This window comes from Salvelinus fontinalis, chromosome 40, assembly GCF_029448725.1.
Source record: "Salvelinus fontinalis isolate EN_2023a chromosome 40, ASM2944872v1, whole genome shotgun sequence".
Classification (NCBI taxonomy): Eukaryota; Metazoa; Chordata; class Actinopteri; order Salmoniformes; family Salmonidae; genus Salvelinus; species Salvelinus fontinalis.
The window spans coordinates 22,603,134-22,675,222 of NC_074704.1; the positions used below are offsets into that span (position 1 = coordinate 22,603,134).

Genomic DNA, 72,089 nt, shown 5'->3' on the forward strand with positions numbered 1-72,089 from the left:
GACCAGAGTTATTAACCCTGTTGTCCTGGTTAAATGACCAACCTGTCCTCTCGTGACCGCCAGCTTCCAATTGGCTCATTTCACCAATCTCCTCTCCCCTGTAACTCTTCCCCAGGTCGCTGCTGTAAATGACAATGTACGCTCAACTTCCCAACCCATTTATTTTCTCTTTCTTTCTCCCCTTCTCCTTCTTTCTCTCTCTGGCACAGCGTTCCAATGTTTATGCATTTTCTCAGATTGCTGGCGGGATTGTCAGAGAAGGAGGTTTAATTTTTTTCCATGCAATCTCTTGCCTTCAGAAACCATTACTGCCTATTCAACATCAACATCAAGGCAGGCCTTTGATGTCTATTCTGGCAGCAGACCCTTCTCTTTCTCCTCTTGCTGCCTGCTGCTCCCACTCTCTCTCTCTCTTTCTCTCTCTCTCTCTCTTTATCCCTCCCTCTCTCCCTTCTTTCACTCTTTATGGTTACTGTACAATCAAAATATTAAACGGATTGCTGACAAATGATTTTACCTGGCAATTAAATATGTAAACGGAGTAGGTTGCGGTATGAGAAGGCGATTAAAAAGCCCAAAGGCTCACCAGTACAATAGTACCCCCTCGTCTGCCTCGCGAGCTAGCGTAGCCCGTGGAGCGAGTGGTACCGCTTTTAACAGTCTCACACAGGCATGTTTACAATAGCCTCAACCATGCTAAATGCCAATTACCACAACACAAGGAGAAATGAATGGCACAGTTAGCACACTGTTTAGATAGAGAGAGAGAGAGAGAGAGAGAGAGAGAGAGAGAGAGAGAGAGAGAGAGAGAGAGAGAGAGAGAGAGGAAAGTGAACGCTGCCAACGGAATCAATGTAAAAACCCGTCTCATTCATTTCTCTCGTATTATGAAGGTGAAAGAACACAAACTATGAGGAAACTTTTCAAAGAGTGTCAACATGAAAGTCAATGGAAGTTCTCCGTCATTCTTAATAAATGAGAACCTTTCTACTACAAAGCACCTGTATGGAGTTGTCCAAGGACTCTAAACTTCACCAGAGAGATGAGATGGGAGATGGGGGAAGGTCTGGGGCCTGTTGTGGGGAGAGGGGAATGCAACAGTCATTGTCTATCAACACCTTTGTGGGGAAAAATGCCAGCAATTTAGGTTTCCCTTCAAAGCGAGAGCCCAGAGAGGCTATAAATATAGAGCTAGGAGCAGAGGGGGTTAGGGGTGGAGGAAAGGGCACAGGGGTGAGGGGTGAAGGGTTCCATCTGCGCCGTTTAAACTTGCAGTTCAACAGAACCATAGACAGTTTTTCCTGTAGAGCCTGTCTGCTTGCATCCCAAATGGCACCCTATTTCCTTTATAGTGCACTACTTTTTTACCAGGACCCATAGAGTTCTGGTCAGAAGTAGTGCACTATATAGGGAATAGGGTGCCATTTAACGCAAACTGTGCCTGTGTGTCTATACAGTTAAAGATAGATTCAAGAAAAATAATAGATCTGTAGAAGATAATAGAATAGAAACCTCACTTTGTCAGTAATGTGTGTCACCAGGCACATTTGCTTGAGGCAATGACAAATCTATTTTCATGTCAGTAAGGCTATTTTAAGTGATTTCAAATTCAGCTCAATTGAGTCAGTGCGCCTTGGCTTGGACAACCTCTTTCTGATTCGCTAATGTAGCAGGACTGCGGTGACTGAATTAATTCTGCAGGGTATTTAATAATTTCCTGCAAATAAAAGCCAGATAATTGACGCAAATATGGCTGAGCCGTCTTGTTGGGATCTGGGGAACTTCATTAAATGTTTGTGTTGACTGCAGGAGGGAAAGCAGTTCTCCCAGTTCTGCTCTCTAGGCTACCAATTAGCCCAATGGCCCCATTTTGATCACTAATGTCTCCCATTAGGCCACAGTGGAGACTGCAGAGTGTACCTGGGTCCTGTTCAGTAAGCAGGACATTATATATATATATTTCAACGGGGAGGTACGAACGGATCTTGACCAATGAGAGCACAGCTTTGTGTTCATCGTTGCAAGAGGTTGCGCCCTATTGAACATGACCCAAGTCTGCGAAGAGGGATTAAAGACAACAGTACAAAAGGGATAGCTACCCATTGGGCAAAAAACTGGTTGAATTATATTTTTTTCCACTTAATTTTAACCCAATAAATCTATGTGATGAATCAACGTGGAAAACAAATTGGATTCGCAAAAAAGTCAAAGGGCATTTCATCTTTTTTTTCCACCCAACTTTTAATTAAAAAAAATATTGATTTCACATTGAATTCACATTTGTGACAACTCAACCAAACGTAAATCAAAACTATACGTTGAACTGAAGTCTGTGCCCAGTGTTTAGGGTTCTCCTGGGGTTTCTCCCTGTGAGGTGTCAGCTGCCATGGTGATCTGCCATTCCTCTCCTCTAATGGAGAGAATTAGAAAATAAAGAAGAGCCGATGGGGATCTCACAACAGGCAACTGTTGCCTTGTAACTAGAGGGGGACTTAGGAATTGAACACGGGATCTGTCCAAAATGGCACCCTTTTCTCCATATAGTGCACTACTTTTGACCAGAGCTCCGGTCAAAAGTAGTGCACTATTAGGGAATAGGATACCATTTAGGATTCAGACAGTTTATTTCTACCCAGACATCTGTCTTATTAGCCTGGCGTCCAAACTGAAGTTACTACATTTCACTGAAACGTAGAAAAATCGGTTTGAATGCCAGGCTACTGTGAGTCCCAAATGGCACCCTATTCCCTATGAAGAATCTATGGACTCTGGTCAAAAGTAGTGCACTATATAAGGAATTGGGCGCCATTTGGGACACAGAGCTACATCTGTCTACCCCATGGGCCATGAGTAACGCAATGCCCACTTCCGTCAGTTTTGAGCCCCTTCAGCTTACAGTCATCATTCTGCAGCTGTCTTGTACAAACTTTTTGGATCATACAGATTCCAATCCTGCATAGAACTACAGAATCCTAGCGTGAATGAAGCGTTCAATTGGAGTGATCTGAAGAAGAAGGTAGAAATGTCATCTTGTTTCTTGAATGTTTCTCCAAAGAGGAGAGTTGTGTCGTTAATGTCATAGGCATTATCACGTGATCAAAGCATTCTCGTTCTCGTTTGCAACTGAACAACAGAAATGAGCAGACAACAAAAGCTTTCATTTTCATTTGAAAAATATAAAACTTTAATAAAAGGCTACATCTCTTAATAATTACAATAATTATAGGTCCAGGTAAATCTTGAAATGAAACTCTGTATATAATGTATAATTTACAGTTTAGATAGAACGAAACAACAACATGGCGTAAATACAAATAACATGACTACGGGATATTATTAAATGCATAAAAAAATATTTGCAACATAAAACCCTTCTGAAAACCAAGGGAATAATTATTAACACCCTGAATCAGGGCAGTACATGGTATGGCATCCATGTAGGCACAGGTGCTGTACTCATAAAAACACTAGCAATAGTGTTTGTGTCCTTTTATCCATACTTCAAAAAATGCATAATTACAAATGTATACAGGAGCTCCGTAGTTTAAGATGTTCTTTTCACGACATTCAAAAGCTATTGGAGCAACATTTCTGAAACGTTTTGTCGTTGCTAAATAAATATGGAACGGAAGCCATTTTGAAACGTGGGCGATATTAAGCCAGCGCTTCCTGGAGAGGTGGTTCATTTCAATAGAAGCAGAGACAAGGTTATTTTGGTGTGCTCGCTGTAAACACTTTCTTTCTCCAGGTCCTCTCTCTGTTCACCTAATCCTAATTCATGTCTCTTCCTCGCCTTTCTTTCGCGTCTTTCCCCGTGTGGTGCCTGGTCCACGAAACAAAGGCACAACGACTAAAAAAGGAGAGAGCTCGGTGCTGGAGTGAGAGAAAAGCAACTACTCTTACTCTGGCTTAGAAACGGAAGAGAACACACATCAGCAGCATATATTAAGACTGGGTTGTTGGTTGGTTTACTACGACAGTGGAAGGTTCAGTCTCAGCAGACCCCTGGTACGGTGAGGTTGGACAGTGGTAAAGGGGTGGGGGGGGGGGGGTAGGGGAAGTGGGGGGGCACTAGGCTAGTGTCGTGACCTTTGTGACATTACAAGGTAAATTTAAAAAAAAAAACACCACAGTATTCTCCCAATACTCGAAGCAGCTTGTCCATCAACTGGACATGGGGGACAGGGTTGGGTTGGTTTGGTGGGTGGGTAGGTGGTGGGTAAGACAAGTTGAAGGTGAGGGAGGGAGAGGACATTTTTTCAATAAATACTCAAACTTTCAAATCATGACAAAAACGCATCGATAGAATATGATACGTGTGTATATATACACATACTTTCATGTATGTATATGCACACGTATAGACGTTTCAGGTTGTAGCAACGTTTGCACAACGTTATAAGAGCAGGTGGCGGCATTAGCGGGGCGTCTGGCGCCGTCGCCAGTCCATTGCAGGTGATCAGGGAGCGACTCAACGTTCTCACAACGTTACCGTCTCTCTCTCTCTGTCTGTAGTGTCGTTCCCTTGTGTTTCTAAGGCTGATTGGTTTAGAAAGTCAGGGGGGGGGGGGCGGGGCCTCTTCTGGGTTCGGCATACTTCATTGGCTCGTGTTCCTTCAATCACACTCCTCTTGTGCTGGATATATTAACTCTTATTTAGCCTAATAGTAGAAAAGAAAGTCTGGAGCGTTTCCCCCCAATCAAGTCAATCACTCCGGTTCCTCGCGACAATCTGTGCCCTGGAGGTTGGGTATTTGGTTGATGGGTAAGGTAGGGTGGGCATAAGGGCGGCATCAGTCCATCCTCTCCACCTTACCCAGGACCTTGCCCTCGTACATGGGCAGAAGGGCGCCGTCCTCCCATACCTCCTCGAACACGGCCCCGCACTCAAACTCGTCGCTGGCCTTCTTGAAGTAGTACCTGGAGAGAAACGAGAGAGAGAGAGAGAGGGGCATGGTCAGAAAAGGTGTTTCGAGAGTAAAAAACAACTAGCATGGCGTCTTCCTTTTTAACTTGACACTATGGACGAGCGAGTGCTAAAAATAGTATTTTGTACCATGAGAACAGTTTCTCAGCACCTACACATACAACTCCACGCACACGATGACTCAACCCCGTAACCAAACTGCCTTAGTCACACAGTTCCGCGCCATCCCTCTCACTTCAAAGAACAAAGATTGACTACATTGCGCACCACCAACACCACTGACAAACAGAACTCAACCAAACCTGGCAACCCCAACCACTCCAACTAGTTTGGGTTGCCAGGTTGGGTTGAGCTCTGTCAGTGATCATTTCAAGGAATTAGCAGCAGCAGCAGAGACCAAAGAGAGAGAGGGAGCTAAAGGAACTTGACTGCTGGCCATTGTACAGATGCCTATCTGTCCTGGAAGGTCTCATTAAAGTTGAAGGGCTAATTAGGACCTGTCTTAAGCCCCCCCCCCTTCCTCTCCGGTCTTAAGGCCCCCCCTTAGCACTGAGCTCCCCTTGTCTAGCCTGGCCTTTTAATTGTGCCCCACTGTCAAATGAAGGGCCTTCCTTTCACTAGGGCTGACATTTCAGGTGCCCGAGAGTCTGCCTGTCACTGCACGCCCCACACACACCTACTAACACACTGCTAGAGACAACTATGGAGACACACACAGAGACAGAGAGAGGCAATGAAACACACACACACGCACACACACACACACACACACACACACACACACACACACACACACACACACACACACACACACACACACACACACACACACACACACACACACACACACACACAGATAAACTCTGGGCAGCTTTCCGATCACCAGCAGAGAAAAGAGTGAGAGTGAAAGAGAGGAGAAGAGAGGAGCAGGTCTCCTGGACCCCCTCCGTGGGTGTGATAGATTGGACGCAGGCCGGGCCCGAAGGCCGACACCCCACGAGGAGGAGGAGGACACCAATCCAGACAGTCTCCTGGAGGTCAAGGAGTCACCTCCCCCTCACTCACTCCCTCCCTCCCCCCAAAATCCCAGGGTTGATTCAGCTCAGGTCTATGAAGTCCACTGACTAGAGTTCCTAATGATTTCTTCTCCCCTAGCTTAAAGGCAGTGATGACCAGCGGGGGAGATTTAATGATAAGCTTTGTAATGGAAAATGCCTCATTTTACCCATGTATGCCCCCCCCCCCCCCATGTATGTTTTTATGAGCGATGCCGACCTACAAGTCATACAAACAACACGTGTAGCGCGTTTTTAAAAAAACACATGTTTTTCCCCCCACTTCTTCGTGTTTTTAGTCGTACTTAAGAGAGGGTTGGGCAAACGGCGGTTTAATGGCGAGGAGGGGTTGAGGAAGCGTCGTACGGCTGCTAGGGTCTCTGGTCAAGGTTTGTGTGTCGTAAAAACTCCCGACTGGGATTTTTGAGGGTGTGGTTTGGATGGTTGGGTGTCGCTATGGCTTTTGGCATGATGCATTTTCAACATGGTTGAAGGCTGTCGTGAAACAAAGGGCCTCGAACCTTTCCGGAAGCCTGAACACTGAGACTACTGATACTGAAACTAATTAGGTTAAGTGCCTTAGTTAAGTGCCTCCTCGCGGCACGAAAAATCTAAATAGACAATTGTGTCTCCTGCCATTTAATCACAACCCTATTCTTTATAAAGGAACGGGCTCCATCTTCACCAACAAATAGTTCAAAGGCATTGCGCTCCTTTTCAAAGAGCGAGCGAGAGAAAAGGAGGAAACGAGAGAAAGGGGGAGAGAGAGAGAAGTGAAGATGGAGAATAGGGAGGGAGAGAAAAGGAGTGTTTCCATTGGATCGTGTTATACATGGCAAAACATTTCTCTCCGTGCAACATCTGGCACCGATATCGTCTGGCAGCGTGGCCGAGTACTGTTCTGCTGCCATGTTGAAATGAACCAACTCCACACATTCTGGGCCATTAGAGCCATCGGCTTCAAAAATCGCCCTTTCTTTCCCGCGGAAGAGTTACGGTATAGTGGGGGTGTGATGAGTTGCTTGGATGGGTTTAGCTCGGACTGACAGGCAGATGTGGATGGGGGGGGGGGGTTAGAATCGAGATACTGATGTCTCGGGAATACTTTGTCTCTTTGGTGTGCTACAACCTATACATAATGACGGTCATGAAATACTCTACTTTACTCTGGTGTACCCTTTAGGTGTAGGTTCCTTGAAGGTGACATTGTGTGAAACGATTGTCTCTCTCGAATTCTTAACTTTATGAAGTCATAGCCACTTTCAACGGCTACCAAACAAAACGCCAGTCATTTCGACAACTCGTGCAAAACCCTTTTTTAAATGTTAAATCAACATTATAACTGAATCTAAAGGAGAAAAAGGTGCCCGTGATTCTGCCTGACGCAATCCTTGGGAGGAGGAGGAATTTGGGGGCCTCGCAGTGGCGTGTTGAGTCTGTGCACAAAATAAAAGGCCTGGACTTTAAAGCCATCCTTATTAAGACTGCCTTACTATGGAAATCAATAGCAGATGTGAACCAAATATCACTCCAGTAAATCCCCCCCCCCCCCCCAGCCAGAGTTCTACTCTTCCTTCTCACTACTCCACATACAAAGCTGAGAACTCCAGCTTTTCACACACATTTAGTTCCTACACAAACACACACACACACACACACACACACACACACACACACACACACACACACACACACACACACACACACACACACACACACACACACACGCTCTTCAGAAAGAGAGTGTGTGTTGTGCATGAAATGTGTGTTTGAAAGGGGTGTGTTCACTTAGAGTTGTACATTAAAGGTGTGTTGTGCGCGAAAGATGTGTGTGTGTGTGTTTACTAGTAGATGTATATTACAGGTGTGTGTGTGTGTGTGTGTGTGTGTGTTAGTCTAGGCGTTTACCTGTAATTGCCTTTTTTGCTAAGCTGCTCCTTGAAGTGTCCCAGGGTGAGACTGTGTGTCTTCATCATGCTGCGGTAGGGGATCTCCTCACCACAGAAGAAGTAGGTGACCACCAGGTCACAGCCAGACACGCTCACGCCACTAATCGACTTCTTTGGCTCTTTCCACCTGGAAACAGAGAGACAAGCAACACATTAGACAGAGAAAGCATAACCGTAGCGAAGACTTAGCGCTTACGTTATATTTGAGTCATTCAGCGGAAACTCTCATGCAGAGCAACGAACACTATTAACACGGGCAGTGTGTAACTGTTGGTTGGGAAGTTAGGCAGAAGTGAATGAGCGGGATTTAGTGAGGATTAGCTCAGGTAAGGTGAACCTGACCCGACTACAGGTGTGTGTCTGTGCGTTTCATCCCCCACACACACACACTTCCTCGTTCACTTCCAGGGGCCTTTCCGGGGTCCTATACTTCAGACGCGGGGCGCCTGCTAGCCTTAGACAGCTGGCCCGCTGAAGGTCAGCCAATTAAATCTCAAAAAGACCCTGGCAGTCAGGTGGCTACGGCCCCATCATCAAACACAACCAAGCTGCCCTACACACACACACAGACGTACACACACCAACACACACAGGGCCGAGGTAGCGAAGAGAGGGCCAAAATAACAACCAGGGGTCGTTAACTTCCATGTGTACGTCTGTGTATCCGCTGGTGTGTGTGTGTGTGTGTGTGTGTGTGTGTGTGTGTGTGTGTGTGTGTGTGTGTGTGTGTGTATATGCGAGAGGACTGTGTCAGACTACGCCCATTGTGTTTAATCTTAAATGATTAAAAGCGAGGGAGAAAAGAGGACTTCAAAGGGAGAGACATGCTGACTCACACTATCCCTATCGAGGGGAAATCAGAGAGAGAAAGAGAGGCAGCGAGAGCAAAGGGAGAGAGGGAGGGAGATGAACGCACTCGTCTGTTTGAAGTGCGGGGCTGGACAGAGGTGGGTTTCCACTGGGGAAAGGCACAGGATGACTCCTGTCTCTTTGAAGGCTGGACGTCGAATGCCTGTCAGCCACATAGAAAGACAAAAGATGCAATAGAATGAGATACACGGCATCAGTATTCACGACACAGATGGAGGAAACACTGGGAAACAGGTGTAGGCTTCAACAGTCGCCTGAAGTCAAGCATTTTCTGAAAATCCCTCACTTCATTTGGATAGACTATACGTAATTTAGGACAAAGAGGGGCTATATGAGTGTATGTGTGCCTACCTCTGTTTGGGGGGCTTGGAGACCTCCTCTAGCCTCCTGCAGGCTTCTTCTAATTGGGCCAGAGTGTTGGGCGGGGGCAGGGGGGGCATGGCCGGGTCCTGGATGAAGGGGTGGGCTGGATGGTGACCTCCACGGAGGTGACCCCCCATGCCGCCCACGCCTCCCCAGGAAGAGTGCGTTCGGCCGGGAAGGTTCTTGGGCGTGGAGGGTTCCGGGAGGTGGCTCTTCTTCAGGCCCTGAGTGCCGCCGTGAGGTTTGTTCTTGCCCTGCCTCTCGCTCTCCAGGATCCACTGCCAGACGTTCTGCGAGCGGTCCGTGGAGTCCAGGGGCAGGTGGGGCGGGGACGTGACCCCGTCGCCGCCGTTAGCCTGGCTCGGGCGTGTGCCTTCGCACGGCTTCCCCGGACGCTTGGACAAACTGCCGCAGCGGCTGGAGGGAGACAGAGAGGAGGGGGTTACATGGGACTATTCCATGACGAAGCGCTACATCTATAACAAGCACTAGCGATAGGAACGATGCAGCTCGTCACATCAGTCTCAATGAAACTCAAGCAAAACCATCAGAACTAGCTATGCTGAGACATATCCATAAGATAAGTGAACAGTTTTAAATCACTGACCCAAGTACAGCCCTAAGGTAAATGTAGTTGTATGTGAAGTGTATGTGAACTGACCCCAGCACAACTCTAAAGTAAATGTGGTGTACTTGTGAATTGTGAACGGACCCCGGTACAGGTGATATTGTATGTGAACTGACCCGGGGGTGAAGTCGGAGTAGTCGGCGCCCCCTGGGGGACAGAGGCACCGAATGCGCTGCGCCGCCTCGGCCTCGATCTGCTCCTTGCTCTTGGGGCCGGTGGCGGTGTGGTGGTGGATGTAGTGGTGGTGGATGTGCTTGGTCGACTGCCTGCTCCCAGCCAACGGGCCCTTGGAGGCCCCCGGATATGAGGGCCCCAGGAAAGGGACCACGGCGGGGGAGGGCCGGTCGGGAGAGCCCGAGCGGGGCGAGTGGCGGATCACGCCGGGCGACTGGCACCCGGGCGTCTTGAGCACCCGGGATAGGTGCTCGTCTAGGATGGCCTGGGCGTCCTCGTCGGCGCCGGACGAGGTGTGAAGCAGGGGGTGGTGGAGGGGGACGGCGCTGGAGAGGTCGCTCTCATCCCTCTCCTCCTCCTACACACACACACAGATGTAATGCTTAAGAACATGGACGCAAAATAGAAGTACAGGGACAATACAACCTACTCAATTCCAAAATACTACAACTACTAGCATCGCTAGCTTGCTAAACTCAACCAACGCAACACAAAACGCTGCGACAAACACCATGTACTGTATTGCCTCGTGAAGAAGCCGAGACCAATTCTACGGCGTGACTTGATTTGACTTTCAGTTCCTTTCACCCTGGTTCCACTTGTGTCCCAGCTCCTTCATTCTTCATCTATAATGCACAGCGAGCCCAGACTCACAAAGAGACCGGCACTACACACACTCAGCATTACGCCACTGGAGAGTTGAGCGCTAAGCGCTAACCATTTGAAGATACTTCAAGTGTGTCAGGAAACATACGTTTGAAACGTCCTCGGAAAGAAGAGACTTTCGGAGAAGAAGTCGCTAAACTGCACGGCAGACCCTTAGTCGGTTCAATTCTTTCTGAAGCAAGACCGCAAGCAAAGACTCTTGGAATCAAGGAGGAAGAGTCAGCTAGCTAGCTACAACCCTAACTTCTCACATGGCTCCTCCTAGCTACAACCCTAACTTCTCACATGGCTCCTCCTAGCTACAACCCTAACTTCTCACATGGCTCCTCCTAGCTACAACCCTAACTTCTCACATGGCTCCTCCTAGCTACAACCCTAACTTCTCACATGGCTCCTCCTAGCGACAACCCTAACTTCTCACATGGCTCCTCCTAGCTACAACCCTAACTTCTCACATGGCTCCTCCTAGCTACAACCCTAACTTCTCACATGGCTCCTCCTAGCTACAACCCTAACTTCTCACATGGCTCCTCCTAGCGACAACGCTAACTTCTCACATGGCTCCTCCTAGCGACAACCCTAACTTCTCACATGGCTCCTCCTAGCTACAACCCTAACTTCTCACATGGCTCCTCCTAGCTACAACCCTAACTTCTCACATGGCTCCTCCTAGCTACAACCCTAACTTCTCACATGGCTCCTCCTAGCGACAACGCTAACTTCTCACATGGCTCCTCCTAGCTACAACCCTAACTTCTCACATGGCTCCTCCTAGCTACAACCCTAACTTCTCACATGGCTCCTCCTAGCTACAACCCTAACTTCTCACATGGCTCCTCCTAGCTACAACCCTAACTTCGCACATGGCTCCTCCTAGCTACAATCCTAACTTCTCACATGGCTCCTCCTAGCTACAACCCTAACTTCTCACATGGCTCCTCCTAGCTACAACCCTAACTTCTCACACGGCTCCTCCTAGCTACAACCCTAACTTCTCACACGGCTCCTCCTAGCTACAACCCTAACTTCTCACATGGCTCCTCCTAGCGACAACCCTAACTTCTCACACGGCTCCTCCTAGCTACAATCCTAACTTCTCACACGGCTCCTCCTAGCGACAACCCTAACTTCTCACATGGCTCCTCCTAGCTACAACCCTAACTTCTCACATGGCTCCTCCTAGCTACATTCTCTTTCTAGGTAGCAAAGATGGGGTTCAGGCCCGGGGAGTCACCTAAACTAGGTCGCAATGGAACGTTCCAAAGCTCATTGCTCAATGCAGGTGGGTTGGGGAGTGAGGTGGGATGTACCAATGTAGTGGGAAGGGGGGTGGTTTCTTACCTCCTGGATCTGCTGTAGCCTCTCCTCCAGGGAGCTCATGGTGTCCCGCTCCCTCTTCAGTTTCTCCAGTCTGGAGATGAGCTGGGCGGCGAAGGCCGAGGGCTCCACCGGCGTCATCTCCTTAGGCAGCCTGTGTGTCCTCTGTAGGGGCGAGATGGGAGGATGGACACTTTTGAATGTGTGTTTGAGTGTGAGTTAGTTCTCCCTAGTTTGCCCCCTGAATCCTCCAGTGCCCTCTACTCTAACTCTATAGGCCTCATTTGATGCCCTTGCCCCTGGGCTAACCCCTAGCCCGATACCCCCTCCCCATGCCCACTGTCCTTGGCACCGCATGCCCGTCGGCGGGGTAGCGGGATAGAGGAGGGGGGGTAGCAGTTGGCCTGACTCCGAGGAGGAGGGCCCCCGCCTGCTCCCGCTGTACTCTGACCAAGCCATCAGCAGAGGCAGCCTCTGAAGTCAGCACACTTCAAAGGGGCCCTTGTCAAACATCAAACACTCCAACCCTTGGGGTGGGACGGACACGCGGCTTTAAATCTCCCCGAATAAAAAGACAGATATCGACAGTCGGCGGAGGAGGCAGAGGAAAAAAAAAGAGAGGGGGACAATATTAAAACAAAAAGAGGAAGAAGAAAGGAGGGGGAGGACTGAGAGAAGTGTTGAGAGGTAGGGAGGGAGGGAGGGGGGGGGGGGGGGGGGGGGGGGATAGAGAAGTCAAATACCGGGGAGATCTAAGGGGAAGTGGTCATTTATTTCCTGACTGCACGCAGCGCACCTCTGAGGTACTGTAGACGCATTATCCTATTTTTCTCTAACTATATGTGCCGGCTTCTCTCATCTTCTGTTCTGTATTATTATTTGGCACACTGGCTTTCTTGATTTGACTCTCTTTTTTTGTTGTTGTTCCTCTCATCTCTTTGTAGAGACGATGAAGGGAAGACAGAAGAAAGGAGCGAGAGGGGCCGCTGGCAGAGGCGCTAGCGCCGCGCAGAGCCCCCCGCTGCCTGGGGCTGGTGCATCTTGGGAGCCCGAGCCATCTCCAAATCAGGAGGGAGACATTAAAAGGAGAGCAAGTGGGGAAGGGAGGGAGCGAGGAGAGAGAGAGAGAAACAGACAACAAGGGCCCCTTCTACTTGGCTACAACCCTCCCTACACAACACACCCACACACACACAAAGCCTTCCCTATGCACCGAGACAGTACACAAACACATTGTGAAGGGAAGAGGACAAAACTATTTGCATTGCTTGTTTTCGGACACGGGTGCCCAATCTAACCACTCCAAGCCCGGGAGCTGTGCCATGAAGTGCCAAGCATTTAGAGGCCCCTGCTTGCACATGACACTACAGGCAGTGGGGGTGGTGAGAGTCATATGGGGGTTGGGTTGGGGGTAGGGGGGGGCTACTGTCACAAAATGGGTGTGTGTGTGAGTCGGGAGGGCTCTGTTGGAGGTTGTCAATAAAGAGGCCAGGCAACCTGGGTCCCATCCATTCATCGCCATGATCAAAGCACAGGGCTGAGTAGTAAGCTGGCTGATTTAAGGAGCATCACAAGTCTCGGGTTCTGTGACCCCTGACCTCTAATGATAATCATCCTCAATATCACCATCATCATTATTATCAACGATTTTCTTATTTTATAGTTTTTATTTTATTTATTTTATTTTTTACATTGTGCATTCATACAGTTCCCAACTGGGAGAAAGGGAACCGGTTGTAAACGGGGACTGAGAAAAGTTTGTGGAGTTTTAAAGATATAAAAGACACTGTGTATAAAGACATCAGACATAAAAAAAACAGGAAGTAAACGAGAAGCGGGACTCACGGGAAAGTGGGGTAGCGAGACCAGGCCGTTGATCTTCACGCTGCGGTGCATCTCCCGCTGGAGCTGCTTCTTGGTGCCCAGCTTGTATGGAGGGATCCCATCTCTGTCAGAAGGGACACAGGTAGGAAACAGGGTCAATAACACAGTCACATGTCACTCAAACTGTCCCCTGAAGAGCCAGGGGTTAGTTAGCAAACTAGCACGCTAACCCCTACATAGCTATCCCCACAGAAACATTTCAATTTTTCTTTCCTTTCTCTTTGCTTAGAACCAAGTAATAACCACAATGTATTAGCGGCGTGAAAAGACATTAGCCAAGCGATGTGGCCAGAACCCTGAGGGGAGGCTGATCATCACTGAAGTGAACAACACAGCACCACCCTGACTGCCACCACCCCCCTTCCCCCCCGGGTGGGCACATCACAGCCCAAATCAAAGACCAGAGGAGCCCTTGAAGGGCCTTGAAGCCAAGGCAACAAAAACACACCGGGACAATGGGGGGAGATATGCTAAAAATCCCGGCGCTGGGGTTCAAAAGTGTCCCACTGATAACTTCCCATCAGTCCTCGTCAACACTGGAAGGGCCTGATTTTTCAAAATGGCAGCCAAGTGAGGTGCTTTCAATTCCAGCCTCAGTAACATGGACTACCTTGAGAAAGCTGGCTAAGAGAAGAAGCCTAGAATGCTGCCACTCGAGGGGCTAGCGATCTTGCTTTAAAAGCGGTGTAAGACGTGCAGGTTTGACATAAAGAAAAAATGGCCATGATGTAGCTGACAAAAACAAGGGTCTCTGGACAGTTCATCCTTTAGGCAGTGGCAAGGGGGAAGAAAAGACATGTTTTTCTCTCTCTCGCCCTCCAATGTGTGCTTTTCCAGTCCGCTGCCATTTAAGCCTGGCCAATTATCTTGGCCTTTTTGCGTTGCTCAGAAGTGTCTGACCTAGCCCAAACGCTAGTTTTTCCGCTGCCTCTCTGAAATCTCACACTCATGCACATATGCGCTCGCTGCCATCTTCATTTGGCAAGTGTTCCGCCAGCAAGCCTCTGATCTCGGCAACATCAAAAGGCTGGTTTGTAAGATAAGGTAATGTTTGAAGTTAGCGCAGCGGCATTCCCTAGCGTCCAAGTAAATCCATAAATAAGATATAAGCAAAAAGAGAGAGAAAAATTATTTGGCCCCCCCTCCTCTTGTTCTTTATCAGGAAATGAGATTCAAAATTGCAGTGTGCCTTACAACAAACTATAAAAGGACACACTAATCAAATTGTTCCCCCCAATGAGGAGGAGGAAGCTGTGTTTTTTATTACAAATCAGTGAGGGGTAGAGAGAGAGAGAGAGAGAGAGAGCGAGAGAGAGCGAGAGAGAGCGAGAGAGAGCGAGAGAGAGCGAGAGAGAGAGAGCGAGAGAGAGAGAGCGAGAGAGAGAGAGCGAGAGAGAGAGAGCGAGAGAGAGAGCGCGAGAGAGAGAGAGCGAGAGAGAGAGAGCGAGAGAGAGCGAGAGAGAGAGAGAGAGAGAGAGAGAGAGAGAGAGAGAGAGAGAGAGTGTGTGTGTGAGAGAGAGAGAGTGAGCAGGCGGACATGAGATTGTCAAAGGCTCAAAGAACTCTGTGCAGGGCAGGCCATTGCTAGGCGCTACACTTTGTAACGTAAGATGTTGTCATAATTCACCTGAAGACCGTGGCAGGAAAAAGACGTGACTGAATTCAAGTGGGATCTATGTTCTCCAATGAATACATCGTTTGGTCAAATGACTCGGGGTTTGTATGCCTCGGGGTTCTACGTACACGGGCATTACCAGCTGGAGCCTAGATAGCACTGCAAATAACGCACATTGACGAGCGGCATACTTCTCACAAGTATCAAAACTGATACTTCGCCAACTTGTGACAAAAAGAAAAGGTACAATTCACGACAAAACAACGTACCAAACAAACACCCAACTCCTTCCAAAAACACCACATCTCTCTCTCTCTCTCTCTCTCCTGTTGCGTTTTTAATCAACCCTAGCAAGCCAGCCCTACGCGATGGCCAGGGCCCTTTGTGATGGTTGTGGTGGCGATGCATATGGGCAAAGAAGAAGAAAACAGACCGTGCACTCTTTCACGGGCCCTTACTTTACGGGCATCTCCTATTCAGTTGTGCAAGTAATTTTCAAAGCAGACAGCCACCCCTCTTATCCCCCTAAGCTCCCCTCGGCTAACAATAGGCTGAAAGCGATTCAGTTAAGCCTTTTATCCTCCGTGCACTTTATTTTCTCACTCCCTTGCACGCCAAACCCTCACCGTTCCCCTGCTATTGGCTCGGAGTGCAGGAGGAGAGGGAAGGAGAGGGGGGGAGTAGAGGGAAATAGGGGGGCGGTTGGGGTTGGAGGGGTGAGGGAGGAAGGTTGGGGAGAGAGGGTGGGGGGGACGGGGGTTGATTTTGGGGGTGTCCTAATCTGGGCAGTGGGAGTCCCTCCTGACCCTATCCTGGGGTTCAGGAATGAGTAACTTCCATGAAAGCCTCGCTGACACATGATCGCAGCAGCAGCAGAGAGGGAGAGAGGGCCAGTAGCAGAGCAGGAAGCCGAGCCACCATGTGAGTAAGCTCCCTTTCATTTGCTGCCAGAATGTTTCAATGAGTTTGTCTTAAGGTCCAAATGGCTATTTCCCCTCACTCTCTCTCTCTCCCTTCTTTAAAAAAAAACGAGGCTGTTGTGGCAGAACGGTGGGTGGGATGGATACATTTCTACTTTGAGGAAAACCGAGGCAGCACTCCACAACACCCCCCCCCCCCATCAAGAAGTTCTGCCTGTAACAGAATAGACATCAAAAGATTTTTTCCACATAATGACTTTCACAGACCCCCCCCCCCTCCCCCCCGAGGCCTAGAGACACTTTATACATTAATAGAAATACCTGAACTCAATCTGAAAGGATCATTCAAACCTAAACATCCCATTCCATTTCACAACACAAGCGCCAGCTTCCCAGATCAACTTGACATTTAGTCCAATTGTTTCCCGCATATACGTACCCATGAAAGGTATTCAATGAATGGCTAAATAATCAGAATATATAGACGTTCAGGCATGCTTCAGAAAGGCAGGCCTGGAGCCAGCTTTTGAATGTGAAATGATTTTTCAGAATGGACATGGAGTTGACCCCCAACCCGGGTCAAATGGTGAGAAACTCCAGAGAAAACCCTGAAGGGAATGCTGAGAGGACACTTACACACTACTGTCGGTCATGGACATGGAGTCGTCCGTCATGGCGTCGCTGGAGATCTCGCTGTCGTTGGCACTGGTGGCGGGGGCGAACACATAGCCCGAGTTGACAAAGTAGGGACTGGCCGCGTCTCCGCGTCTGTGTGACCTGCTCAAAACACAACAGCAACCGTCCTTGATATGGTCCCTTTCACACGACATATTCCACCATCTCTTCACGGAAACCCAAGTAAAAACCTCAGTGCCATGCAGAGACTTACATTGGTGAACCTCTATTAGCTATGTAAATGGAGTTTGTGTGTTTACTTGTGTTTTAGCAAGAGTCTTTGCTTTGGAGCTAAAGGGAAAGTTTGAAGTTTGTTTTGAAGTGTTTGGAGTCCGAGTTCCAACAGATTTGAATAATTAGAGTCACTTTCGCAAGACTTTGGGGCCTCAGGAATGTGACAACCTGTCTCTGAGGAGCTGTTTTTCTCTTTCTTTTTAAAAATGTTCTCTCTCCCTTTCATGTCCCCTCCCCCATCATGCAGGCAGGGAGGTTGGGGGGGGGGGGGTGAGTGAAGTGAGCAGCTCAGCTGTATGTGAATGGACAACAGAGCCACTTCCCCTCGCTCTCCTGCTATCTCTCTACCCTTTTGTTTGGGCAAGGCCCCTACTCCCGCACTTTTCCACTCTCTGAAGCAGTGTACTCTTTTCTTAGAGTGTTTCCCCCCCCCTCCCTCTCATGTCTTCTCTCCTTAAATCCAGGCCCCTCTGTACACCCCCTCCTTCTTCTCCTACAACCGAGCCCCCCTCCCATCCTTCTAAAGTCTCTCTCTCTCCCCCCCTCTCTTTCTACTCTCTCCTGCTGTGTTGCATTCCTGTTCCACTAGTGAAGGGGGTGGACCCGGGAGGAAGGAGGGGAGAACTTGAGCTTGAGGGGGAGAGAGAGCGCAAAAGAAAGAGAGAGAGAGAGAGGGAAGGGGGAAGGAGGGCCTCTTTCTTTATGAGAATGCCTACTGCCGGGAGGATGACTAAAGCCGTAGGCCCCAGCTCAAACCTGACCTTTGGAGGTTTGCGCAAAGAGTCAGGTATTTAGCGCAGCTGGGCTCTCGGTCCCCCCCCTCTTTTTTCTTTCTTTCACGATTCCCCCGTTTCGGTCTCCCTCCAAAGCACATGCTTAGGCTCTGTCAGAGGGATTTCTCTAAAAGGCGAGATAAAAGCAGTGGGTAGAAAGGACGAGGAAAAAACATCACAAGCGAAAAGGGAGAACGGGGGTTTGACATTGCGCCGGCTATGGGGTTTTTTTCACGTTGTTTCGGAGGAGAGTGGCTACGCTTCTGAAGGGAAAAAATGTCATCTGAGTGCAGTAGCGAAATGAGTTCCACATGTTTCAGATGGAAATGTGTTGACCTAAACAGTTGGTGAGGGGCAGGGGAAAGAAGAGATGAGAGGGAAAAGGTGGGGGCTATCCCTTTTCTTCAGTGAAACACAAGAATGTGTGGATCCCACCAGGAAGCTGAGGAGGTGCCCTCGTGTCAACAACCCCCGAGTCCCCCTTCAGTTCCCAACTCAACATGGCCCCTTCTAAACATCATATCTGCCACAGCAACACTGTCCCTAAGCCTGATAGCTAGCTACGGCGTGTAGAGATATCATGCCATAGGAACTAATATCCCTGACAGTCAACCCATAACCCACTGCAAAACTCTGGTCAAATGACCTGGCACACTATTTTAGCATGAAAGTTCAATATGAATCAGAGGAAATACGAGTCATTTAAAACTTGTCACGAAACTATCATACACTTTTCTCCTCTTCGCGACAAGCATTTCACAGTCTCTTTCATCCGCAGCATTTTCCTGGTTCGTTCAAGAGGACAAATGTGTTTCCTTGAAAAGTTCCCCCTTTTTCAAATCCCTTTTTTTTCTTCTCTCTCCTATGGACACGGAAAGGAACAGGACACTCTCAAACCAATCTGATATAATTATATCCAGATGTTGTTTTTATTGTACGGACAAACTAGGGGAACTGTTCGGCGGACAAACTTTGGAATGGCTCTCTTTGATGCACACTCGTGCATGGAAGCCACACTTTCACAGTGCTCCTGACATTTACATTACATTTACATTTAAGTCATTTAGCAGACGCTCTTATCCAGAGCGACTTACAAATTGGTGCATTCACCTTATGCCGTGAAGAGTTTGCAGCTGTTGGACAATGTGTGGGACGAGAGATCTTAAAAGAAACGAACCCAAAATGCTTTCCAGAAACCCTGTCTTTGATCTCGGGGACCAAGAGGCCAATATCTCTTCTGGGCATTACTCACTCACTCTCTCTTTCTCTCTGTGTGTGTGCCTGTGTTACATTGTAGTCTGTAATAACAGGACTACTTGATAATAGGCTGAGAAATGTAGAAATATTGCAGAACTTCACAACGGAATCACTTGTTTCATGTACTAGCTGCAACAGCCAGCCAGGCAGGCTTAGTGTCTGAATTCATGCCTCTAACTACTGGAGGAGCGATTACAAAGCACAGGAAACTTGAGCACGCCAACAAAGGGCTGACTGCAATACACCATTTACTTTACAGGAAAGTCCAGGTCTGTTGATGTCCCTCCCCTGACTAACTGCAGGGCAGAGAGGACAAACAGACATTTTTCAAACTTTGATATTTTTTTCTGTCCATCGAGCATCTTTTATCTCATAATGGAATTTGAGGGAAATACGTTGTATTACCATAGCTGGGCAATAACTAGTTCAAATGCATATCTGCTCTTTACAGCACGTTAATAACTGAATTATATGCAAGTTATATGCTATTATCTACCCGACAACATGCCCAATAACTAATTAATTCACCAATACTATACACTTAAGTAACCTTAGAGATCATCAGCATATTGATAAACAGTCATAATAAAAAACATCAATTAAATGACTCGATAGACAGTAAACATAATCAATTAAATTAAGGCATTCTCTTACCTGTACCCATTCTCCAGCACTTCCGCCGCAGTCCGAATGGAAGCAGTGGCCCGTAGCGCATTAGCAGATAGTCCAACCACAGAGGCTAACGTGTTCGCCTTCAAGTCACAACTCCACTCCTCTTCCTCAATGAGAGGTGGCAGAAATCCGCACATCAACTTGAGGCTCCCGAGACCGCTATGGTTGGCATAAGCCGTGTTCTCGCACCCCGTGTGCACATATTCAAGGTATATGTCGGAAGTTAAGAACATCTGGTACGCATTCTCCTCCATGGTTGACTGAATTTCCGTTTGTGCTTGGTCAAACATCGCAGAGTCTATCTGTTGCTTCTTAATACTATCCCTTATGTAGGTTTTAGTGGCAGGTTTCAACTGCTTGGCAACAATGCTGTTGTTTTCAATGTACCGCTTGAAAATAGCTTTGGCAACTCGTAGCGTTTTGGTATCATTGAGGTCCATTTGCCTAAACCCGTTGCAGGCGAACCAAAAGTCCAACGTGTCCACGCATTTCTCCCGCTCCAGAAAGGTCCTGAACAGGTGAGCACCGTCTTGGTCACCAAGGAGAAAATGCAACGACTTGGTCCACCGGGCGAGGGGTGAATCCGGCGACGCGCTACCCTCAGGTTCCCCGAGTCCATCCTCGTTCCTCCTCGGCGTGGAGCCGGGAGACGCGACGGTGATAGCTTTAGCCTTATTTTGGGCTCTCATTTTGGCATGTTTGCTGGGAGTATGGCATGACGCTTCTCCCTCCTCCCCCGGCACCGGGGGACGGGGAGCATCTTCTCGGAAGCTACTGCTGATATGGTCTGTAAGCGCTCTGCTCATGGCTCCAGCTCCGGTTGCCGTGTGTGCCGTTGTGCCTGCTATGAGCTCCACTGTAATCCTCCTCACTCTCTTAAATCCGCGGGGGAGCTTCTCTGCTCCTTTTCACTCTGAAACAGAAAGTGTTGATCTAATCAAAGCCAGATCCAGCTAACTTCAAAGGGAGACATGAAGTAAACAGTCCCTTTCAGATCCCCGCCGGTTTGCAAAGAAAGAAAAATGAAAGGTTTAGTCTCATCAATCTATTTCTAATCTAAATGGGGGTTTAGCAACCTATATTTACAGTCTGCATCGATTTGTCACATCAAACGACCGTTGACAAGAACAATCGTTTCACATCGCCAACATTCCTCACCAAGTACGCACCAAAAATATATTTTACGCATATCAAAAAGATCACCTGAAACCGCTTTCATTTCAAATGAATGATCAGTCTAAATGTGCTTCCGATACTGTCATCTGCATTATGCATAAGGATTGCGTTCCCATGAACCACTTGTCCTCATACATCCCGTGTTGCACATCACACAGCCAGCCATCCAAGACAGTGGAAACACATCCTATGCGCCACAATGGCCTAAGGTTCCTATAATGATGAGGATAAGAGCCCCGTACAATGATCACGATCAACAGTAGGCTATAATTCCTGAAATAATTTGCAGTTAGACTACTACATTTCAGCTCACATGTAGGCTACAACACATAATTACGGCAGCGAGCACTAGGCAACGTGTCTGAACAACGCGATATGATAGCCATGCCCAATACTATATTACTAGGCGACTAGACAAGAGATATCCTAGTTTTTTTAGTAAGTACTTTACGTCATCTTCAATAATGTCACAAGTAAAACTGTCAATATTGTGCCAAATTTGCCATAAACCCACGCGCCACTAAACTATTCTGCGCAATAAAAACAACGTTACATTGTAACATTTCTACTAGCGCTTAGTCTGTTTACAGGATTTGCATAAACAATCAATGTGTCCCAACTACTCGTAAATTAACATCATGCTTTACGTAAAGAAAACAGCCCGCGAAGTGTATATAACATGGGCAAGGCTACATCACATACCATTGTAAAACGAAACCCGAGTCCAGCAAAAAGTGAAGAAAAAGCTATTCCCATTTGCTTATGCTCCGTCCTCTTTAGTGGTATATATCCAACAAAAAGTTCGATGGAAGTGATGGTAATCCGACAGTGGACTAGATTTACTTAGCCACATGTGTCCTTGATGCAATAGGAATAGTCTAATGTACCCTGTCCCATTCAACAACTGACCCCAAAGTACGCAGGCACTGCTTCTATGTAGATCAGAGGGGGTGTCGACATTTCGAGGAGGCGGGAGAGGGGGGACCTTGCCGAATACATCCCACTTTTCCCCTTCTTTCAGACTACGGTAAACTACATCAACCAATATTAGTCTCTTCTACAGCCTTCACAATCACGAAAACATTGATCCTCGATCTCAGAGTTGCCTTACTTATCCATTCTACAGTATTTTCTCGCCCACAAAACAACAAGTGTAGCCTACATTTCTCAACTTCAAAGCATTGCAGCAACACATCAAAGCGACCAAGAGAGGGGGCCTTGGTTAAGGTTGCAGAACAGCATTCTTGCAACTTACCATCGATGCACACGAGTCCTTTCCCGTATGCTCAGAAATGGTTCACACAGAAACAAAGTAACAACCCCAAAAAGTATTACAATAACGCAACCAGATTGCTGGTGTTAGTCTACTCCGCTCTGATGTTTATCTCAGAAAGAAGATGAATATAAAATGCAACCCTGAAATGAAAGCTCGTTTCCCCTTCCCCAGGTACTGTTTCAAGCAGTCATAGAAAGCAGCAGATCTCCTCTAGGCTATTTCAAAACGAACCGGCTGAGGGTTTAACAGTGGACATCAAAGTAAAGAACCGCCGGCCTGGTCCCGGAAGATACATAAAAACATCTAAACATCTTTCCGATAACAAAAAAAACATAGAAGCAAATTCACTGAATGACATCGCCATACGCTTGAGTCAATATATAGACCCCAAAACACACTGTTGAACAATAGTCGGTGGTATTTAGAAAGCTGTCAGTAGGTTTTCTGGAACGACAAAGTTTTTTACTAGGTTGTAAGGACCTTATCAAAGACTGGCAATCTCGAGCCAACTCCCCGAGGCTTTGGAACGTCTGAAGTAAGTGATCTGCCGCCCCAATAGCATTATCCATGCAATCCTTCTGTTGCTACATACACTTTAAAGAGACATACCTCCTTTCCTAAATATTTGGTATTTTAACCTCCTGGTTTCTGCATGGTAGACAATAATGCAAAATCCGTGTAAATTCCTGTAAACCGTTTATGTAAACAAAGTTGCCTGCATTTCACTTGGATTTCTCATAAACAAATGCATTTTTTAAAATTTGCCATTAAAATGCCAAATGAATATAATATATCATATTATATCAAACAATAATCATAATATATCAAATAATCACGAGGTAGTTATCTAGCAATATATTTCAATATTTTCATTGAGACACTGTGATGATACTGACAAATTATTAAACATTTTTTTTGTATTAGTCTACCTATTCAGGAACCAGCATAACATACATGTAAATTCCCACACACGGAGAATCCATAACCTACTATGACATTAGCTGAAATTGGCTATGGAAGATAGACAAGACATGTTTCCTGGGCTTTTAATTCAGATGACTTTCACTAATGTCAATGTGAAGGCATCTTAAAGGAAGGGTTAGACAGTGATCCTATCCCATGGTACTTCAAAGACTATATTGTCCCTTTGATGTTGAAAATCAACTTTAAAGGAAAGAATATAATTATATAAGATAATTCAGCCACACAACACTTGAATCATGACGCAGGAGAGGAGAACTAACATACTATTACTTTAAAATATAACTCTTCCATTGACGCTCATTAGTCTGTGCAATCATGCATTCTATAGGTTCTGAACAGTACACCTAATTTGCATACATAGTGACAGCTGGCCATGTCAGGCTCCAATGTAAATATCTATAACCCCTACTTCTCCTATCACAATCGCTTCTCAACTTAGTCCAGTCACTCCTATACAGAGGAATGTATAGACCTTCTAAAATGTATTTAGTTCCATACCCCACACAGATGCTTGAGGTTAAGCACTGTAGATGAGGGTCACTTTTTCTATGTTGAGTCAGGATATAATGTCCAAGCATTTCCTTAGCAATTTGTCCTCTGCAGCAGAATTTAATTTCACATGTGGACATTTTGAATTGAAGCGCTTGCCTCTTGGGCTACAGTCTGCCCTCCATACTATTTTCCACCGTTGATACTAAACCTTCAGCTCTGTGCAGGTTTAGTATCTGTGCAGGTTTAGTAGCAAAGTCAGTACAGCCACTGTGTTAAAGAAGCTGTATGGAACTTTAGCCTCTAGGGGTGCTCTTGAGCCAATCGGGGTCCTCTAAATGGGTTCCTTAAATGAATCAAATGACAGAAATATTGTCCAGAAATGACCAGAAAGTGTTTTGCCTATCATATTTCCTCGAACCCAACAACAATAGCCACATTGCTTGGTCTGGATGAATGTTATAGGAGGTCATTTACTGCCGTTGTTTATGCGGGAGAGAGCTCTGTAAAACAATCCAGGCCCAAACCACACAATGGTTTCCAACACTTCTAAATGGGAAGTGTCTACAGTATTGTCTGGGTGATGGAATGCAAAATTAGGTCATTGGCAGACACTGTGAAGTTAAAAGCACCAACTCAGTGATCTGTGAATCTAAATTTAAGTCAATGTGATATTTGAAATATGTAAGCCTGCATTATTATCGGCCAGTGGCTTCTCCAACGGCAGTAATGAAAGGAGGATTGAGATAGAGAGGGTTTTTCTGAATAGGACTATATTCTTTAAGTGGGATACTTGACTTGTAGGATAAGATGCTTAACTTCAGTCAAATTAAATGATATACCCTACATGTCACTTCTGAGAGACCAAATGGACAACTACGCCTCTCTGAATAAAGATTGCGGTGGAATTTTCTGCTGACATGGAGAAATTGTCCCAAGTTGCATGCAATGATTTGATGATCGACTGTGTTTCTACTGCATTTACATATAAAAGATGAGCAAAAAAGACTATAAAATAAATAATTCCAATACTGAGCTAAATTGTATGCTACTGTACATTTTCTGGGGAAATTAGATTATTTTGTACTTATACAATTGCACAGATAAAGATATTTTGTCAAGTTTATGATGCCGTTGATCTTAACAAGGACCCCAGGATCAGTGGAAGCCAAATTGACCCATATCATCAAATATCCACCACCATATTTTACAGTAGGTATAAAGCCACACATACCAGTGGGTCTGGCTTAGAAACACGGAAGCAAATGCTGATACTGTACCTCATGCCTACTGTAAAATATGGTGGTGGATCTTTGATGTTATGGGACTATTTTGCTTCCCCTGGTCTTGGTGCTCTTGCTAAGTTCAACAGCATCATGAACTTTAGCAAGTACCAGGACATTTAGCACATCACACAAAACCCACAAAGAAATGGCTAATTGACCACAATATCAACGTTTTGCAATGGCCATCTCAGTCTCTGGATTTGAACCCCGTTGAAAACCTGTGGTTTTAATTGAAGAGGGCAGTCCATAAGATCAGACGAAGGATATCAAGGATCTGGAAAGATTATGTATCAAGTAATGGTCTAAGATCCCGCCCAATGTGTTCTACAATCTCATAAAACATTTTAGAAAAGGCTAAATGTCGTTATCCTCACAAGGGAAGAGTGCTGGAGTATTGAGAACAGGGGTGCCAATCATTTTGAAACCTACAGTGAATTTGGAAAGTATTCAGACCCTTTGACTTTTTCCAGATGTTGTTATGTTACAGCCTTGTTCTAAAATTGATTAAATAGTTTGTTTCCCCCCTCATCAACCTACACACAACACCCCGTAATGACTGAAATATGACATTTACATAGTATTCAGACCCTTTACTCAGGACTTTGTTGAAGCACCTTTGGCAGCGATTACAGCCTTGAGTCTTGATGCTACAAGCTTGGCACATCTGTATTTGGGGAGTTATTCCCATTTTTTCTGCAGATCCTCTCAAGCTCTATCAGGTTGGATGGGGAGCATCGCTGCACAGCTATTTTCAGGTCTCTCCAAAGATGTTTGATCGGGTTCAGCTCTGGCTAGGCTACTCAAGGACATTCAGAGACTTGTCCCGAAGCCACTCCTGCATTGTCTTGGCTGTGTGCTTAGGGTCATTGTTCTGTTGGAAGGTGAACCTTCGCACCAGTCTGTGGTCCTGAGCGCTCTGGAGCAGGTTTTCATGAAGGATCTCTTTACTTTGCTCCGTTCATCTTTCCCTCGATCCTGACTAGTCTCCCAGTCCCTGCTGCTGAAAAACATCCCCATAGCATGATGTTGCCACCACCATGCTTCAACGTAGGGACGGTGCCAGGTTTCCTCCTAATGTGACGCTTGGCATTCAGGCCAAATGGTTTAATCTTGGTTTCATCAGACCAGAGAATCTTGTTTCTCATGGTCTGGGAGTCCTTTAGGTGCCTTTTGGTAAACTGCAAGCGGGCTTTCATGTGCCTTTTACCGAGGAGTGGCTTCCGTCTGGCCGCTCTACTACAAAGGCCTGATTAGTGGAGTGCTGCAGAGATGGTTGTCCTTCTGGAAGGTTCTCCCATCTCCACAGTGGAACTCTGAAGCTCTGACAGAGTGACTATCGGGCTCTTGGTCACCTCCCTGACAAAGGCCCTTCTCCCTTGACTGCTCAGTTTGTTTTGGCGACCAGCTCTAGGAAGAGTCTTGGTGGTTCCAAACTTCTTCCATTTAAGAATGATGGAGGCCACTGTTCTTGGGGACCTTCAATGCTGCAGACATTTCTTTTTACCCTTTCCCAGATCTGTGCCTCGACACAATCCTGTCAACTGTGGCCGCTTATATAGACAGGTGTGTGCCTTTCCAAATGATGTCCAATTGAATTTACCACAGGTGGACTTCAATCAAGTTGTAGAAACATCTCAAGGATGATCAATGGAAACAGGATGAACCTGAGCTCAGTTTCAAGTCTCATAGCAAAGGGTCTGAATCCTTATGTAAATAAGGTATTTCTGTTTTTTAGTTTTAATAAATTTGCAAAAATGTCTAAAAAGCAGTTTTTCGATTTGTCATTATGGGGTATTGTGTGTAGATTGATGAGGGAAAATAATAATTTGATCAATTTTAGAATAAGGCTGTAACTTAACAAAATGTGGAAAAAGTCAAGGGGTCTGAATTCTTTCCGAATGCACTGTCTTTTTCAGATCTATTTCTCTACGTAATTGTATTAGTATAAAATAATATGATTTTCCCATTGTTTTTTGCATACAATATCAAATCAAATCCAATTTTGTTGGTCACAAACCTATACTTAGCAGATGTTATTGCGGGTGTAGAGAAATGCAAAGTAGCTCAGTATTTGTACTCTTTATTTTATACAATCTTTTTTCTCATCTTCATGAAGGGTGCTAATCATGTTGGACCTGACTGTAGTTGGCACTACAGACAGAACTTGCTAGAACTGAAAAACCAAGATGCTCAAGCACATTTGGAGAGTATCATTCTTTAGTCTGTTCCTTCTCTCAATACTTCTCAGTGGGGGCATTGTTTCAAAAATATCAATTTATTAACTTAAGTATGTGTGAACCAAAATATTGGAATGATTGAACAGAAATGGGACTCGACATACTGCATTGTAGGACCATGTGACCGCACCAGTTGACCACTCAGTGCCCACAGCCCCACACTACTATCTAGCTGTGGCAGCCAAGGAGGGTGCTGTGAAAGGGGCAGTGGCCCTTTTTTTATGTTGACCCTACCCTGACCCCTTTGTAGGGGCCCTAACCATTTCACAGGAAGACCCCAATGCTTTAAAAGCACAATACAGGATGAGACTACCACCGTCTTGCTATTAAGCCCCAATAAAACGGGGTGACCCAGGGGCTAATTGAGGCCTCGTGCTACGGAGTCAAATTAAAGGCAACTGCTGCACCACCACAGACTGGAAATAATGCCTCTAATTAGGAGTTGAATTGAACAACATAAGGAAAGTTCTAAACCGGTGTAAGTACAGCTGGTACTCAAAATAGGAAATTAGTATTTAGGCCTACAGAAAGAGCTCTTACTGTCTGTATGGAAAACAGTAGCTAACAACCAACAGAGGTTTACTAGCACAGGTGACAGTACTTAACTAAGAGGTTAAGTAAAAATACTTTAAAGTACTACTTAAGTATTTTTTTTGAGTGTCTGTACTTTACTTTACTATTCATATTTTTGACAACTTTTACTCCATACATTTTCCCTGACACCCAAAAGTACTCGTTACATTTTCAATGATTGGCAGCACAGGAAAATGGTTCAATTCACACACTTATCAAGAGAACATCCCTGCTCATCCCTACTGCCTCTGATCTGACAGACTAAACACTCATTCTTTATTTGTAAATTATGTCTGAGTGTTGGAGTGTGCCTCTGGCTATCCATAAATAAATAAAAACAAGAGAATTGTGCTGTCTGGTTGGCTTAATATTAGGAATAAGAAATTATTTACACTTTTACTTGTACTTTTGATAGTTAAGTATATTTTAGCAATTACATTTACTTCGAAACTTGAGTAAATTTAAAACCAAATACTTTTAGACTTTTCCTCAAGTAGTATTTTACTGGGTGACTCACTTTTACATGAGTAATTTTCTATTAAGGTATCTTTACTTTTAATCAAGTATGACAATTGAACACTTTTTCCACCACTGTTTACTATTCGGGCATACTCTAAGGTCACAAGTGGTAAAAGTCAAGCTGTATATGTTCCTCCTAGCTGCAATAAAATGTGAAAACGTCTTACCACATGTTAACCAACATTGCATGTTCATGAACAGTCACAACAATACATTGATTTCATCCTTCTTATTCCTACACCCCATACACCCTTGCCCCAAAAGAACAGACAAAAACAGAGAGAGATGGGGGGGATCATTATAAATAACCCAATATTGCTAGTTTAAAGAGTGTGGCAGTTGGAGGAGTGATAACTCTGGCTGAAGCCTCCCCATAAACACTAATAAAATGAAGTGTATCAGAAGGGGGCGTGGCCCAGGCTTCCCTTTGAACAGGCTCTGTGATCGGTTCCCCTCTCAATTAGCTCATTGTCCACTTCAGCTGGGGGGTTACTCTCTGCTGGCTCCCTTTGAAGTGATTATCCCTTTATCTCAAGCCTGACCGAGGAGGAATATCTGGAGGACAATGGAAAATTAAAGCCCATATGTAGAAGAGCGTGAACGTCTGTTTATATATAGGGCCACAAGAGTGAAAAAGAGTTTGGGGGGGAGGGGTGATGTCAACACCTATGGAAAATAAATATGTTAAGGCTCGTGCCCGAGTTGACACTTGTGACAGAGTTTTGAGGGTGAAAATTGAAGGAAAGTGAGAAAAAAAAAGAAAGAGAGGGTTATCTATCTGTAATGGAGGAAAAGCAAGTAGGGATAGATAGGTGGAAACTGAGCTGCACTTCCTAACCTCCTGCCCAATGTATGACCATATTAGAGAGACATATTTCCCTCAGATTACACAGATCGACAAAGAATTCGAAAACAAATCCAATTTTAATAAACTCCCATATCTACTGGGTGAAATTCCACAGTGTGCCATCACAGCAGCAATATTTGTGACCTGTTGCCACAAGAAAAGGGCAACCAGTGAAGAACAAACACCATGGTAAATACAACCCATATTTATGCTTATTTATTTTCCCTTGTGTACTTTAACCATTTGTACATTGTTACAACACTGTATATATATAATATGACATTTGGAATGTCTTTATTGTTTTGAAACTTCTGTATGTGTAATGTTTACTGTTCATTTTTATTGTTTATTTCACTTTTGTATACTATCTACCTCACTTGCTTTGGCAATGTTAACACATGTTTCCCATGCCAATAAAGCCCCTTGAATTGAATTGAATAGAATAGAATAGAATAGAATAGATAGATAGATAGATAGATGAATAGATAGATAAATAGATAGATAGATAGATATCCATAATGATGAACAGATGGAAAGTGAGAAAGAGGAATAGATGGAAGGAAGAAGTAAAGATGAAGGACAGTGAAAGAGATAAAAAAGAAGAGGGGGGTTATCCATAATGACACAAACAGAAGGAGGGAGAGACTGAAGGAGGAAGAATAGAGAGATACGGACTCTTGGTGGCAGTCTTTTGGGGTAAAGTGAGGGAGAGTGAAAGGAAGAAAAAAAAAACAGACACGAGTTTCCATACATAATGACAGATAAATGAAAAGAGAGAAGGAGGGAGGGGGAAGAGATAGAAGAGAGAAGGAGAGAAGTTGTCAGCGGAATCAGATGGCGTTCAGGCAGGATACAATTAGAGTGTGGAGTTAAGACGGTCTTTGAAGTCGGACATGGTGCATAACACCCTTAACTTTAGAGCAGCCCGCCATTCACACCCTCCTTACGGTTTGTTAAGAGGATCCTCTTTAAAGTGCCAATTTGAGAAAATAAACTTACATTTCCAAATAAGTTGAGAGTGGGCGACATGTTGGACGTGTAAAAAAATCTGGCGTGACAGAAAGAAACCTGATGATGGTTGTATTAAAACTTGTTGTCCTCGTGCAGGTACATGCGTGGGGAGGACATGTGGGTGGGTTTTGGCACCAAAGATAAATAATTGCTTTCTCTCCCACTCTCTTTTTTGGGGATTTAGTCCTGTTTTTCAGTGGCTTAAAAGTTTAATAATGTATAGAAACAATGTCTGATGTTCAGCCTAATCCGTTTGGCCAAAGAAACCTTTATGTGTGCCTACAATATGGCGTCCGTTTTATCTTCCTTCCCTCTCCTGGTGGGGGTGATGGAATTGAACTGGAAAAAAGGTCTATCCTTTTCAGCATTCAGCAGATGCCCCTGGAAAGATCACTGAGATTATTGGCCCGATGCTGATCTACTTTGAATAGCCCAAAACTCTCTGATGTGGCGGAGCGGGACCGCCAAGGGAGGCAGACTGGTCTGGATGGGGTCATCATAGGCATTCGTTTCTTTCTCGGTCTCTTTCCTCTCCCTCTCTCCTCTAGCTCTTTATCTCGCTATCTCTCCCGTTCTCTTTCTTCCCTCTGTCCATGGCAGTTTCACCTGTGTGTCATTCATGTGTCCTTTTGAAAATATAGAGGTGTCTTTTAGAGCAGGAACTAAAAACAGTGTGTCCTTTAATCCTGATATACTAAAGAGGGCATATTGTGTAAAAAAAGGGTATCTGCAAATCCACTGTCCATCTATTACAGCAATATGACCCCTGCTATATTAATAAGCATGCAGTCCCTGCATGGATGCTGCTACCCACAGGCCTCAGCACTAGAACAGTACCTGTTAGGTTGCTGGTCACGTAGCGGGGAAAGGTGCTACATGGTTAATAACCTATGCGCAAACAAACCAATCAATGACTCATTTTGTATAACAATCGGACAAATGAGACGGAAAAGTGACCCGCTTGAAAGGAAACTAAAGTGGATTGGACATAAAGAGCAGAAACAGCATTTGGGTTCTCCGCTCTATTAAAGTACCATGTTTACCCACGTCTTGTGCTTCTGAGGCGAAGTCCCGACAGGAAGTCAATGAGGCGATAAGGCAAATAAATTGTCCCTATTGATCAAATGAGTGTCCAATGATGGTTGGCGCCGTGACAAGTGAAACGGACTTCAGTGTGCTGCTAACAGTTTAGCTTCCTCCACTGTCCCTGTCCCCATACTGGGCTCGAACTAGTTACCCTCTTCTTCGCAACACACGTGACCGCCCTCCCGTGACAATGTACCAAATTTTGAGCTATGCAAAAAGATGAGTTGGTTCTCAACAGACCTGGGTTCAAAACTATTGGAGATCATTTCAGATACTTTATCTGTGCTTGATTGAGCTTGCCTGGTACAAAGTAACCAATGGAATATTCTCAAAAGTGAATACCCAACCCATCTGCCACTCCAGGCGGACGAGGAAACACAAAATGTATTTGAAAGATTTCAAATTGTATTTAGACCCAGGTTTTGGGTCCAAGAGTGAAAACAGAGGGAGCTAAAACAATGAGGTGATGGAATCAAATTCACACCTCAACACCTGTAGAAGTACAATATTTACAGTTGGCTATCCTGCGCTGGGAAGTTACCGGGAAGTAACCACATCAAACCTTAACCAAACCACTGAATAGGAGGAGATGTTTATCATATTTACAGTGTCTATACGCAGTGTCGAATTCCCCAGAAAAGTAATTAAAGTCAAGTACACCAATGCGTAATAATCATACAGCTATCAAATGTCTACACTGGGTTGGTGACTCCACCGACAAAGTCAAATAGACCACTGTGTATTAATCGTAAACCTATTAAATATCTCAGTGACCGGTTTTTATACACATAAGCCCCATTCTGTTCTTAACTTGGCAATAGGATATACTTAGCCTAAACTTGAACTTACTCCAAACTTAAATCATACCCATAACTTACCCTATTGCCCTAATCCTTAGGTTTAATTTAATTTAAAAAAAAGTTTATTTCCATTTAAACATCTGCTATACTGTATATTGTATATAAATAATTCTGTCCCACAAGGTTATTGTGTTTTCTAAACAGTAGATACACGTTCGGTGGATCCAGTGGAATTGTGGGAGCTACAGATAAAGAAGAGAGGGCCAGGCCAGGCTTCTCTGACCTCGACCAGGACCAGCTGCAAATTATTTATTATCTCGTCAGTTTCTCTTCTTCCTGAGGTAAAAGTCCAAGACAAGAGAGAATATGGGAGCTCTGCTTTGCTTCTGTGACCAGTGTTGTGGGATGTTGCTGCCTTCCCTGCTTTGTGTCAGCCTTTTCCACAGGTGTGAATAGGGGGGTGAGTTTCAAAAACAGTGCGCACAGATAGGCAAGGAACATCAACAAAGGCAATGGTGCGGTGCTTCTCTTGCGCTGTAGGACAGGAGATAGGGAAAACATTCCCACGGAGAGAGAGAGAGTGGGTAAAGGAAAGCATGCTGGGAAAACATCCAAATTCCTTTCGTATCGTGCTATTAAATGTGGGGGGGAAAAAACACATTTCGCTTTTGATGAGGACTATAAACATCATGATGATTAGATCCATGCTCTACTGTGGCTACCGTATATCTCTTGGCAAATAAGGATTTTTTGGGGGACAGAAGTCTAATGATTGTACACCATCTATGTGGTGGCAGAGGAACAGAGAATAAAATAGAGAAAAGAATGTACATTATGTTTCCTGATGTTGAGGTCAACAGCGTTCAAAAGGCCGTGTTGCAATAACACTCAAGCCGTACTCATTCTAGTGGCCTCTTTCAACTTGGTAGACCTCCAAGGCAAAGCACAACTAATCACCGTTAGTCCCCAACGGAATTGAGATGTGTCAACAGAGCAGTTTGAAAGGAGCATGCTCCCATGTTTACCCTCCCGCACCTGCGATGGGGTGATAGAGAGAGAACAAAGGAAAAGATAGAAAGAAGGAGAGAGAGAACAAGGAGAGAGACAGAAAGAGAGAGAAAGAACGAGGAGAGAGAACAAGGAGAGAGACAGAAAGAGAGAGAAAGAACGAGGAGAGAGAACAAGGAGAGAGACAGAAAGAGAGAGAGAGACAGAAAGAGAGAGAGAGAGAACAAGGAGAGAGACAGAAAGAGAGAGAGAGAACGAGGAGAGAGACAGAAAGAGAGAGTGAGAACACGAGGATCGTTCCCTCCCCTCCCTTCAGAATCAAATCCGGTGCCATTAAATGTGAGCAAACAGCTCCTCCCCGGTATCATTGCTGAGTTTGTTTTCAAGTGGAAATGAGCTGATGGCTCGGTGGCGATTAGCCCCGCGGCTAACATGAAAGGAGAGGAAAAGACAGCTGCTAATTTCCTCCTCTGACCTTTCTGCTCCCGCTGGTATTTCATACAAACGTTGTGGTTTATGGGGCTAACAGCTCACTGCTACTGGCGGGTAACAGAGACCTCAACCCCTCTTTCTACGAATCTTTCTCTGAAACACGCTCGCGCACACACTCATACAGATAAACACACACACACGCATACACGCACGCACGCAAGCACACGCACGCACGCACGCACACACACCACAATTTTACACGACAGTAATATAAGGGTAAAAAATACATACACTCTTTTAAAAAAGGGTGCTATCTAGAACCTAAAAGGGCTCTTTGGCTGTCCACATAGGAGAACCCTTTGAAGAACCCTTTTTTGGTTCCAGGTAGAACCCTTTTGGTTCCAGGTAGAACAAGTTTGGGTTCTATATAGAACCTTTTCCACAGAGGGTTCTACATGGAACCTAAAAGAGTTCTACCTGGAGCCAAAAGGAGTTCTACCTGGAACCAAAAAGGGTTGTCCTATGGGGACAGCGGGATAACCCTTTTAGAGACCTTATTTCTAACATCCCGGACAAACTCAAGCCCTTTGACCCCTGTGGCACAAGGAATATGACACCAGCCACTCTAAAAGGGCCTTCCCTCTTGTCCTTCTTGTCTGTGAACTTTTTACACTGGGACAATCCTCACACTTCAAACTAAATGTTTCATAAAGACCGACTTCCAATGAGAACAAAAAACATCTGCTGAGAAGCTGATAAGAACATTTGTGATTTTTAGGTCAATGATCAAGTATGGGCACTGGCAGTGGGAAGTGACTTCCATCAAAACCCAGTCGAAAACAAATGCATTGGAAATGCACGAGGCACAAGGGAACAAGAGGCCCCACAATGGCCTCCAGGGAGGCGGATACCCAGGAAGCTAGGATCCGGCTGAGCATTCCTCTCCCTTTTGTTCCACTAGCATTGTTGTCAGTCTTACTATATTGTTTGCCTAAAGGGGAAAAACACCCACAATTACTTTTAAAAAGCCAATAGTTTTGAGTCTCTATTTCAAACACCAGGGTGGCGATTACCTCATAAATCATGATGAGCTATAGGTAGAGCTTATTGGCCAGTCGGTAGACCTGCTCTTCTGTTGTGATAAAGGGAAAACACTTTGTTGATGAAACGGACCACGAGGATACACTGATTTGGGCCGAAGACTCAGGCTAACCTCGACCCTGTGCAACCATGGCAAGATAAAGACTTTTTTCACACAGTGAAACAAAAAGAAAATGTGAAACGGAATCCTATGTTTTAAATCCAGGCTAACATTTTTGCAACCAAGTTCATGGTCACTCCCCCTGATCTCCCTCCCCTTATCCCGTCCCCCCCTAAATTCTCCCTTCTGATCCGTCGCTGGGCCCTCTCTCCCTCTGACTCCGCCTTCTGTTCTCACCATCCTCGTCAGGCTCCATTCAGAGTTCAATCGGGTCATTAGCTGAGTGATTACAGTGAGAAAGAACGTCCATTAGTGTGTGTGTGTGTGTGTATGTATCAATCAGCCAGCGTGAGTGACGACGCGGTGCTGTTTGTCTTTCTCATGAAAGGGAGAGGATCAAAAGGGTGGCCACCAGCTGGACCTTCAATCACACTGGGCCAACTCACTTTAGCGCCCCACGGCAGCTGTAGTGTTGTGGAGCCAGTGTGTGTGTGTGTGTGTGTGTGTGCGTGCGTGTGTGTGCGTGAAGACTGCTGACGTTTAACTATACTAGTGGGGACTTAAGAATAGTAATCAAACATAAATCTGACCAACTGGGGACATTTTGTTGGTACCCACAAGGTCATATACTATTTCTACACCGTAAAAATAAAAGTGTTAATTTAACTCCTATAGAGTTGAATTCAACACTTTCAGATAACATTTGGTCCCAGTCTACATAGTGTTAAAGTTACTATACAGGTAGTGTCACATTTTCAGAGTTAATTTGACTCAAAATGGTGTTAAAATTCCACTGAATTTAGTTGAACTTACACTGCAATGACTGCATAATTTTACACACCGATTTAATTCAGGCACTAGAGCTCATTGACTCATAATGTTGAAAATACTCACTCTGGGTTCAAATAAGTCAATACTGTAATTTTTTCACCCCCTTTATACTATGTGGGGGGTTTACACGAGCTCATGCTCGTGCGTCCACGTGTGCGATCTAGCGCATGTTGATTTTGTCACACCAGACCCACACCAGACGCAATCAGGATACGCAGGTTGAAATATCAAAACGAACTCTGAACCAACTATATTAATTTTGGAACAGGTATAAAAGCATTAAACATTTACAGTTGAAGTCAGAAGTTTACATACACCATAGACAAATACATTTAAACTTAGTTTTTCACAATTTCTGACATGTAATACTAGTAAAAATCCCCTGTCTTAGGTCAGTTAGAATCACCACTTTATTTTAGAATGTGAAATGTCAGAACAATAGTAGAGAGAATTATTTATTTAACCTTTTATTTCTTTCATCACATTCCCAGTGGGTCAGAAGTTTACATACACTCAATTAGTATTTGGTAGCACTGCCTTTAAATTGTTTAACTTGGGTCAAATGTTTCGGATAGCTTTCCACAAGCTTCCCACAATAAGTTGGGTGAATCTTGGCCCATTCCTCCTGACAGAGCTGGTGTAACTGAGTCAGGTTTGTAGGCCTCCTAGCTCGCGCACTATTTTTCAGTTCTTCCCACAGATTTTCTATTGGATTGAGGTCAGGGCTTTGTGATGGCCACTCCAATACCTTGACTGTGTTGTCCTTAAGTCATTTTGACACAACTTTGGAAATATGCTTGGGTCATTGTCCATTTGGAAGACCCATTTGCGACAAAGCTTTAACTTCCTGACTGATGTCTTGAGATGTTGCTTCAACTTTTGTATCTGTTTCCTCCAGCATCTTCACAAGGTTCTTTGCTGTTGTTCTGGGATTGATTTGCAATTTTCATACCAAAGTACGTTCATCTCTAGGAGACGGAACACGTCTCCTTCCTGAGCGGTATGAAGGCTGCGTGGTCCCACTGAAGGCTGTTCCACTGGATATCTTAAGGTGAATGCACCAATTTGTAAGTCGCTCTGGATAAGAGCGTCTGCTAAATGACTTAAATGTAAATGTAATGTAAATGTCCCATAGTGTTAATACTTGCATACTATTGTTTGTACAGATGAACGTGGTACCTTCAGGCGTTTGGAAATTGCTCCCAAGGACATAATTTTCTGGAATTTTCCAAGCTGTTTAAAGGCACAGTCAACTTAGTGTATGTAAACGTCTGACCCACTGGAATTGTGATACAGTGAAAGAGTCTGTTGATAAACAATTATTGGAAAAATTACTTGTGTCACACACAAAGTAGATGTCCTAACCTACTTAACAATAAATTTGTGGAGTGGTTGAAAAACTACTTTTAATGACTCCAACCTAAGTGTATGTAAACTTCCGACTTCAACTGTATGCCAATTTAGCTAGTTAGCTTGCTGTTCCTAGCTAATTTGTCCTGGGATATAAACATTGGGTTGTTATTTTACCTGAAATGCACAGGTTTAGGGTTAATGGTTAGGGAAAATAGGATTTTGCATGGGACTGAATTGTGTGTCCCCACAAGGTTAGTTATACAAGACTGTGTGTGTGTGTGTGTGTGTGTGTGTGTGTGTGTGTGTGTGTGTGTGTGTGTGTGTGTGTGTGTGTGTGTGTGTGTGTGTGTGTGTGTGTGTGTGTGTGTGTGTGTGTGTGTGTGTGTGTGTGTGTGTGTGTGTGTGTGTGTGTGTCTGTGTGTGGTCATGCAAGGTCACCCCTCTCTTTGTATTGTGTCTTTCTGGGAAGTGATTGGCCTGGCTTCGGACTCTAGTGCGTGTGTGTGCATGTGTCCATGTAATCCAGTGCAAGAGCCAGTGTTTGAAAATGTGTGTGTGATGCCAGGATTGGTGTCCTATAGGGACTTTGTCACTGGCCTTTTTTAGCCAGTATAACCAATTGTATTTGTGAGGATTTGATGCATCACTTGTAAACAGGTACTCACCACTGGCAGCATGTTGGTCCGCAGTCTCTTCTCCAAAAGTCTCCTCTAGATACAGTCCACCTGCAACCAAATGCAGAAGTTAGTAATTGTATTACACAATATGTACATAGAGTATATCGTACTACTTAGATATTACTATACTATGTTTACAGCAACAAAATATCTTCACTAACTCCAAAAATGTAAAGGTCAGTATTGAGTGCCTAAAATCTCTTAGATGTTGACATGATCTAAAGATTGAAGACATAGACAGGGAAAGAGAAGTTGTTTTTACTGTGAACTGGACTTTTACTGTGAATTGGCTCTACTGGCCACTCTTTGATCCAATTAGTCGTGTGTCAGTGTCACAAAAACATGATAACGTGTGACATACTTTGAGGTTTGCAAAAGTATTTTGTTTAAATGCTTCAACCAAACACTTAATTATCAGGGATGCACAGCCCAGTGCAGTCAGAGTTCAACAACTACATTTAGGAACCCTGAGGGGCCGTGTCCCAAATGGCACGCTATTCCCTACATAATGCACTACTTTTGACCAGAACCCTATGGGCCCTGGTGAAAAGTAGTGCACTATATAGGGAATAGGGTGCTGTTTGGGATGCAAAATGAGTTACAGATCCAGGCGCCAACTCTCAAAGACATTCCACAGGCATACCTTATCATATTTCCTTTCAATGCCTCCATCATCCTCCAAGGTTCAAAATGTCACCCTACTTGCTTTTCTCCACAATATAAATCTCCCTGGCCTCTCGACAGAGAGGATGTCACTTGTTTTGTGTGTGTTGATGTGGAGTGGAAGAAGGTCATTGACGAAATGCCAAGATTTTGGGGGGATTTGCCTTTTTTCCCCCTTTTTTTTAGGTTAGAATATTTCCAGTCCCAAATCTCCCCTGTCTTACACACTACCTTCCTGTCGGAGGATACAAAGGTAGTCCCCTTGTTTGTTACCCTCCTCGGTGTCCTTTGATTCTCATAGCCTTCCTGTTCTATGCCCTTGTGTTTTGGCACGACACACCATGTAACTCTATCCGGGGGCATGGAGTGATGGGACGCTTTTGATTCTTTTGTTCCCCCCCTGTGCTACTGCAGACCCGAGGGACACATATGCACACACACACACACACACACACACACACACACACACACACACACACACACACACACACACACACACACACACACACACACACACACACACACACACACACACACACACACAGGGGTGCGCTCAGTGAAGCCCGGAGATGATGTAATGGCCAAGTATACTCTCAGGTGCGGTGGTGGTGGTGTCACCTATAATGACATCACCGGGGCTTCGCTTATTGAAGAGGCTTGGTCTATGGGACGGTAAACAGGGAGTAGAGGAAGACTTTACAAAACTAGAACCTATCAGATCAAAGGGAGAGAATTACGGGGTGAATACCAGTGTTGGGAACCGGTGTGCCTGCTTGGCTGCTGCACAGTGCCAAAACTGATTCCTAAACTTTCTCAAAAGGGTCAGGAAGTTATGTGGACGCAACAGTTTGTGTAGAAGCCCATGTCTGAGCCGATATATTGTGCTCTGAGGAAATTCCCCTTTGGAAACAGTCGGAGATGCATTCTTTGCAAAACCTCGGAACACATAACTCTTTTTTTTGTCCTCAGGAATCTGAGTAAGACTTCAGAGGAAAAAGCACCAAAAGCCTGCAGTCATGTGGCAGAAATTCAGATGCCATATAATGTTCAAACCTTGAAATATACATGCCGCACAATGTCCAAGCATTTCTGTTCACGATTTACAATGTGTAAACAAACGGGCTAAGAACATTTAAAGAGCCCAGGGTGATTATTTGCAATGAGGTCTAGTTACATTCTGTTTCCAGTTTCTAACCCTAGAAAGTGCTATTGGGAGTGTTAACCACTGGCCACCCAACCTTGGTGAACACAAAACACTGACTGTTTAGACTTAAAATATCTAACACAGAATGTTCAGACAGCAAGTTCTCAACAGAAACCATACTGCAATTGAGAGAAAATAAATGCAGTCTTGATGTGGTTGGACGGTCTTTAAACTGATCTGAGATACTTGAAAGTGTCAGGGGCAAATCGAGTTAGCGTCTCTATGCAAGAACTGTTTACTTCTTATCATTGACCAAAATACTTAAAACAAAAATGTGACAACACCCAAGAAAGATCCACTTAATCATGGTTTTCTCTTGAAGTTTTTTGGTTTGTTGCTAAACCGTGTTATCTCCTTATTACAACATCTGCCATTTCTCTGTTGACACCTAGCTATCCGATGACAGCCTCTGCACTTAATTCAAGGGAGTCTTTAAGGTGAATGTCCTGTGGTTATACTTTAGTGAATACGATACAGAGGCCTTTATCCCTCTTTAAACCAAGAGTGCTGTCCATGAATGGCAGTACAGTAAAAACAACATACACTTTCTGTTCATAACTGGTTATTATAACACTTTTTGTTCATAACTTACTTTCTTTCTGCTTATAACTGGTCATAACTGCTAACTATAACACTTCCTGCTTATAACTTCCTTTCTTTCTGCTTATAACTGATCATAACTGCTTATTATAACACTTCCTGCTCAACTGCTCATAAGCAACCATCCAAAAACATGGAGAAAATGAACCAATCTCCTCTTTTTAAATGGAAAAAAGTTCTGAAAAACCTAAGCATAGCAGAGGAGCATTTCCACAAGGATCTACTGATGTAACTTGAAAGACTTTGACTTCTCACTTTGCATTTGATATAGTGTCTCTTCAGCAGCTAGGCGAGGCAGCCCGTTATAGGGAACTGCAAAAGAAAGACAGGACTCGCTCCTGGCTCTTAGAAGTCTAGTCAAAAGCCTTCCCTTCTCTGCTTTGTCCCACCGATATTCATCTTGCCAGTTGAAAAGTGAAGACGGCAAAACTTCCCGGCTTGAAAATAACTTTTCAACCACCAAAAGAAACCTTACAACAGGATTGTAATCTTGAAATGTAAACGGTCGGAACATATGGGACTGAGACTGTCAAGGATACTAAAGAATCAGACTTCACACATGGAAAGGGGGTTTAAATGAATAGGTTTTTGTCCCACACTGAAAGGATAACCAGACCCATCCAGTGTACGCTGACTCTTCCACGATGTCCACGTCACTGAAATACATTTTACATTCATCTATACACACTTACATAGAAGAGTCTTACAAGGTCATTTTTTTGTTCTATTGTTCTGTGTTAGCATGCTTCATCTGCTCTACAAACAGTGGAGCAGCGTTTTAGTAGTATTTTCTCCTCAGTATTGCTGCCCTACAATTCAAAGTTCCACAAAAAAGTTTAAATACCGCTTATCTTACCAAAAACTGTTCAAAGTGCCCCCTCCCCCCAAAATATACATTTTCAAATGGGCCACAGCTCTCAGCCTCGTCTCACCACACAGCTTGACAAAGAAAGCTGACTTCATCAAGGTACCTCTGAATTTGACGGAAATGAAACACAAACTCTTGAATCCTTTTCTTTCCCTCAATGGCGAGGATGAATAAATGATATTCGTCTCTTTAATCGACGCGCTCGGCGATAACAAAGAGACTTTGAGACACTTTGAGGACACCTAACGATCAGACGCCAACGGGAGGTGCTGCTCGTTTCTCCTTGACTGATGGGCGGCTCAAAACGCGAGGCCCTTAAACGCTCCTGTCTACTTGGGAACAATCTCACTTTGCTGTCTTTCAAGCAAAAAAACTGAGAATCACTTCATCTTTTCCAATTGTTCAAAGTTTTTTGGTTTCCTGATAAAGCACTCCGTATTGACTACTTCGAAAGAGCTTCTACTCTTGATAAAAAAAGTGACATGTCATCTAAATATAGCCTTTGAGAGTGTACTTCGATTTAACTTCTCCTCCTTCTCTACCGTGTGTCGTGTGGTTGATGTGTCTGACAGCTGCCTGTTGAAAGACACCGTTCCCGAACGAAGATTCAAATTAACTTTGCGGTTTGACGACATGGGGCTTGATGTATGCTAATGAACCCGCAGGGAAGAATGTGCTCACTCTCAGAAACAAGAGAACGTAACGAAACCTCGTCAGACACCAAGAAGAAGTCACATCGCTCACAAAGTTTGCGTCGCCACAGAAGAGGACAAAAGAGCTCAAAACACATGAGGTAAACGCAACGAAAAAAGGCGGGTTTGACTTCTAAAGTGTTCGATTTGAGGTAAAGGAAGGGAAATTAGGACAATTCTCCGTATGGAATGAAAGTAAGTGGGAATCTTTCCTGACAAGGGAGGGGGAAATATTTTCTCTTCATTAAGTGTGTGCGACACCTATGGTAAATTCCTGAGGAATTGTCTCCAAGTATGTGGGCTCCTGAGTTGCGCAGCAGTCTAAGTGCAAGAGGCGTCACTGCAGTACCTGGTTCGAATCCAGGTTGCATCACATCCGGTCGTGATTGGGCGTCCCATAGGGTGGCGCACAATTGGCCCAGCGTCGTCTGGGTTTTCTCTCTGGAAAATGTAGTTCATTGAATCTGATTGTCATAAGGTTCCATGACTTTGTCCACACAGGGCATCTGAACACACAAAATACATTTTGATGATTTTCATTCAATTTTGGATGTTTCATTTTACTTTTGTACACCTGTGGTGTTCCCGGTCAAAAATGACCTGTCATTAGACATAAATGGGTGAGACTACAATTAGTGTATAAAATTGAGTTCAGAAACATGGATAGTAACTTCCTCTCCCAGGCCCCACATGCATGTGTATTTGAGCACACACACACACACACACACCTCACTCCCCTTCTTGGCTTCCATGGCAACCCCCACGGGAACCTTTCCCCAATAGAATCTTTCCCCCACGGGAACCACACCTGTCGGCATTCTCACAAACAATCGCAACATTGTTTCAATAATATATAGGACTTTTCTTGCAGCTCTGGTATATAAGGCTTTTTTGAGGCCTTGCTCACAATTCATTCTGTGGCAGCACAATGACCAAACGATATACTGTATGTGAGGCTCTTGATCATATCTTTGATCATGACACTGGTGAGGAGGAGAGAGTCCTTGTTAAACTTTGACACAAAGTAGTCTGTGATAAATAGCACAATATGTTTCATATGAGTATTTGTTATAGTCAAAATAATCCATACATTATGCTTTTTTTTACTCAAAAACGAGTTGTATGAGCTCAGGTCAATGAGGCCTTCAGGCCATAAATAGCAAATAGAAGTTCAAAAACTTGTAATTGTCACAGCCGATGCTGGAAGAAGACCAAAGTGCAGCGTGGTGAGCGTAGATTTTCTTTTTATTTCAAATGTCGCCAACAAAACAAGAAACGAAAGAACAACCGTGAAGCTTACAGGGCATAACAAAAGTCAACGTCCCACAAACGGAAAAAGGCTGCCTAAGTATGATTCCCAATCAGAGACAACGATAGACAGCTGTCCCTGATTGAGAACCATACCCGGCCAAAACAAAGAAATACAAAAACATAGAAAATAGAACATAGAATGCCCACCCAAATCACAACGTGACCAAACCAAAACAGAGCCGTAAAAAGCTCTCTAAGGTCAGGGCGTGACAGTACCCCCCCCCCCCCCCCAGTACCCCCCCACAAAGGTGGCAAAACCTGAACCTATAGGGGAGGGTCTGGGTGGGCATCTATCCGCGGTGGCGGCTCTGGTGTGGGACGTAGACCCCGCTCCACCTCTGGCTCACCCCACTTTGGTAGTGCCTCTGGTGCGGGGACCCCCGTCGCCGACCCCGGACTGGGGACACTCGTTGCGGGGCCCGGACTGGGCACCCTCGTTGCTGGCCACGGACTGGGGACCCTTGTTGCGGGCCACGGACTGGGGACCCTCGTAGCGGGCCCCGGACTGGGGACCCTTGTTGCGGGGCCCGGACTGGGAACCCTCTTGCGGGCCCCGGACTGGGCACCCTCGCTGCGGGCCCCGGACTGGGCACTCTCGCTGCGGGCCCCGGACTGGGCACCCTCGTTGCGGACCCCGGACTGTGGATACTCACTGATGGGAGGAGACGTATAGACAGCCTGGTGCGTGGGGCTGCCACAGGGCCCACCAGGCTGGGGAGACATACAAGAGGCCTGGTTCTTGGAGGAAGCACAGGATGAACCGGGCTGTGGGGGAGCACTGGATATCTGGTGAGTAGCCTTGGCACCACTCTTCCAGGCTGAATGCCCACTCTAGCCCGGCACCTCCAGAGCGCGGGCACACGTCGGACCGGGCTGTGGGGGAGTACTGGAGCTCTGGTGCTTAGCACTTGCACCGCTCCTCTTGTCTGCATGCCCACTTTAGCCCGGCATGTGCAGGGAGCTGGAACAGGCCGCACTGGGTTCTCCTGGCGAACTGGGGAAACCGTGCGTAGAGCCGGCGCAGGACTCCCCGGGCTGTGGAGGCGCACTGGAGGTCTGGAGCGCCAAGCTGGCACAAGACGTGCAGGGCTGGCGAGGCGCACAGGAGGCCTGGTGCGTGGGGCTGGCACGGTCTTCACCAGACGGCTAGCACGCACCTCAGGACGAGAATGAGAGCTGACTCAGGTGACATCAAACCGAGGACACGCTCCGTAGGGCGAATGTCGTGCCTCATGCACCAACACAGCACCATCTCTCATAGCTCTCTCCTCCAATCTCCCCATCAACTCCTTCACTGTCTCTGCTTCACTACCTTCGCTCCCCTGCAAGTTCACCACGACTGGCTCTGGTTCCTTCCGACCGTCCCGTGTTCCCCCCCCCCCAAACATTTTTGGGGGGCTGCCTCTCCTGGCCAGCATGGTGAGCATGGTGAGCGTACATTTTCCTTTTTATTTAAAATGTCGCCAACAAAACAAGAAACGAAAGAACAACCGTGAAGCTTACAGGGTATAAGTGCCACTAACAAAAGTCAACTTCCCACAAACACAAAAGGGGGAAAAAAGGCTGCCTAAGTATGATTCCCAATCAAAGATAATGATAGACAGCTGTCCCTGATTGAGAACCATACCCAGCCAAAACAAAGAAATACAAAAACATAGAAAATAGAACATAGAATGCCCACCCAAATCACATCCTGACCAAACCGAAATAGAGACATAAAAAGCTCTCTAAGGTCAGGGCGTGACAGTAATGTTCACAAGAAGTTAAGTTGATAAAAAGATCTCGCACAACATTAGGTGATAATATATGTATTATTATGGTTTTATAATCAGCTATAATGGGGCGGTCATTTTGGACCGGGAACACAGAATTAATTAACATGAAACCAACACAACAGTAGGGTTAACTGACTTGCCTAGTTAAATAAAGGTTCAAATCTGTCCACAACACTTTTTTTGTCTGCAGTGGAGATGAGTGAACTAGAGACAATGCAAAGGTCAGGGACAAAAGTTTCACAACATTGTTTTACTATCTGCTATGCCCAGTTCACCCACTGGATTGATTACTAATGTCTTTTATGTGTCAAAAACAAACAGATTAGGATGCCTCCTTCAACTGAATCAGCCTGAAAGAATAACAGCAGAGGCCATAGACCTAGATTACATAGATTTAAGTGTAACTGCCTTTTTCAAGGATTCATCTGTTTTGTCTACCATCTTCAAAGGTTATTTTGCTCTACGAGTAAAGCCTTAATTACATGAGGTTGTTCTAGCTACTGTGAAGATCTAATCATGGCCCGTACTAATTAAGACAGCACAAACAAGGTAGCGCCATAAAAATAGACCCGCAGGAAAGACTGAATTCCATAAACACACTGACTTTTAACTCTCTGCCTCCACACACAAGGGCAGTCACCTGCACGCACACACACACACACACACACACACACACACACACACACACACACACACACACACACACACACACACACACACACACACACACACACACACACACACACACACACAAACACACACACATTTGTCTTACTATCCATGTGGGGACTAAACAATTGATTCCCATTCAAAAACTATTTTCCTAACCCTAACCCTTAATCTAACCCTAACCCTAACCTTAAACGTAACCCCTAACCCTAATTCTAACCCTAAACCTAAACTAGCCTTTTTCCTTGTGGGGACTGGCAAGATGTACCCACTTGTCCTAGTTTAACTAGTCCTTGGGGGACTTCTGGTCCCTCAAGGACAGTAAAACAAAAAATACACATACCCACATTTGTTCTGTAATGCAGAGACATTGTGCAATTTAAACAGTACATTTGAAGTTAGAACTCTGTACATTCTATCTAATATAAGCCTGAAACACACACCTTCCTCCTACACAGTATCCAGAGAGCTAACAGTAACAGCAGTCAGGCTTCCCTTCAGAAGAACTGGGACTATAAGGACTTCAGCCACACAATGCTCCTCTCTCTTTCATTGTGACAGTAGGAGCGTGCCATACCAATGTCAGGGAGCAGAGAACAACACGGCCCATTGACTCTAACAGTACACAGTGACATTGACTCTAGCAGTACACAGTAGAACTGGAGGAGGCAGTGGACTCGTTGTAACAGCTGATGTCACCCCCCCCCCCCCCCCCCCCCCCTGACAACACCAGGCACCACAGAGGTCATTAGGAGCAGGGCAGGGCAGGGCTGGGGGAGGAGGGGAACAGTTGAGAGGAAGATGGCAGAGGGGTAGGGGTATTGGAGGGGGGTAGGGGTGGAAGGGTCAAGGGCCTTGGTAAATTATAGTGGAGACAGTGTGGAGACAGTGGTACATGATAGTGGAGACAGTGTGAAGACAGTGGTACAGGATAGTGGAGACAGTGTGGAGACAGTGGTACATGATAGTGGAAACAGTGTGGAGACAGTGGTACAGGATAGTGGAAACAGTGTGGAGACAGTGGTACATGACAGTGCGGAGACAGTGGTACAGTATAGTGGAGGCAGTGGTACATGATAGTGGAAACAGTGTGGAGACAGTGGTACATGATAGTGGATACAGTGAGGAGACAGTGGTACAGGATAGTGGAAACAGTGTGGAGACAGTGGTACAGGATAGTGGAAACAGTGTGGAGACAGTGGTACATGACAGTGCGGAGACAGTGGTACAGTATAGTGGAGGCAGTGGTACATGATAGTGGAAACAGTGTGGAGACAGTGGCACATGATAGTGGATACAGTGAGGAGACAGTGGTACAGGATAGTGGAAACAGTGTGGAGACAGTGGTACATGATAGAGGAAACAGTGTGGAGACAGTGGTACATGATAGTGGAAACAGTGTGGAGACAGTGGTACATGATAGTGGAAACAGTGTGGAGACAGTGGTACATGATAGTGGATACAGTGTGGAGACAGTGGTACATGATAGTGGAAACAGTGAGGAGACAGTGGTACAGGATAGTGGAGACAGTGTGGAGACAGTGGTACATGATAGTGGATACAGTGAGGAGACAGTGGTACAGGATAGTGGAGACAGTGTGGAGACAGTGATACATGATAAGGGAAACAGTGTGGAGAAAGTGGTACATGATAGTGGAAACAGTGTGGAGACAGTGGTACATGATAGTGGAAACAGTGAGGAGAGAGTGGTACAGGATAGTGGAGACAGTGTGGAGACAGTGGTACAGGATAGTGGAGACAGTGTGGAGACAGTGGTACATGATAGTGGAGACAGTGTGGAGACAGTGGTACATGATAGTGGAGGCAGTGGTACATGATAGTGGATAAAGTGAGGAGACAGTGGTACAGGATAGTGGAGACAGTGTGGAGACAGTGGTGCATGATAGTGGAGACAGTGTGGAGACAGTGGTACATGATAGTGGAAACAGTGTGGAGACAGTGGTACATGATAGTGGAAACAGTGTGGAGACAGTGGTACATGATAGTGGAAACAGTGTGGAGACAGTGGTACATGATAGTGGAAACAGTGTGGAGACAGTGGTACATGATAGTGGAAACAGTGTGGAGACAGTGGTACATGATAGTGGAAACAGTGAGGAGACAGTGGTACAGGATAGTGGAGACAGTGTGGAGACAGTGGTACATGATAGTGGAAACAGTGTGGAGACAGTGGTACATGATAGTGGATACAGTGTGGAGACAGTGGTACAGGATAGTGGAGACAGTGTGGAGACAGTGGTACATGATAGTGGAAACAGTGTGGGGACAGTGGTACATGATAGTGGAAACAGTGTGGAGACATTGGTACATGATAGTGGAAACAGTGTGGAGACAGTGGTACATGATAGTGGAAACAGTGTGGAGACAGTGGTACATGATAGTGGAGACAGTGGTAGATGATAGTGGAGACAGTGAGGAGACAGTGGTACAGGATAGTGGAGACAGTGTGGAGACAGTGGTACATGATAGTGGAAACAGTGGGGAGACAGTGGTACATGGTAGTGGAAACTGTGGAGACAGTGGTACATGATAGTGGATACAGTGTGGAGACAGTGGTACAGTATAGTGGAGGCAGTGGTACAGGATAGTGAAAACAGTGTGGAGACAGTGGTACAGGATAGTGGAAACAGTGTGGAGACAGTGGTACAGGATAGTGGAAACAGTGTGGAGACAGTGGTACATGATAGTGGAAACAGTGTGGAGACAGTGGTACATGTTAGTGGATACAGTGAGGAGACAGTGGTACAGGATAGTGGAAACAGTGTGGAGACAGTGGTACATGATAGTGGAAACAGTGTGGAGACAGTGGTACATGATAGTGGATACAGTGAGGAGACAGTGGTACAGAATAGTGGAGACAGTGGTACGTGATAGTGGAGACAGTGTTGAGACAGTGGTACATGATAGTGGATACAGTGAGGAGACAGTGGTACAGGATAGTGGAGACAGTGTGGAGACAGTGGTACAGGATAGTGGAGACAGTGTGAAGACAGTGGTACAGGATAGTGGAGACAGTGGTACGTGATAGTGGAGACAGTGTGGAAACAGTGGTACATGATAGTGGAAACAGTGTGGAGACAGTGGTACATGATCGTGGAAACAGTGTAGAGACAGTGGTACATGATAGTAGAAACAGTGTGGAGACAGTGGTACAGGATAGTGGAGACAGTGGTACAGGATAGTGGAGACAGTGGTACGTGATAGTGGAGAAAGTGTGAAGACAGTGGTACAGGATAGTGGAGACAGTGGTACTTGATAGTGGAGACAGTGGTACGTGATAGTGGAGAAAGTGTGGAGACAGTGGTACAGGATAGTGGAGACAGTGGTACGTCATAGTGGAGACAGTGGTACGTGATAGTGGAGATAGTGTTGAGACAGTGGTACAGGATAGTGGAGACAGTGGTACGTGATAGTGGAGGCAGTGTGGAGACAGTGGTACATGATAGTGGAGGCAGTGTGGAGACAGTGGTACATGATAGTGGAGACAGTGGTACAGGATAGTGGAGGCAGTGTGGAGACAGTGGTACAGGATAGTGGAGACAGTGGTACATGATAGTGGAGACAGTGGTACAGGATAGTGGAGGCAGTGTGGAGACAGTGGTACATGATAGTGGAGACAGTGGTACAGGATAGTGGAGGCAGTGTGGAGACAGTGGTACAGGATAGTGGAGACAGTGTGAAGACAGTGGTACAGGATAGTGGAGACAGTGGTACGTGATAGTGGAAACAGTGTGGAGACAGTGGTACATGATAGTGGATACAGTCTATAGACAGTGGTACAGGATAGTGGAGACAGTGTGGAGACAGTGGTACATGATAGTGGAAACAGTGTGGAGACAGTGGTACATGATCGTGGAAACAGTGTAGAGACAGTGGTACAGGATAGTGGAAACAGTGTTGAGACAGTGGTACATGATAGTGGAAACAGTGTGGAGACAGTGGTACAGGATAGTGGAGACAGTGGTACAGGATAGTGGAGACAGTGGTACGTGATAGTGGAGAAAGTGTGGAGACAGTGGTACAGGATAGTGGAGACAGTGGTACGTGATAGTGGAGACAGTGGTACGTGATAGTGGAGAAAGTGTGGAGACAGTGGTACAGGATAGTGGAGACAGTGGTACGTGATAGTGGAGACAGTGGTACGTGATAGTGGAGATAGTGTTGAGACAGTGGTACAGGATAGTGGAGACAGTGGTACGTGATAGTGGAGGCAGTGTGGAGACAGTGGTACATGATAGTGGAGGCAGTGTGGAGACAGTGGTACATGATAGTGGAGACAGTGGTACAGGATAGTGGAGGCAGTGTGGAGACAGTGGTACAGGATAGTGGAGACAGTGGTACATGATAGTGGAGACAGTGGTACAGGATAGTGGAGGCAGTGTGGAGACAGTGGTACATGATAGTGGAGACAGTGGTACAGGATAGTGGAGGCAGTGTGGAGACAGTGGTACAGGATAGTGGAGACAATGGTACAGGATAGTGGAGACAGTGTGGAGACAATGGTACAGGATAGTGGAGACAGTGGTACAGGATAGTGGAGGCAGTGTGGAGACCGTGGTACATGATAGTGGAGACAGTGGTACAGGATAGTGGAGGCAGTGTGGAGACAGTGGTACAGAATAGTGGAGACAATGGTACAGGATACTGGAGGCAGTGTGGAGACAGTGGTACATGATAGTGGAGACAGTGGTACAGGATAGTGGAGGCAGTGTGGAGACAGTGGTACAGGATAGTGGAGACAATGGTACAGGATAGTGGAGACGGTGTGGAGACAGTGGTACAGGATAGTGGAGACAGTGGTACAGGATAGTGGAGACAATGGTACAGGATAGTGGAGGCAGTGTGGAGACAGTGGTACATGATAGTGGAGACAGTGTAGACAGTGTGGAGACAGTGGTACATGATAGTGGAGACAGTGGTACAGGATAGTGGAGGCAGTGTGGAGACAGTGGTACAGGATAGTGGAGACAGTGGTACAGGATAGTGGAGACAGTGGTACAGGATAGTGGAGACAATAGTATAGGATAGTGGAGACAGTGTGGAGACAGTGGTACATGATAGTGGAAACAGTGTGGAGACAGTGGTACATGATAGTGGATACAGTGTGGAGACAGTGGTACAGGATAGTGGAGACAGTGTGGAGACAGTGGTACATGATAGTGGAAACAGTGTGGAGACAGTGGTACATGATAGTGGAAACAGTGTGGAGACATTGGTACATGATAGTGGAAACAGTGTGGAGACAGTGGTACATGATAGTGGAAACAGTGTGGAGACAGTGGTACATGATAGTGGAGACAGTGGTAGATGATAGTGGAGACAGTAAGGAGACAGTGGTACAGGATAGTGGAGACAGTGTGGAGACAGTGGTACATGATAGTGGAAACAGTGGGGAGACAGTGGTACATGGTAGTGGAAACTGTGGAGACAGTGGTACATGATAGTGGATACAGTGTGGAGACAGTGGTACAGTATAGTGGAGGCAGTGGTACAGGATATTGAAAACAGTGTGGAGACAGTGGTACAGGATAGTGGAAACAGTGTGGAGACAGTGGTACAGGATAGTGGAAACAGTGTGGAGACAGTGGTACATGATAGTGGAAACAGTGTGGAGACAGTGGTACATGTTAGTGGATACAGTGAGGAGACAGTGGTACAGGATAGTGGAAACAGTGTGGAGACAGTGGTACATGATAGTGGAAACAGTGTGGAGACAGTGGTACATGATAGTGGATACAGTGAGGAGACAGTGGTACAGAATAGTGGAGACAGTGGTACGTGATAGTGGAGACAGTGTTGAGACAGTGGTACATGATAGTGGATACAGTGAGGAGACAGTGGTACAGGATAGTGGAGACAGTGTGGAGACAGTAGTACAGGATAGTGGAGACAGTGTGAAGACAGTGGTACAGGATAGTGGAGACAGTGGTACGTGATAGTGGAGACAGTGTGGAGACAGTGGTACATGATAGTGGAAACAGTGTGGAGACAGTGGTACATGATCGTGGAAACAGTGTAGAGACAGTGGTACATGATAGTAGAAACAGTGTGGAGACAGTGGTACAGGATAGTGGAGACAGTGGTACAGGATAGTGGAGACAGTGGTACGTGATAGTGGAGAAAGTGTGGAGACAGTGGTACAGGATAGTGGAGACAGTGGTACGTGATAGTGGAGACAGTGGTACGTGATAGTGGAGATAGTGTTGAGACAGTGGTACAGGATAGTGGAGACAGTGGTACGTGATAGTGGAGGCAGTGTGGAGACAGTGGTACATGATAGTGGAGGCAGTGTGGAGACAGTGGTACATGATAGTGGAGACAGTGGTACAGGATAGTGGAGGCAGTGTGGAGACAGTGGTACAGGATAGTGGAGACAGTGGTACATGATAGTGGAGACAGTGGTACAGGATAGTGGAGGCAGTGTGGAGACAGTGGTACATGATAGTGGAGACAGTGGTACAGGATAGTGGAGGCAGTGTGGAGACAGTGGTACAGGATAGTGGAGACAGTGTGAAGACAGTGGTACAGGATAGTGGAGACAGTGGTACGTGATAGTGGAAACAGTGTGGAGACAGTGGTACATGATAGTGGATACAGTGTGTAGACAGTGGTACAGGATAGTGGAGACAGTGTGGAGACAGTGGTACATGATAGTGGAAACAGTGTGGAGACAGTGGTACATGATCGTGGAAACAGTGTAGAGACAGTGGTACATGATAGTAGAAACAGTGTGGAGACAGTGGTACAGGATAGTGGAGACAGTGGTACAGGATAGTGGAGACAGTGGTACGTGATAGTGGAGAAAGTGTGGAGACAGTGGTACAGGATAGTGGAGACAGTGGTACGTGATAGTGGAGACAGTGGTACGTGATAGTGGAGATAGTGTTGAGACAGTGGTACAGGATAGTGGAGACAGTGGTACGTGATAGTGGAGGCAGTGTGGAGACAGTGGTACATGATAGTGGAGGCAGTGTGGAGACAGTGGTACATGATAGTGGAGACAGTGGTACAGGATAGTGGAGGCAGTGTGGAGACAGTGGTACAGGATAGTGGAGACAGTGGTACATGATAGTGGAGACAGTGGTACAGGATAGTGGAGGCAGTGTGGAGACAGTGGTACATGATAGTGGAGACAGTGGTACAGGATAGTGGAGGCAGTGTGGAGACAGTGGTACAGGATAGTGGAGACAGTGTGAAGACAGTGGTACAGGATAGTGGAGACAGTGGTACGTGATAGTGGAAACAGTGTGGAGACAGTGGTACATGATAGTGGATACAGTGTGTAGACAGTGGTACAGGATAGTGGAGACAGTGTGGAGACAGTGGTACATGATAGTGGAAACAGTGTGGAGACAGTGGTACATGATCGTGGAAACAGTGTAGAGACAGTGGTACAGGATAGTGGAAACAGTGTTGAGACAGTGGTACATGATAGTGGAAACCGTGTGGAGACAGTGGTACAGGATAGTGGAGACAGTGGTACAGGATAGTGGAGACAGTGGTACGTGATAGTGGAGAAAGTGTGGAGACAGTGGTACAGGATAGTGGAGACAGTGGTACGTGATAGTGGAGACAGTGGTACGTGATAGTGGAGAAAGTGTGGAGACAGTGGTACAGGATAGTGGAGACAGTGGTACGTGATAGTGGAGACAGTGGTACGTGATAGTGGAGATAGTGTTGAGACAGTGGTACAGGATAGTGGAGACAGTGGTACGTGATAGTGGAGGCAGTGTGGAGACAGTGGTACATGATAGTGGAGGCAGTGTGGAGACAGTGGTACATGATAGTGGAGACAGTGGTACAGGATAGTGGAGGCAGCGTGGAGACAGTGGTACAGGATAGTGGAGACAGTGGTACATGATAGTGGAGACAGTGGTACAGGATAGTGGAGGCAGTGTGGAGACAGTGGTACATGATAGTGGAGACAGTGGTACAGGATAGTGGAGGCAGTGTGGAGACAGTGGTACAGGATAGTGGAGACAATGGTACAGGATAGTGGAGACAGTGTGGAGACAATGGTACAGGATAGTGGAGACAGTGGTACAGGATAGTGGAGGCAGTGTGGAGACCGTGGTACATGATAGTGGAGACAGTGGTACAGGATAGTGGAGGTAGTGTGGAGACAGTGGTACAGAATAGTGGAGACAATGGTACAGGATACTGGAGGCAGTGTGGAGACAGTGGTACATGATAGTGGAGACAGTGGTACAGGATAGTGGAGGCAGTGTGGAGACAGTGGTACATGATAGTGGAGACAGTGGTACAGGATAGTGGAGGCAGTGTGGAGACAGTGGTACAGGATAGTGGAGACAATGGTACAGGATAGTGGAGACGGTGTGGAGACAGTGGTACAGGATAGTGGAGACAGTGGTACAGGATAGTGGAGACAATGGTACAGGATAGTGGAGGCAGTGTGGAGACAGTGGTACATGATAGTGGAGACAGTGTAGACAGTGTGGAGACAGTGGTACAGGATAGTGGAGACAATGGTACAGGATAGTGGAGGCAGTGTGGAGACAGTGGTACATGATAGTGGAGACAGTGTAGACAGTGTGGAGACAGTGTGTCCAAAGACGACACATAAAGATACACATGCATGCACACACACAGACATGTTTCAGACATGGATCAGAAAGAGTCCCGGCTCCTGCCTTTGAACTGTAGCATGGTGATGTCCGATAAGCCAGCCGTGTGGGTGGGTCAGGAACTCTGCATAACTCAGCACATTCTTACAGCACACAGCGCTGGATGCCAGGCCACACTGCGTTCACCCTATCCACCACCCACCATGGAGAGGCCACAGCCCCAGAGGCAACACCCCAGGCAGGCAATACGAACACAGCTCCCCAACCATGGTTCCTCCATCCAGTAGAGCAGGATTTCTTGGGACAATCACAGTTGGAAATACTCTATGATTAGGGCCTGGAGTTTTTCCTGGCTAAATGACCTGAACAGGAAAAAGCTTAGGGTACGGAGATATGACCTACAACTACAGACCTACAACGACCTACAACTACAGATCTTAATTTGATCACCCTGTTGCATTTAAAACGTGTAGCTCATTTGAGGTTGAAAAAGGCTTCTGAAGTTTGTAATTTCCACAAACATTTCAGACTTGATTTTCCCTTACAAAAAATGTCCATTAATTAGAATCCACATAATAATTCAAATGTCCTGTTGCTGCAGGATTATTGTCCTGCTGTAGCAAACTGGCTCAAATTAAGATCCTACATCTGTAGGGCCCAGTGTTTTTCCTGGTCAGGTCAGGTGATCAAGAAAAAACTGGGCCTTGTATAGGATTACAACACTAGCAATCTCAAAAGTCACTCAATGCTCAAGAAATGTACAGTACACCACAACAATAGTATATTCCACACTTGAATCTATCTTGGTGGTCGAGGAAAAAAAGATGGCTAGGTAGATGTTGGCTTGTTGCTTTTATGGAAGGATACAGCGCTCCAGGACTCCCATGTAGGTCAGGCACAAATCCTGTGCCTCCAGCAGAGAACCCAGAACCTCTTTGAGCATCTGAAGGAGCCAAGGAGAAGAGAGGAGAGCAGACTTTCTTCCAGGTGCTGCTTTCACCGTGGTAATCCTTCCTCAGCGTGACTGTGGGTTTTACAGAGAATCTCTCCAAACAGGTCCCAGATGGTGGGAGGTAGACAGTGACACAAATAAAACACATGCAGACACACACGTACTCCATAAGCTTGCAGCTACTTAGGGACACACACTCATACTCACTTGCAGTTGTTTAGGCACGCGGATACACGAGCTTGTGCATACCCTAGGCCACACGCGCGTACACACACAACGACTGAAGGTGAGAAGTGATTTGTCACTCCTGGGTGGTCCTTGTGTAAAGATAAGGCGAGCTCTGCTAAAGCCCTCTGTTAAGTAGAAGCACAAGTTGGGGCCGTTTTGTCAGGTTAGCAGCGGAGACCTCTTTACAACATGTGTGGGATGTCTGCGGCCTGTCGAGCCGTAGAGAGCTAGAAGAGTTCCTCGAAGTTTAACTCCCATCACATAGCTTGTTTAATGACAATGAGTCAGGAGCATGACTAGTTGAAGCTAACATAAACCTCCTCCTACCAGGCCCTGTGGCTTTTTCTGCTCACATCAGCTCCTCTGTTTGTGGAAGATTAGCACACAACATACAGGAGGCATCTGCTTCGTAGCAGAGCTGGTCAGGCGTTAAGATAAGAAAGGTGGTTAGAAAGAAGAGGAAGCCATTTGAAATGAAGAGATAAAAGAGTCAATCTTTCCCCATTTTCAACCCAAATCCTCCGTTGCTGCCTATTTCTGTATAAGGAAGGGAAAAAATCCCAGTCTCCTCACTCCTCTCTCCTTTTTCATGTGGTTACTGGAACAACAATGTACATTCGGAGCGTTTCGTCCTTTGATGTGTGCATTCACCAAACCGACTTCAAGCGGAGGAAAAAAGAGAGAGTGAGAAAGACGCAGGAGAGAGATTCTGTGGTGGGCTTTCGCTCTCTCTCGTTGGCAAGGCATCTGACATCTAGCCGGCAAAAGACAAAATTCGGTTTTGCCTGTTAAGCCGTCTGTCAAGAGGGTTTTCTCGATTTTTTTCTTGCCCGTTTCGTGGATGTGGCTGTGCCGTTGTGAAGGCCGCTTACACGCTTTCCAAACAATAACAGTTCAATGCTACCCCTTCTGCTTCCTCTGCCAGGGCCCTGAACATGCCAACACATCCTTTTGAGAGCCTTGAAACGACAGCAAACGCTAAGCGTTTCCACCGCGGAGAGAAAAGAGGCCCATCCGCGAGTCTGTGTAATTAAAGTCGATCTAATACTGTTACATTTCTGCTCGGAAATACACACAAAAAAGAGCGTTTCCAAGGCTCTTTCTCTGTCGCTAATCCGCCGCTTCTTTGTCGAGGTCGCCACAAATACGCCTCGCTCACAGGGAAACAGAGAAGACTCAAAATGGTGGAAATAAAATAGCCAGGTTTCAAAACTTGAGTTTGCTGGCTTGAATTAAGTGTAGGCCGCTGCACTACGACAGCGACTACGACTACATCAGAATTTCTATCTATACCCCCTCTTCGATATGAGCTTCAAACTAACTATGTGTCATCTCTCTCAGTCAGCCAACATTCTCTCTTTCTTCACCCCGGAAGGTGACCATACAGGGTGTACTGTACGTTTGATCAGACGCTAGCATCATTGGGTCGTCTACATATATATCTATGTCACGGTGCTAATTGTACGTGACACATTCAGAATACAGCCGTCCTTTTCCGACAACACTGTCACATACACAAGGCCTTGAAAACCAACATCCTCCAATGTGTCTGTCACCTTGGAAGAAATCCATCTCCATTTCGATTGCTGTAATCCTTGGCCATTCATTCACCTCCACCCTTGCATGGCTCCGCTGTAGGAGGCATCAGCGGCTTCGAACACTAAAGAGACAATCAAAGAGTGAGGCATCAGAGCTGGGCTAGTGCCTCTGGAATGGAAAGTGTTATCAAAAACACAGCTGAACTTGATCCTCTGTGCCCGTCCTTCCCACAGGCAAAGTTATCCTTTCAACCGGCTGCTGCCTTCAATAACCCCAAACAACAATAAAAACTTCACAAACGGATTGGGTGCTGATGATGAGTAGGCGAACGTGTCTGAATGCGAAGTAGGCACTGATTATTGACTTTGGGTATTCAGATCTGATGTGTTGGTTTGAATAGGGTTTAAACACATAGGCATACACAGATACTGTCTTTATGGCTCTCCGTTAAGATCAGGGCCGGCCTTGGGCATAAGCGACATAAGAGGCCTACTGGGAACTCAGTTGGGGTCTCGGCTTACTGTTGAGAGTTATAATTGTAGAATACACAGGGTGCAATTTCAAAATGTGGTGGTGCACTGCAGTCTTTCTCTTGTTATGTCAGTCACTGACAGTCGGTCAATGAGCCCATGTCAGCTAACATATTTTTTTTGTTCGTCTAGCCAGCTATCTAAAATTGCAGTAATCATGATTGAATTATCGACCAGGCATGAAGGGCACATGCCCGGGGGCTTTGACCTCCAGGAGGCCCCGATTGATTTTGATAGTCATTCTAACTCAGATATCATATTACCATGGCACAAGTCATGGCAAAATGTGTAGAATTGCAGGAAATGAACTCTAAAACTTGTTTCTCTCTGCCTTCAAGAGGGGCAAGGGGCACAAAAATGTTTTGCTCTTGGGGTGGGGGAGCCCCATCAATTTTTTTTGCTTAGGCTCCCAAAAGGCTATGGCCGGCCCGACTTATAACCTCTGTGCTCACGAAACAGTACCAAAATATATTGTATGTGTGTAAATATCAATGTATATTTTACTGTAGCTTTCTACCAGCTTTCTACCGGCCCCATGTCACAAGGATCTGTACACAATTTCTGGAAGCTGAAAATGTCCACAGTTCTTCCATGGCCTGCATACTCACCAGACATGTCACCCATTGAGCATGTTTGGGAAGCTCTGGATTGACGTGTACGACAGCGTGTTCAAGTTCCTGCCAATATCCAGCGACTTCGCACAGCCATTGAAGTGGAGTAGGACAACATTCCACAGGCCGCAATCAACAGCTTGATCAACCCAATGCGAAGGAGATGCGTCGCCCTGCATGAGACGCTCCTAACTTTTTTTTAAAGGTATCTGTGGCCAACATATGCATATCTGTATTCCCAGTCATGTGAAATCCATAGATTAGGGCCTAATGAATTTATTTCAACTGACTGATTTCCTCATATGAACTGTAACGCAGTAAAATCGTTGAAATTGTTGTATGTTGCGTTTATATTTTTGTTCAGTATAGAAATAGAAATCCACTAAAGCAGCACACACCATTTCTAGTTCTGTAATACTATTTCTACGACACTGATAGCACGTAGCGCTAGCTTCAGAGTATAGAACACAGTGGTGCTGTTGTCACCAGAAGAAGAATAAGGAGGAGGTGTGAATATGCATATGGTACCCGCAAGAGCCCTGCAACATCCCGACTTTGCAAGGATGAAAGGAACTGCAAAGCCAAATCACTTTATCAACCCCAACAGCCAGTCTTATTGTGGATGTGCTTCAGACGCTAGCTAGGCCTAAAAAGTCACAGCGCTAATTGCAAGACACAACAAGGAGATTGTTTGGCCCGGCGCTAACCGTTGTGTACGGCTAACGGTAATCACCACAATAATTTGGCTCCCAGAACATCAAATGGTGGTTTGGAGCTGGAGGAATTTGCATTGAGCTCTTTGATCTGGGAAATTTAAACAAAGCATGACCCGCTATGCAAAAAGCATGAAGGTTATAGTCTCCCCCTCTGCCTCCCTCCCTCCTTTACTCCCCTCCCATCCAGCTAAAACCACGTCTACAGTGGAGATTATCGGGGCTAAAAAAACAGCAAAGGGTGAAAACAGACATCAGAGACTAACTTCATCATTTAGAGGTGAACTTTTAACCAAGGTAAAGTATTGTGGTCACATGGAGTGAACTGTGCGGTGACAGTATTTTACACACAACAAAGGCTGGAATATTTTTGTTATGCAGTGTTGGTATCATTCCCCTTTAAGAGGATCACTTGAAAGATATAGAAGTAGGAGTGATTCACATCCCACTTATATAAAATACAGTATTTATTTAATACAGTATTTAAGGAGGTAGGGGATTTTTGAACCGTTCCACTTCAGTTCGTGTATAATTATTTCCAAGAAAAAAAAGAACTATGGCAGTAAAAGGCTTTTAAGTAAGTTTTGAAAGTGCAACACATTTTGCATGAATATCACTCTCTCACATGGGTTAGAAGTCCCTAAAGTCTTCATTCTCCCTCTCCTCGAATGCAACTTTCTTCCTTGCTCACCAATGCATACGGACTTTTAATCTACTGCAATTAACCCGCCGAGTGTTCATGTGATGGGTGCCCAGAGATAATGAAGACACTAGACTACAGCCAGGCCTTTTCTCACCCAACCTTTGTTAAGGTGACACAACCGCATGGCTACTTGTCAATGGAATGGGATAGACAGACCTATAGGCTGACTGGGTAACCTGTAAATACTCCCGTATTATTACCTAGACTGCTATTGTGACTGACTGGGTTCGAACCCAGGTGTCCTGTGTGCCAGAAGACTGTGTCAGCCTGCTGAGCTAAAGCCTAGGCATGGTGTGTGATAAATAGGCTGACTAGGGAACAGTCAGATACCCCAAAGGTTATTACTCCTGCGTTATTCTCCCAGGCTGCTATTGTGACTGACTGACTGGTTGTGTTGTGTCCACACCTTGTTCGTGTTGTTTGAACGTCCATCTTCCTCTGTCCCCTGCTATAGTAGTGAAGGGAGCTGGAGGGCGTTTTCTGCTTCTGGAGGTTCACCACATCGTCACTGCAGGACAGCACGGTAGCTCTAAGACAAAAGACACAATTAGGACGATAACGTTTTCAATACAGAACTACAATGAGCAGCAGTTAGGTGGGAAACGGTTTGTAAAGAACGTCAGGCAGTTGGAGATCTTGTAATCGTAAAACTCGTTGACACACAAACTGAAACACGACAGGATCAAAAAAGGGAGGATAAAATGTGTCAGTCAATGTTTCTTTTGACAAACTTTTCATCGAATATCCTTTGACTCGTTGAAAAGCTTGACACAACAATAGCAGGGAGAGAGAATGTAATATTTTTGTACCCGCAACTGCACTCAAGACGAACTTTGACCCCACGAAGAGATTCATCACAAATGCATCATATTATCTTTTCAAATGCCTGGCGGAAACCATCTTTTAACAATGACACATCAGTCTAGCGGTCCCACATGGGGGAAGATGTTTATGTAAAAAGTGACCATCAGAACAAACATCTAAAGAGGAAGATATCTCCATCTTTACATCTAGCATCTTTAGGGATATAACAGAAATGGGAGAGAAAAGTTCTAGAAAAATGTACAATTCCACCTTTTTATTCAGAACCCAGCATGAACGTGTCGGCGAGAGAGCTAGCTCGTGGTATGTGAGGAGATGAAAAGTGGACGCCATTCCTTTGAAATCCTCCTCAAGTCAAAATTACCATTTCATTTCAACTCACAGCCAGGAAACTGAGAGCCGGCTAACTGCTTTGGGCATATCATTATTTATTGTGTGTAAACCTTGGAGTGAACAGTTTTGCTGGGAATAATATGTTGTGTGGGAGGTGGGAGTCAACGGTTGGATCAACCACAAAGGCGAAGATCAGGCTTATTTTCTCTGTAGGAGAACCACATAAAAGTGAAAATAATGTCCATTATTATGACGCAACAACATGAGACTTCTCTTAGAATGATTTTCTAGCGACTCAGAACTTAACAGGCAACCAGTTTGACCCCCTTGTGTTAATAGCGTTGGCATTTTTCTTTGCTAATTAGCGATATTGTTATAATTGAGCCATTAGCTGAGTTTAACTAAACACTTTTTCCACAGTGGCCACATTAAGTCTGTAACGTCCTTTTATTTAGTTGAATATATTTTCCTCACCCCAGCAGGAGTGAGTTTTACCTATACACCAACTGCTAACACTATGTCAAAATTAAGTTGCTCACAAAATATACCTCTTAAAACGTCAACCATTGAGAGGGGGAGGAGAGAGCTATAAAGAGAGAGAGAGAGAGAGAGGGAGAGGAAATTGAGCCTCAATAACTATATGGGCAAAGGCCCAAGGGCTTTGTCTCTCATTTTCTTATCTTCCATTTGAGTAAAAGTAAAATAAGATTTGGCACCTGGTCAATAGGTCTTTTGCACCTTTTGATGTTAGCCATTCTGCCTATGATGTAACCTAATAAGATAATGTTTTATCACAGAAATAGGTTCAGATCATGAGACTGTTAATCATTAGAACTTTATAGTGGTAATGCTCTAGGCGTTCACTAAGCCAACAGGCCACATTTGTGCTAGCACAACGTTAGCATACAGATAGATTGCTGCTCAAATGGAACGCTACACCTGTTCGTTAGTGTAGTTAATTGGATTAGCATAGTTAGCATGCTATCCAAAACTTTGTGTACAACATGCCATAACACCTGCTTGAATGCATAGTTTTAAGCATGGCCTTTTAATGCTGACATAGTTAACCTTTGGATTAGCATTGCTACTGGATGCTAACACACAGGTGCATCATTGTAATATTCAAGTGCTTCACAATAAAACAACTACAGCCAATAATACTGACTCACATATCGCTTCAGAATAAAAGTGATGACACCAAAACCAAGGCTACATTTTCAAGTTGACTTTGGATCAGCATACCTATTCCATGCTATCGTACTTTATCTTGGATGTACATACACTATGTAACGAGTGCTAGCTCTGCATTTAATGGGGGAGGAACAACAACAAACCATAAGGAGAGGGCGTGGATCAAGCCCAGTGTGATTCACCCGGGGGGAAGAAGGAGCATAACTCTGCTGACTGCTCTCAGCTCTGACATAGAGTACATATAATGTTAAACATATGGCTGGAGCCGAGGATTCACGCATGACTGCATGCAAGATGTGAAAAAAAACACAGCTGGTGTCCTTTTTTCTCCTCCTAAAATGGATGCTTAGTCCACAGGCTGAAGTGGAAAACGTTTAAACGATTTCAGACATTCTGACTTGATGCTTAGAAGGGGGGAAAAATTGAATTTATGATGCAGAACAGGAGTACACAGAGAAAACAAATGTACCGAGGAATCAGATCAGTGAACGAATCAAATCACATTTTATTGGTCGCGTCCACATATTTTGCAGATGTTATCGCAGGTGCAGTGAAATGCTTGCTCCAACAGGGCAGTAATACCTAACAATACAAAACAACACACAAATACAAGAAAATACAAAGAAAGACGTTAAGAAACATCAGAACGAGCAACACGAACACGGCGGTGGATGAATGCCTTACAGTTCTCACGTTTATGAAACACCTTGAGAAAGAGGATAAAGGAAGTATTTCCCACAGATGGCACGATGAGCAACGAGGACCAGGGGACTCGTCATCAGACAGGGCCAAATATGCTCTGGACGTACTTCAAATACATCAAATGTATTACAGGTGAGAGTCATTTGCCAAGTATTTTGAGCAATGGAGGGATGTAAAAAGTTGTGCTTGTGTTGAAATAGGAATCACAGTCTTTACCAATAAAATACACTGAGTGTACAAAACATTAAGAACACCTTCTTAATATTGAGTTGCAACCCCTTTTTCCCCCTCACAACAGCTTCAGTTCGTTGGGGCATTGACTATAAGGTGTTGAAAGCGTTCCACAGGGATGCTGGCCCATGTTGACTCCAATACGCTGACTGGACGTTCTTTGGGTAGAGGACCATTTTTGATACAGGACACACTGGAAACTGTTGAGCGTGAAAAACCCAGTAGAGTTGCAGTTTTGGACACAAACCTCTGCGCCTGGCACCCCGTTTTAAAGGCACTTCAATCTTTTGTCTTGCCCATTCAGTCTCTGAATGACACACATACACAATCCATGTCTCAATTTTATCAAGGCTTAGAAATCCTTATTTAACCTGTCTCCTCCCCTTCATTGACACGTTACATCAATAAGGGATCATAGCTTTCAAATCTATTCACCTGGTCAGTCTATGTCATGGAAAGAGCATAATGTTTTCAAAATATTTTGTACACTATGTGTATATTTAAGATCCAATGCAGCCGTTTTTATCCCAATATCAAATAATTTCTGGGTAACAATTAAATACCTCACTGTGAGGTAAGGAGGCGAACGAAATGAGGCTTGTCACCTAAAACCCTCACAAACTTTTACAGATGCACATTTGAAAGCATCTTGTCGGGCTGTATCACTGCCTGGTACGACAACTGCACCGCCCCCAACCGCAAGTCTCTCCAGAGGGTGGTGCGGTCTGCCCAACGCCATTACCCGGGGCAAACTACCCGCCCTCCAGGACACCTATAGCACCCGATGTCACAGGATGGCCAAATAGATCATCAAGGACATTAACCACCCGAGCCACTGCCAGTTCACCCCTCTATCATCCAAAAGGCGAGGTCAGTACAGGTGCATCAAAGCTGGGACCGAGAGACTGAAAAACAGCCTCTATCTCAAGGCCATCAGACTGTTAAACAGCCATCAATAGCACATTAGAGGCTGCCGCCTATAGGCATGGACTAGAAATCACTGGCCACTTTAAGGAATGGAACACTAGTCACTTTAATAATGGTTACATATCTGGCACTACTCATCTCATATGTATATACTGTATTCTATACTAGTCTACGGTATCCTAGTCCGTTCCGCTCTGACATCACTCGTCCATATGTATATAGTTGTAATTCATTCCAACTTAGATTTGTGTGTATTGGGCATATGTTGTGTAATTTGTTAGATATTACTTGTTAGATATTACTGCACTGTCGGAGCTAGAAGCACAAGCATTTCGCTACACCCGCAACAACTAATCACGTGTGTGTGACCAATACAATTTTATTTTATTTTGATTGTTTTCAAAACAAACAAAAAAAGCATCTTAGCAAAGAGCAATTTCTGAAGCAATAATTTAGCTAGAACTGTCTGGGAGTGGTTTGAGTGAGGAGGAGAAAACAGAAAATGAGCTGTTATTGGCAGAGAGGTTTGGAACTATCTTTCTTATTGGTCTATTAACAAATGTATTGACTGGTGATGTCACAATGGCAGGCCAAAACTCCATTCCACCAAAACAGGCTGACATTTTAGGCGGTCTTTTCAAACAGCTCATGACACTAAAATGGATCTTCACAATTCCACAGTATTATTCCAACCTCATAGTATGGAAATATATATAAAACAATGTCAAATGTAGAATGTATATAGGTTCAGAACTTTTGTGAAGTAGCACAGTTACAAATTGGATGGACATCAGAAATAGAGGAAGGACTAAAAACAAACAAAAAATAACTATTGTAAAATAGACTGCGTCTGTAAAATGTGTATAAGATGTATAAATTGAAGGTAAAAGCCAAAGTGTTTATTAGTTTACTCCAATTGAGGGATCGGTGGTAGGGTTTGCGGGGAATAATAATAAAGGTATTGTCACGTTCCTGACCTGTTTTCCTTTGTTTTGTATTTATTTTAGTTGGTCAGGGCGTGAGTTGGGTGGGTTGTCTATGGTTGATTTTCTATGTTGGGATTTTGTGTTCGGCCTGGTATGATTCTCAATCAGAGACAGCTGTCAATCGTTGTCCCTGATTGAGAATCATACTTAGGCAGCCAGGGTTTCACTTGTGTTTTGTGGGTGTTTGTTCCTGTGGAGGTTTTGTTGCCACACAGGACGGTTTTGTAACGGTCCTGACCTGTTTTATGTTGTTTTTTGTATGTGTTTAGGTCAGGGCATGTGTTTTGGGTGGGCAGTCTATGTTATCTGTTTCTATGTTGGTTTTGGTTGCCTGGTATGGCTCTTAATTAGAGGCAGGTGTTTTGCGTTCTCCTCTAATTAAGAGTCATATTTAGGTAGGGTGTTCTCACTGTTTGTTTGTGGGTGATTGTCTCCTGTGTCGTCGAATGTATGTACCATACGGGACTGTTTGGCTGTTCGTTTATTTTGATGTCGTCTGTTTCCTGTCCGTGAGTTTACGTTTAGTTATGTAAGTTTATGTTCAGGTTTCGTCAACGTCGTTTTCTTGTTTTGTATATTTGAAAGTGTTTTGTTTCGTGTTGCCGTCGTTAATAATAAAAAGATGGCTTATTTCCCGAATGCTGCATTTTGGTCTGATGATCCTTCTCTCCTCTCCTCGTCCGAGGATGAGGAGAGAGACAGCCCTTACAGGTTTCGGTTTTGTCACGTTGGTTGTTTTTGTATTTTGAAGTGTTTTGTTGATTTTCATTAAAATAATGAACACTAACCACTCTGCGTTTTGGTCCCCACCTGTCAGCGAGGACAGCCGTAACAGGTATATTCTTTAAGAAAGTATATATGTCTATATAGGTATGCGTGTATGGATATATATATTTACCCAAAAAATATATGGGGGATTGGAAATGATGCAGACAATTACGTTGATGTAAGCAACATTCTTTCCTCAATATTAAGCTGATCCAACCCTTTAAAAAATGTTATATATATATATATATATAACACAGGACAATCACGTTTTTGAGTGCACTGGGCCTTTAAGGCCTTAAAATGGAATTACTATGTTTTAGAGTAAGCTAGCATAATCAAGACTTTATTTTCATCAAATGTTGGCCAACATGTATTATACATGTGTACCTTCTGTTATGTTGTAGTTGCTAGAATAGTAGTCTTTGATCAAGGCTATAGGAGTAGTAGTCACTCTGCCTCCTTCCCATCCTCTTCTAACTACATTTCCGCAGACGTGTCAAATGCAAAGGGTTGAAAACTAACAGGGGTCTTGGATATGTTTGGGCTACGAGGGCTTGTTCTTTTGTTTTACCTACCTTGCTTTTTTTGTCTCCACAACCTCAATTTATTTGTTCTAGCCTTACACACATCTGACTGGGGCTACAGCGTACATATATATTTGAACAAGGGCTGTTGTTCCACTGAACTCCAGTCAGTTCTCAAACATTAAAACAGGGTTTCTCCATGGGGAAGAGATGTTTACCTATAGCTGCGTGGGCCTCAGCTCAGTCTATGCACCTTCAACCTGCTAGCGCACAAACAGAAGACAGATTGAGAGAGAGAGAGATATAAAGGTGAAGGGGGGGGAGATAGAGATAGATAGAAAGGTGAAGGGGGAGAGAGAGAGTATAAGTAATGTGAAACCGGACTCAGCCACTTTTTGCCATTGACCTTTGTGTGGGGCCCACCCCTTGCCCCATACACACTGTGTGTGTGTCTGTCTTGTCTGACTGGCTGTCCTGTGTGTCTGTCCTGTTCGTGTAGCTGTACAGCACCTGGCCCCATGCCACCCCCCCCCCCCCCCCCTTTGTGGTGGCTAGAGTGGCACAAGGGTCCGCCTTTGATCCCCGGCCAACTATTCATCTCTCCAAAGGAAGAGAAAGAGAAGAAAACAGAGAGGGAGAGAAATAAAGAGAGAGAGAGGGAGAAAAAGCTACCTCTTGCTGCCAATTATTGGAAAAACATCAAGGTCTGCTCTGTGTAAAGAGAAAAGAAGAGGGAAGACAGAGAGGGGGAAGAAAGGATCAAAAAAGGGTTTGATAGTTTGACTTGGTGTTAGTTTAAGGATTCTGGTGGTAGAGGCTATGGGGATGCTGACCTGCTGGAGGTAATTATGGACAGGTGTATATATCTGTCACGACTTCCGCCAAAGTTGGTCCCTCTCCTTGTTCGGGCGGCGTTCGGCGGTCGACGTCACCGGCCTTCTAGCCACCATTGATCCATTTTTCATTTTTCATTGGTTTTGTCTTATCTTCCTTCACACCTGGTTTCAATCCCATCAATTACATGTTGTGTATTTAACCCTCTTTTTCCCCTCATGTCCTTGTCGGAGATTGTTTGATTGTAAGTGATGTGCAAGTTATGTGTTGGTGTGCGACGGGTTTTGTACCCACTTTTGTTATTTTGTATATTTTGGTTTTTGGAGTTTTGTCAGCACTTATTATACGACTCCGTTCATACCAAGTTCGTTCTCCTGCTCCTGACTTCCCTGCCACCAACACGCAACCTATAGAATATCTATGGGTCTGCTTTTGCTCTTTCTTTCGCTCGCTCGCTCGCTCGCTCGCTCGCTCTCTCTCTCATTCAATTCAATTGACTTTATTGACATGGCAAGTTCATTATTACTTACATTGTCAAAGTATACATATAGAAAAATATATATATTTATATATAAATAAATGGTGGGACCAACAGCAGTAATAATAGTAGTAGTGGACATGGGATTACCATTAACAACAACTACAACAACAATATTAATGAGAACAACAATACATTAAAGCAATGGTAGTAGACCAGTGTCAACATGACTGAGAAGACACATGACATGGTCTCTGTCTGTCTGTCTGTCTGTCTGTCTGTCTGTCTCTCGCTCTTTCTCTGTCTGTCTCTCTGTCTGTCTCTCTGTCTGTATGTCTGTCTGTCTGTCTGTCTGTCTCTGTCTGTCTGTCTGTCTGTCTCTCTCTCTGTCTGTCTGTCTGTCTCTCTCTGTCTCTCTCTCTGTCTCTCTCTCTGTCTCTCTCTCTGTCTCTCTCTCTGTCTGTCTCTCTCTCTCTCTGTCTCTCTCTCTGTCTCTCTCTCTCTCTGTCTCTCTCTCTGTCTCTCTCTCTGTCTCTCTCTCTGTCTCTCTCTCTGTCTCTCTCTCTCTGTTGGTGTGCGGTCAATAAAGGCACACGGGAATATATAGTGTACACACTCACATTCATCAGATCCGTATTCAATATACACATAATCACAAACAAGTCCGCATCGAGACAACCACTATGACTTGAAGCGTGTCAACTCCACTAAATGATGAGGGACATGCCCACTACAACAGTGGAGAGGATTAGAATGTGTGCGGTAAGCAAAACAGATGTCAACTTATGAAGAACAGATAAATATCACGTGGTAAATCGTACGGGTAGTACGAATTCAGCAGCCGTCACCTTGGTTTTAACAACGCTCCTGATAGTCTTTAATGTACTGTACTTTCTGTATGGGAAGCTACTGTAACGCTGTGCACGCTAACAATCATTATATCCAAGTATGTCAATTCAGAAGACATCAACATATTCAAGTATGTCAATTCAGAAGACATCAACATATTCAAGTATGTCAATTCAGAAGACACCAACATATTCAAGTATGTCAATTCAGAAGACATCATTATATTCAAGTAGTCAATTCAGAAGACATAATTATATCCAAGTATGTCAATTCAGAAGACATAATTATATCCAAGTATGTCAATTCAGAAGACATAGTTATATCCAAGTATGTCAATTCAGAAGACATAATTATATCCAAGTAGGTCAATTCAGAAGACATAGTTATATCCAAGTAGGTCAATTCAGAAGACATAATTCTTTCCAAGTATGTCAATTCAGAAGACATAATTCTTTCCAAGTATGTCAATTCAGAAGACATAAATCTATCCAAGTATGTCAATTCAGAAGACATAATTATATCCAAGTAGTCAATTCAGAAGACATAATTATATCCAAGTATGTCAATTCAGAAGACATAGTTATATCCAAGTATGTTAATTCAGAAGACATAATTATATCCAAGTAGTCAATTCAGAAGACATAATTATATCCAAGTATGTCAATTCAGAAGACATAATTATATCCAAGTAGGTCAATTCAGAAGACATAGTTATATCCAAGTATGTCAATTCAGAAGACATAATTATATCCAAGTATGTCAATTCAGAAGACATAGTTATATCCAAGTATGTCAATTCAGAAGACATAGTTATATCCAAGTATGTCAATTCAGAAGACATAATTATATCCAAGTATGTCAATTCAGAAGACATAATTATATCCAAGTATGTCAATTCAGAAGACATAATTATATCCAAGTAGGTCAATTCAGAAAACATAATTATATCCAAGTAGGTCAATTCAGAAGACATAATTATATCCAAGTAGGTCAATTCAGAAGACACTGTTCATAAGACCGCATCGGACCGTTAGTTTTCACACATGCTCACTTGTGAGTTGACATTTCAGTTCATTACTCTAAGTCAACGCGTACTATAATGGCACCTACATTAGTACATATGTCAACAGAGACACACTCAAAGACATGCACTAGTTCCTATTACGGGGGGCTAAGGCAAAGCTCTATAGCAAGATTCTGAGGGAATTATCAAAAGTGCATGGCCTGTTAGCTAAAATACTCCATCTCACAGATATCTAGGTACGGTAGGTTACACTAGTACACAATATCCTCACAGACAAGACAGGTGCATTTATCATTTCTGCAAACGGCCCTTTTGCACAGGCCTAAGCATTGTACACAACTGCAATGCATCATACTTGTCTCCTCTTCTCTCCCCTCTCGTCCTTGTGAGGAACAACAACTCAGCCATTGATCACCAAGGATCTCTCTCTCTCTCTCTCTCATGGCTGTTGTTTATTCGTGTTTCTCCGGAGACCTTCTCAGCCGATGAGCGAGAGAAAACAAAACTGAACATTAAAAACCCCTCAAGCCCTTTAAACACTTGTCATTCGTCCTTTCTACATTCACTGCTAGAGTTGCTATAGAGACCATTTCTCTGTTTCATTAGCTTCTCTGGTGAGGGAGAGAGGGGAGAGAAAAAACTTCAGTCAATTAGGGCGTAGGGAATGATCAAAAGGAAGCCGTTTAAAAATCCAATTTGCCACGGGAGGTGCTAGATGAGATGTAGAGTGACGGGTATATACTCGAAAACAGTATTGTGTGTATACGTCTGCATTTGGGTTTTAATGTGTGTGTACCTGTGGCTGTGTACAGCGCCATTTGAGTATTTGTATATTGATCTTTATGTAAGTGCACACATGTGCGATTTCATATACATTCAGGTGTGTGTGTGCATGTGAATGCACATTATATCTGAATACCTGCACCAGCCACAGGCATTTAGCTGTGCAGGCAGACTGGGGCGCTATCAGACACTACCATCACTAATATCAATGGAATGGAACATGGACACTGGTGAATGTGAAAGAACACTGGGGTAGTATTTGGAGGCAGGACCATGCATCGCTTACAAACCTTAATTAACAATCAATCTATAGCTGGACTCTGGCCAGACACGCAGCGGTAGAGGTGCACTGGTAGAGTGAGTGAGAGTGAGTGAGAGAGAGAGAGAAGAGAGAGAAGAGAGAAGAGAGAGAGAGAGGAGAATATAAAATACGTTGGAGGTACAGAGCTGCGGGCAGGTTAGTGAAGCATAAAAGCACACACACACACACACTCACACGCGTGTAAATCTACACACACACACACACACACTCACACAACACCGCACACACATAGAAAATAATGGGGCTCTGAGTAACACCTCTCAGATCACTCAGGGCCATATAGTTCCTGAATTTGAAATATGGCCACAGACGAGGAAACAGGCCGTTTCTTTGGGATTGATGTTCCATTCACGCATCATGCTTTCAAGTCCCACAGCAGCATTGTCCTCGAACCTTCACAACACTGCCAAGAGCTTAAGCACAGGATGGTGATGTAATCGCCTACACAATGAATCTAAGTGGGCATCGCCATTAGGCGAGAGCGACCTCACGAATCCCTCACTTCCTTCTCGAAAAACACGTAGGGCGTGGAAAACGAGGAAGAGCAACGAGGCCCTCGAACGCCCGTCGGCTGAGCGAGGCTCAAGCGTTCAAGGGCTTTGTTTATCTCTCGTCCCCCAGCAACAGAAGATACATTTCTGGATACAGAGTTCGTGTGGCTAGAGAAGGTACACTGCGAGAGACTTGCTAAGTCAATGAGCGTTCAAGGCCCAGTTCCTCATTGTACATGCTGTTCTTTTGGCTACAGAGTTTGTCAGGCTACAGAAAATCAGTTTCTGGCTACAGAGTTTGTCAGGCTACAGAAGATCTGGTATACCGAAGATCGATTTCTAGCGACAGAGTTTGTCTGGCTACAGAAGATCCATTACAGCACCGTCAACACTCTCTGAGCCCCGTCCTCCTCGACGAGGAAGTGATATCATGGCGTGTCAATGTCACAGTGTGTCACGTCTAAGACCTAATGCACACCACACACACACACACCTCCTGTAAAAGGATAAGAACACACACCAAAGACTAGCCCATCAAAGGAAGGGATGTGAGAGATTCTTTCCCGAGATGAAAGCGAGGGATATTCTCTCGTTTCAGAGAGGGATCGAGCTCAGCTCTTCTCCCTCCGTCGCCACGAAAAGCCTTGAAGTAACACGAACACATTTTTTTTTTTTTAAAGACGGAGGAATAGAAAAAAAGTAATTTTACGTCCCACGCGGTGTTATTTGGTCTGTCACTTCCAATTTTCTACCACAGCTTTCCTCTTAGCTGGCTTCAGTCACTCTGGTCCCCCTCCCCTTCCGTCTCCCTCCCTATCCAAGCCTATATTTGTTGAGGTAATTACAAAGTGACAGCTTCAAATCCTCCGCCACACACTCTTCATTATAGCCACCTCCGCTTCAGAGGCCTGGTTTTGATGGGCTTTTGCTACTGTGACACTGTCAAGCACGGATCCGTCCTATATCCCTTAGCAGAGGGTGGACGGTCTTTTTGGTGTGTGTTTGTGGAGGACGGACGGGGGGGGGGGGGTGCATGTGTGCGTGTGTGTATGTGCATCTGTGTGTATCATGGAGCTGTGGTAAGCTTCCGAGGCTCGGAAAGGCAACAAAAAAAATGCCTTCAACAGCAGATTTGTGGGGGGGAACTCCATCTTCTCTATTTTCCATCCCCCTTTTCTCCCCCTCTCTTCCTCTCTGAAGATGTAAGACAGCGTGTATCCCCCCCCCCATCCCCATATCTTAAGAAGCTGGGACCCCCTGCAGGTCAGCCTATTTGATGACCTCCAGAAGCATTTACTGGGTGGCGTGAATCCTGGAACCTTGCCGAATCAATGACGTTTCTTTTGAAGTGAGAAACTCTGACGCTGATAGGTGTAGAAGACATAACATCTAACA

General features: G+C 45.0%; 1 protein-coding gene across 4 annotated transcripts; it reads right to left on the minus strand.

Moving 5' to 3' along the window:
- Nucleotides 1-3,155: 3,155 nt before the first annotated feature.
- On the minus strand, nt 3,156-59,852 carry LOC129839870 (axin-2-like). 4 transcript variants are annotated; one of them, XM_055907569.1, is made up of 11 exons: nt 59,836-59,852; nt 37,754-37,813; nt 19,962-20,892; nt 17,005-17,145; nt 13,795-13,897; nt 11,974-12,114; nt 9,909-10,324; nt 9,153-9,581; nt 8,848-8,943; nt 7,891-8,058; nt 3,156-4,920 (listed from the first exon to the last, which is right to left on the minus strand). In XM_055907569.1, exons 3-11 carry the CDS (start codon nt 20,783-20,785, stop codon nt 4,794-4,796), a joined length of 2,445 nt encoding a protein of 814 aa, XP_055763544.1. In that variant the 5' UTR covers nt 20,786-20,892; nt 37,754-37,813; nt 59,836-59,852; the 3' UTR covers nt 3,156-4,793. The 4 variants fall into 4 exon arrangements, with proteins under 4 accessions (XP_055763544.1, XP_055763543.1, XP_055763542.1 ...); XM_055907568.1 differs by lacking the exons at nt 37,754-37,813; nt 59,836-59,852 and adding an exon at nt 22,411-23,153; XM_055907567.1 differs by lacking the exons at nt 37,754-37,813; nt 59,836-59,852 and adding an exon at nt 21,858-22,386.
- Between the last annotated feature and the right edge of the window lie 12,237 nt (nt 59,853-72,089).

What these genes read in the sequence shown, in the direction of transcription:
- LOC129839870 (XM_055907569.1), bottom strand. Translation starts at nt 20,785, where the DNA reads ATGAGCAGAGCGCTTACAGACCATATCAGCAGTAGCTTCCGAGAAGAT. An exon ending in TCCAAGCCCCCCAAACAGAG is followed by an intron (nt 8,944 to 9,152) that starts GTAGGCACACAT and finishes TGTGGCTGACAG; the next exon opens with GCATTCGACGTCCAGCCTTC. An exon ending in AGCAAAAAAGGCAATTACAG is followed by an intron (nt 4,921 to 7,890) that starts GTAAACGCCTAG and finishes GTTTCTCTCCAG; the next exon opens with GTACTACTTCAAGAAGGCCA.